At 45.9% G+C, this 72,089-nt stretch overlaps 1 protein-coding gene and 1 long non-coding RNA gene across 3 annotated transcripts; one reads left to right on the forward strand and one right to left on the reverse strand.

Annotated features, from left to right (window-relative positions):
• The first annotated feature begins 19,030 nt into the window (after positions 1–19,030).
• On the forward strand, positions 19,031–39,015 carry LOC141251920 (uncharacterized). Its single transcript, XR_012313435.1, has 4 exons — positions 19,031–19,109; positions 20,026–20,173; positions 35,055–35,131; positions 38,750–39,015. It is a non-coding gene; the product is annotated as an uncharacterized lncRNA (long non-coding RNA).
• LOC141251899 (protein kinase C delta type-like) lies at positions 38,051–43,579 on the reverse strand. 2 transcript variants are annotated; one of them, XR_012313434.1, is made up of 4 exons: positions 42,988–43,579; positions 42,275–42,337; positions 41,527–41,665; positions 38,051–39,014 (listed from the first exon to the last, which is right to left on the reverse strand). XR_012313434.1 is itself a non-coding variant. In XM_073670428.1 (3 exons), the coding sequence occupies exons 1-3, from the start codon at positions 42,178–42,180 to the stop codon at positions 38,706–38,708; spliced, it is 600 nt and encodes a 199-aa protein (XP_073526529.1). In that variant the 5' UTR covers positions 42,181–42,190; the 3' UTR covers positions 38,051–38,705. The 2 variants fall into 2 exon arrangements, 1 of the variants encoding a protein (XP_073526529.1); XM_073670428.1 differs by lacking the exons at positions 42,275–42,337; positions 42,988–43,579 and adding an exon at positions 42,029–42,190.
• Positions 43,580–72,089: the final 28,510 nt, after the last annotated feature.

Consider the following 72,089-nt stretch of genomic DNA (forward strand, 5'->3'; position numbering starts at 1 on the left):
GTGGATGGCCCGTCTCTCCAACTATGACTTTGTGATCAAGTACCGGGCCGGCAAAACCAATGCCAATGCTGACGCCCTATCGAGGATGCCTCACTTACCTGAAGGTGACGAAGACCCAGAAGAGCTGGAGGAGGTAGAACTCCCCGCGTTTCACCGGTATGGAGCCGCTCAATACTCCCACCGCGTGAAGGAGGAGGATCTAACAACCGTGATGATAAATCCCCTACCTCACCACAGCTGGGCCGAGACCCAAGATAGTGACCCTGCCATCCGCCTGGTGAAAGATCTGCTGACCCAGGAAGATGCCCGCATAGATCCGGATGCTCCAGAGGAAGCCAAGCAGCTATGGAAAGAGAAGAGCAAGCTGTTCCTCTACGAAGGCAAGTTGTGCAGAAGGATTGTCAACCAACGGACGCACGAGCTGACCTGGCAAGTCGTGGTCCCAAGACGGGATGCAGCCATGGTCCTGGGGGCTTACCATGACAGAGCGGGACACTTCGGTTGGAAGAAACTGGAGTTCCTGCTAAGAGGAAGGTTTTTTTGGGTCGGCATGAGAGGCGCTGTAGAAAAATGGTGCAGAGACTGTGGCCCTTGTCACCTAAGGAGGAAGGACCATGCCAGCCAGAAGACACCCTTGAGGCCCATCGTCACCACGCAGCCTCTTGAGCTGGTAGCTCTGGACCATGTCAAATTGGCTCCCAGCCGGTCAGGATACATCTATGCCCTGACAATCGTGGACCACTATTCCCGTTTTCTAGTGGTGGTCCCGGTAAAGGACTTGACAGCCCAAACAGCGGCCAGAGCCTTCCAGCAATACTTCTGCCGTCCACACGGTCCAGGGTCCAGCGTTTGAAGCTGAAATCTTCCAGGAGTTCTGCAACCTCTATGGCTGTAAGAAGATTCGTACAACGCCTTACCACCCCCAAACCAATGGGATGTGTGAGAAGATGAACAATATAGTCATTGATCTCCTGAAGACGTTGCCCATGGAGGAACGCAGCCTGTGGCCAGAAAAACTGCCGGACCTGATAGACCTATACAACAATATCCCGGTGAATGCTACAAACTGCACCCCGGCTTACCTGATGCGAGCTAGACCAGGTAAGCTGCCCGTAGACCTGGAGATGGGAGTCCTAATACCTGAGGACACCTCCCCGGATGCGGACTGGGATACGGAAAGGCAACTGCAGTACAAGAAGGTACAGGAGAGTGTGGAGAAGAGCCTGGCCCAGGTGAGAGAGAGGCAAGAAAAACTCTTCAATCAACACGCCCCTGCTGGTCCCCTAGAACCCGGTGAGCAAGTCCTAAAGCGAAAAAGAAGGCTACATAAGTTGGACGACCAGTGGGAAAGGGAACCCTACACCGTACTGCAGTCTGACCACGACAACCCAAAGGTGTGCGTAATCACCAAGGACGGAGGAGAAACCACTAGTGTCGTCTCCAGAGACCACCTCAAAAGATGCCCCGAGCAACTCCGTAGTGCAGAAGAGGATCAGAGTGGCCTTGAACCCGCAGAGGACAAGGAAGAAATGATCAGCACCATTCTCGGAGAGTTCCCTCAGTCCTGGACTCGCATAAATGATGCCATAGTGGTACCCGTCCTGCATTTCCTGCAACCGGCACAGCAACAACCAACACCAGAGCCGGAAGGTGAAGAGGAGCAAGCGGTTCCAGAGGCAGAAGAGCCTGTACCAGCAGCCCAGGAGAGTCAACCCTCGGCTGACAGTGAGCCTGCCATGCCTGCGGTAAGCCAAAGGACCCGCAGACAGCTGCCTGCCCTACCTGTACACCCAGCTGGTAGCTGTACCCCTAACGCTAGTGGGGAAAGCCAGGTTGGTCCACCACCAGACAGTGGGCTACGTAGGTCAACCAGGAGCACAAAGGGACAGATACCCGCTTGCTGGAAATTATAGAGCGCGCTAAGATTGTAAATGACCCTGTTGCCAAATGTTGAATTGTTTGCCAAGTTACATGCATGTTTGGTAATTCTGTGTTTCAGTTTCTTGCAGCTACCGTAAGGACTCACAGGTTATGGACTTTTTATAACCGGGACCTTGTATGGACTGCGTTCGGAGCCTGACCAAGGAATGAACTAAGACTGTGAAGGACTTGGGGTAGGACAGACCCCCACCGGGTTAAGGCTCCCCGTTGTATTGGTGATATGGACACCCGGTCACAGACCACACTGTGACCTTAAGAACTCAATTTGTGCGTCACTTTCCTGATAATGTTTTATGGTCATGCATATTGTCTCTGTTTATTGTTTAGTCCCGGAGTACTAAATTTTACTAGGGGGGAATGTGTCACCCTGGCCTGGATGCCACAAAATGTAATAAAGCTGTGTCTGAGAGCAAGGGTGAGGTTCTCTAGTCAGGGGAACATTAGCATGCAGTACCTCCTGTCTCAGGCCAGTAGGGGGAGCAGGCTGCCCCTATAAAAGCTGGTGCTGGGGGCAGGGTTAGAGAGAACTTGAAGGCCTGTCTCAGCACTGAGACGTGTCCCGGAGCAGAGCAGGGACAGACAGTTGTATTGCACCTAAGAGGAAGTGTGGCAGGAGGAGAGCCACAAGCCAGAGACAAGAGGCGAAGAGAGCCTGTCTTGGCAGATCACGGACTTAATTTACCAGACTTTGGTGTCTGAGGCTGGAAGGATTCCACATCCTCCAGCAGAGAACCAGTCCGCAAGGGACTGTATATTCCTTGGCCTAAGAAGCCTGGAGGCCCTGCCACAACAGAAGGGACCAGCAGAGCCGTACAAGGCTGGGAGCAGAAAGGAACCCACGTCGCAGGCCATACAGGCGAGAATACACGGAAAGCTCGGAAACGTGGGCTGCTTCCCTATAACGAGGAGATAGCCAGAAGGAGCACAGAAAGCACGGTAGGCCTACACCCTCACCCTGACCAGGGCCAATTTCCCCGTTGCTCTCAGACATCCAGGTCCCCTCCTAGCCGGGACTGTTTATGGGTCAGTTTACCTGTTTTAGTAAAGACCCTGGACTGCAACTTGTTGTCTGTGTGCTCCTTGCTCCTCCAGCACTATTAACACTGGGACTCTCACTACCATCACTCCCACCATCCATTATACTGCCCTGGGGCCGTACTCTTCCCGTGGGGAGTCACACTACCCTAGCTGCACACCTCATCAGCCCCAGCGGTCTGCATGCAGCGGCGGTTCCTAATAACCGCAATCCACGGGTGGCGTAGTCGGACATTATCAGCAGAACGTAGCAGACTACCATTGGCCTGACCACCCTGAGCCACGGAACCGGGTCGCCACTACTACCCCCATCGTCTCCCTATTGCCCGGATCCGAGTGCCCCACGGCCCAGGGGGCGAGTCACATAACTATTCACACGCCTAAAGTAAGTACTTTGTACAGCCTCTTTTTGCAGAAATTACAGCTGCAAGTCGCTTTGGATAAGTCTCTATGAGCTTACCACATCTTGCCACTTCCTCAAGGCAAAACTGCACTCAAGTTTCCCCTTAAACCACTCGAGTGTTGCTTTAGCAGCATACTTTGGGTCATTGTCTTGGAAGGTGAATCTCCATCCCAGTCTGAAATCACTGACAGTCTAAAACATGTTTTGCTCAAGCATATCCCTGTATTTCGCACCATCTGTCTTCCCCTCGATTTGGACCATTTTCCCTGTCCCTGCTGCCGAAAAAAATACAACATGATGCCACCACCACCATGTTTCACTGTGGGGATGGTGTTCTTGGGGTGATGAGCTGTGTTGATTTGGCACCAGACATAACGTTTACCTTGGTGGCCAAAAATTTAAATTTTGGTCTCATCTGACCACAGCACCTTTATCTATACATTTGGGGAGTCTCCCACGTGTCTTTTGGCAAACTCAAAACAAGCCTTACAATTTTTATGTGTAATTAAAGTCTTTTTACTGCCCACTGTTCCATAAAGGCCACCTCTATGGAATGTATGGCTTATTGTGGTCGTATGGACAGATACTCCAGTCTCTGCTTGGGAACTCTGCAGCTCCTTCAGGGTTTTCTTTGGTCTTTGTGCTGCCTCTCTGATTAAGGCCCTCCTTGCCTGGGCTGAGAGTTTTGGTGGGCGGCCCTCTCTTTGCAGGTTTGTTGTGGTACCATGTTCTTTCCATTTGATGATAATGGATTTGATGGTGCTCTGGAGGATCATCAGAGATTGGGATATTTTTTTATAACCCAACCCTGACTTGTACTTCTCAACAACTTTGTCCTTGACTTGTTTGGAAATCTCCTTGGTCTTCATGCTGTTTTTGGTTAGTGGTACTGTTAAGGTGAATAAATTAAGTTGTTTATGAAATCAATTATTGCCATTATATGAGTCAGTAGAGATGCTAGAAAATGCTGTGAGACAAGATGGCGCCTGCACTCAGGACCAAGCCCTGGAATGCAAGATATCTCGTGCTGGAAGTCTACGCAATGCAAAGACCATATATGAACTATCCAATAGAAAAGGACATGACATTTAGCTAGCTATGCCCTAGTATGCGGTGATATAAAAGCCCCTTGCTTGTGTCGCAATAAAGATTTGACGCGTCTACTCTGTCAAGAGAGGAGCGGCACCTGACTGTGTCCGGTGTTATTTCTTCTGCGCATGCACTTGATTTAACTATTAGGTCAGGAGCAGGCAATTGAGGGTCCTGATCTAGGACCACCCTATCATTCTTGGCGCTCACCGTGGGGCCACCAGCAGGGGGCGCCCCAACTCCCGCAACCGAAGTAGACGCAGCGGGACACATGGGCCAGGCTCGATACGGAGACTGATCACTTCCAAAGGAACACGGTAAGTCTACAGGTATCTGTAGTACTTTCCAGTGTCATCGAGTCGGGCTGAGGGTGACCTTGTCTGTGTTTTTGGTTGCCTGAGTAACCCTGTACGGAGAGTGGGTGCAGCTCTCTTGGTGGCTCAAGAACCCACTGTTACTGACAGTGAGGTGAAGCCATAAGGTCTGATTGCCTGTTGCCTGGGTATATGTCGAGATTTCTACTGATTTTGTTGGTGACACCTGCTCAGTCCTTTGGAAGTGGAGGGAAGGAGTAGGGGGCAATATCTATCTGTGGTAACCAGTGAGCACAGTTCTATGGTACGGTGAGCTCAGGTCCGTGTGACTCACAGTGTCTCGTAGAGGGTTCCGAATGTTGAGGGGAAGCACGGCGTGTTGTCTAGGTCGGACACTCAGAGCACGAGGGCACAAGATATGGGCAGCCTGTGCAAGATATTGCATGTAAGATGGAAAGATTCATGATGCACATGAAAGGGAGAGGGCGGGGGAGTGAAACTGAAAAGTACAAGTCAAACTGTAGTGAGATTGTGTCAGCCAGAGAAGGAAAGAAATATGTGCAGAAAATTAAATAGTTAACTAAAATATGCCAGCTTCCAGATAAGGGCCGGTTACAGCCGCTAGAATGGCAAGAAATTATGAAGGGGATAAAGGGCAAGCTAGAAGATGAAGGATTGTTCTAAACAGCTTTGGCAGAAAATTTGTCAAAAGAAGGGTGGGTGGAGGAAGGAAAGACAGACAATAAGGGAAAGACGCCATGTTATGTGTATTACAAAGATACTGCTTTTCAGCCACCGCCCGATAATGGCGGACAGGGGTGATGGACCTGTACAAATTGCGGTCCGCAGAATCCTGATAATCGATACTTGTTTTGCATGCGGGGCCCCACGTCCCGGACCTACCACTGTTCCTCCCCTCCCCACCTCCTCTGCTGCAAACTCCACCTTTTCCTCCCCTCAGCCACAGGTCCCATCCCCCACCCAGGCTCCGGAAGTTCCGCCCCCTACTTCCGCAGGTGGCCATCTTGGGACATCCAAACCACACCCAGAGAAGGCCCCGATGGAGAAACCAACCACGGTCTACCCTGTCCTTACCCTGAATGGACAGTATTATACACCATCTTGTACCATATCACCCATGGCGCTGATTCCCACTCTCCCAACTGTACTGCTGTATCCGTACACCATGTCCCCCGCACTCGACCCACAGCCACCGGTCTCTGATGATGTAGTGACTTCCTCTCAGCAGCGCCCACCCCCGTATACAATGAATAAAAGGGAGGAGGGACCTGGCCTTGCGGGTTAGGACAATGGGGCTCTAGTCAAATGTTTTTCCCCATGTAACACACCCCTGTTTCCAGTCAAAAAGAAGACACCAAAGGGAGAACCTGAGAAATTCCGTATGGTTCAAGACTTGAGAGCGGTCAATGCTGCAACAGTTCTGGAAACTCCAGTGGTGCCCAATTCGCATACTCTTTTATCGGAAATCCCATCTTCAGCTGTCTGTTTTACAGTCATCAATCTGGCAAACGCATTCTTCAGCATTCCTCTTCATTCCTTGTCAGTACTTTTTTGCCTTCACATACAGAGGCTCTCCGTATACATTAGCAGTCATGCCGCAAGGCGCCCATAATTCTCCGAACCAGTTTTCTCAGACACTCCAAGTTTGCCTAAAATTGTAAAGGACATATTGATATTCATGCTATGGCAACTCCATTTTGTCTGCTTGCTTCAAAATCATGTTATTATACTCTTTGCATAACATACATTCTTTCCTTCTTTCCTCTTGATTCACATGCAACTTTCCCACACTAACCTTTTCTCTCAGGAACATTCTATGAGATTCTTGAATCCCCCCATACAGAGCTTTGCCTCCGTCTGGTTTTCTATTGGATTGCAATCAACCTTGTAACATAATAATTTGACACTCACTTGGTCAACCGTGAAGGGTCATTACTGCCCTCCCTCAAGAAAACCATGGAAGGAAGGAAACCCACAAGTCAATCTCCTTCAATACGTAGATGACCTTTTGCTGTGTGCCTCTTCCAGTCTCAGCCTTTTACTTTTCCTGGCAGAACTGTAAAGTATCATTGGCAAAAGTACAATGGTGTCAAGACAAGGTCATATTCCTTGGCCATTGTTTATCACAAGGCTTCAAAAAACTTACTACTGAGAGGAAACAGGCTATCTATGGCATCCCCACCCCAGGGGGTTTCAAGCAACTCCAATCTTTCTTAGGCCTAGTGACCTACTGCCATCAGTGGATACCAGATGCTTCACGGCTCCTTGCACCCCTGTATGAAGATTTCAAGTCGGGTGCCATTAGTGGATCTTACTTTCATCTTTCCCCTGACTCTGAATGTGCAGTGTACGCACTCAAAGAAGCCATAATCACCGAACCAGCTCTTGGGATTCCCAACTATGATTTGCCATTCGTTCTTTTTATCAGTGAAAATGATGGATATGCTGCTGGAGTTCTCTGCCAAAAACATGGAGGGAAGATGAGACCCCTCGGCTATTACTCTGCAAAGCTGGACCCAGTCGCTTTGGCTTCACTCTCCTGCTTGAGAGCAGTACATGCAGCCCCGATTCTATTGGACAAGACGGCAGACATCACGCTGGGACATGAAATCACCTTGTTCGCGCCTAATGATATTCAAGCCATTCTTTCACAGACACAGCCGAAACATCTGTCCACCCAAAGACACCTTCGACTCCAGTGTTCTCTTCTGCTCCCTAGCAACATCACTCTCAAGAGAGATGTACTGTACTCAATCCGTCTACCCTGCTGCCACTCACGAGGGGGGACCCCGTCGAAGCAGACCATGTGTGGGAACTGTTCAGCCCTCCCTTAGATATACCGGATGATGAGGAAGGACCATTCAATCACGATTGCCTCGAACACATGCTGTCGGAAAATCAACACCTGCCCCAAGTATTGGAGCAGCCTCTGCCCGAAACTGACCTCGAGGTCTACACAGATGGATCCAGGTATGCGGATAAAGGAGGCAAGTTCCACATGGGATGGGCAGTGATAACCTCAGAGCAGCTCATGGCAGCAGGATCCCTACCACCTTCCACGTCAGCACAAGAGGCAGAACTACATGCTCTGACCGAAGCCTGTAAAATGGCAGAAGGGAAGGTGATGGTTCCAGATACGCATTCGGGCCGCTAGAGGATTCCAGACATCTGCAGGGATTCCCATAAAGAACGTTGATGCAATTCATCAACTGATTGAGGCTTTGCTCCTCCCAAAAAGGGTGGCAATCATGAAGATAAAGGCACACAGCAAACAGAAGTCAGTGCAAGCGAAAGGAAATCATTATGCCGACCAGATGGCTAAACAGGCAGCCCTATGGGAGCCAGTATAACAAGGTGCCATGGGGTGGTAGTCGTGGGCGAGTTTACTGAGCAACCTTCAGCGAGCACCCCGGCACCTCGCACATGAATAAATGGATAGAGTCAGTGCTTTTAAATAAAGCCAACTTTACTGACAGATTGCAGTGTACAGGCAGGTGCAGCAGATATTCTCAGGCCCAGGTCTTCTGCAGGGACAATAAGCCGTTTCTCTACCTTCCAACTCAGTTTATCACAGCAGGCAGACTTTCACCTTCATCACACCTTCTGTCCTGGTTGCCGCTTGTCCTAGGGAAGCTGTGCTACTCGGATAAGGCTCCAATCCCTTTTCCACAGTCCCTGTTCTCTCTCGCTGTGCTACTCAGATATAGATATATATATGTACATCCCTTTTCCACAGCCTCTGTTCTGTCCTCAGCTCCTGCTGAGGGCTGTCGGCACCCTCTCTCTCTCCCGCGCACCTTCTAACCCTGGCCTGGGTCTATGGCTGCCGGACTCTGCTTAGTGCCTAGTGTCTGTCCTAGGATCCGCGCACCTTCTAATACTGTCTCAGGTCTCTGGCTGCTGGACTCTCTGGTACTCACATGGACCCTTGATGTCTCGTGTACTGGCCTCTTCTCTGAGTGCACTTACACCATCACTGGGCTTACAGCCCCACTGCCTCAGCCTGTCCTCGGTCCAGACCTGTCACGAGCAGGTCCTCACTCGTGGGCTTACGGCCCCCACTGCCTCGACTCCTTCTGTGCGGGGACACCCACCCCCGTCTTCACACAAGCTCCCTTTCTCTGGAGCTCTTCTCTGACAACTTGTCCTGGGCATGGCCACCTGGACACTGCCCCTTGACTTCCTGTCTCCTGTCTCTAAGCTCACTGCCTCTGCTCCTCCCTGCTACGCTCCTCCCCCTGGCCAGCTCTGCCATGCTGCTGTAACTAGGCAACTACTGCACTGTACAATACAGGGAGAACACATAAAAGCATCAACATTACATTAGACATTACACTCACACAGGGACAACTACTGCTGCACGTGGGAATAATAACAGGGAAAGGTCCTTCTTAAAGGGGTGGTGGCGTCCATCCCCCTTACACCAGGAAAAGGAAAAGTGGGCATATATGCAGTAACCAGGAGCAAGAATGCTGCCATCCCTGGAATTGAAGACCCAACTTCACCTGTAACCACACTAAAAATACATCAGGAACAAGCAACACTGGAAGAAAAAGAACCATGGCTCAACATGAAAGCAAACAAGAGTAGCGACGGGTTGTGGCGGATAGGTACAAGAGTGTGCCTTCCCTGAAGTCTTTACCCCCCTTATAATCGAATGGGCACATGGGATTATGCACAAAGGAAAGAACCAAATGCATGCTTCTATCAACAATACCCATACAGGCCTACACCAAATCCTGCTTAGTTTGCTCCACCTGCAACCCTAGAAGAACTGAAAAAGTTCAGAAGAAGCATCTTGCTAAATCCCTATATACTTTCCAGCGGATCCAGATAGATCACATCCAGATGCCAAAGGCTAGAAAATATGAATATGCCCTAGTGGTGGTGGATATGTTTTCAGGATGACCCGAAGCATACCCAGTGGCCAACATAACAGCACGGACCACAGCAAAGAGACTCATGACAGAAGTAATCTGCAGATATGGCATTCTAGAAGTCATGGAAAGTGATCAAGGTCCAGCATTTACATCAACAATAACAAAAGAACTCTGGGAGATGGTGAGAGCGGGGGCTTGGCCTACACATACCCTATCATCCTCAGAGTAGTGGGGAAGTTGAAAGGCTCAATGGTACCCTGCAAAGTAAAATTCTCAAAATCAGTCAGGAAGTGTCCCTACCATGGCCTGATATTCTCCCCATTGCCCTATACTCTGTTAGGAACACACCTAGAGAACCGCACAAACTCACACCCTACGAGATTCTCTTTGGGGGCCCGCCCAGGTTAGGGTGTTATTTTCCACAACAGCTCAGTGCAGGTCAGGATGGTCTAATCAATTTTGTTATTGCCCTTACAAAGGAATTGTCAGTAACACATGCTAGAGTTTTCTCTTCCATTCCAGACCCAGATCAAGACGAGTCTGCCCATCATTTGCAACCAGGGGACTACGCTCTGGACCATACCAAGTCCTCCTGACGAGTCCCACCACTGTTAATCTCCAAGGGAGAACAACATGGATCCACGCTTCCCACTGCAAGAAGACGGAGCAGCTACCAGACTAACCTATATCCTAAACAGTAATTTACCTGGTGTACATATCTCAGGGTCTGGGAGAGCACCAGATAGTTATAACCAAAGAAGATAATGTTGCAATATTTTGGTATAGCCCAACCGTACACGTTGCTGCCCTCCAATTTGGACTATTGCGACGTAGTAAACTGCAGAGGGCTTAATATCCCTCAAATGGGGCGACCCACTCAGCTCCGTAGCAGGCAACAGTACTTATGTGTGACAGATGATCATTGGGGACACAATTGTGCATATTGGAGAGCTGTGGGATGGAATACAGGGAATGGCTGGGGGTACAGACCACAATCAGCTTTAGATAAAAAAGATGAAAAAGGGAAATCTTTAACCATCCGCATGACTCAAATGCAGGGAAGGGTATACAACCCCAAGTCGTGTGCCCTTATTGGAAGTTGCAACCCTATGATCCTCAATCTTGAAAATCCACAGGTGGGGTTTGCAGGTATTTATTTGTTGGGCATGTATATTCCCAGGGACTGTGCCGGTTGTTCCCATTTAGGTAAAATCAGATTGGCAACTATGAATAAGATGCCAAATGAGATTACACACACTGACTCTAACCCATTAATGCCCAATGTCCAAAAGATGACAGCCATTGCTGATCCTACTCATGAAAATACCCTTGCCATAGAAACAGGATACACAGATGTTAATGCCTGGTTAGAATGGATGAGATATACAGCCCAACAACACAACAAGTTAGACTGTTATATTTGTGCTTCAGCACGACCACACTTGGGGTCTGTTCCCCTCATAGTCCCATCCGAAGAAGAACAGTGTGTACTCGGATTATTTACCAATACTACCATTAACAATACTCTTTGTCAGAGTTGGGTTAAGGTTTACCCCAGGTTATTAAAGATACCATCCCCTGACTGGGGTATTACTATCTATCCCAGTAACTATACCAGTATGGAGCGCTGAAGAAAGGGGAGATTCCTTGGTAATTTTGCTAGAGGGTTTTGTCCTGTGTACTCTAATGCCACTGCAGATATGTTAAGTCCACAGATCTTCTTTGTGGCAGATATAGTTTGGATATGGGAGGATACGAAAATAAGAGCTAGAATAGAAGGTGATTGGATGGGTCAGTGTACTCTAGCAAAGGCCATTATGCCCATCCATCTGGTGTCTGAAAACCCATATGCTGCTGATGGAAACCCACCCCTTAAAAGGAGAAGTAAACGTAGTACCCCATTGGGAAGTTTTGACCCTCATGTTTATATAGATGCTAAAGGAGTACCTAGGGGGTACCGGATGAATTTAAAGCAAGAGATCAAGTGAAGGCTGGAATAGAATCCATCATCCTAGCCATCACAGCAAATAAAAATGTAGAATGGATAAACTATATTTATTACAATCAACAGAGTTTTCAATTATACTAGGGATGCTCTGTAAGGAATAGCTGAACAGCTGGGTGCAACATCAACAATGACTTTCCAAAATCGCTTGGCCCTGGACATGTTATTGGCGGAGAAAGGTGGAGTATGTAAAATGATTGGGGAAACTTGTTGTACCTTCATCCCTAACAACACAGGCCTAAATGGTAAAGTTACTCTAGCTATACAAAAACTAGAGGCATTATCAAATGAATTAAAGAAAAACTCGGGAATTCAAGACCCCTGGGATACTTGGTTTGGATGGATGACGGGGTGGCAGAAATTGTTGGCCCAGATTGGTACAATTATCTTGGTAATTCTGATTTTTGTAGCTATAGCTTTTTGCTGTGTGTTTCCTTGCATAAAAAGAATGATCACAAAGAGTATAGACGGGATTACACCTACACTAACGTTTACCCAGAGCACTGAAAACCAAGACCCCCTAATCAAACCCTTAATAACGGTTACAACCCAACATCACACCTTTAAGTAGGGATATATGTATCTGAAAATCAATGTGTAAAGTCTGCACCAAGGGGGACAAAGGACTAGCATTGTTCGTCTAACGGGCAGCACCCCAAAAGAGTTCGAGAAACACATTGGACAAATACGATAGGACCCCAATAGGGACAGTTTAAGGTCAATAATTAGAGTTAGGGGGGACTGTTAAGGTGAATAAATTAAGTTGTTTATGAAATCAATTATTGCCCTTATATGAGTCAGTAGAGATGCTAGAAAATGCTGTGAGAAAAGATGGCGCCTGCACTCGGGACCAAGCCCTGGAATGCAAGATATCTTGTGCTGGAAGTCTACGCAATGCAAAGACCATATATGGACTATCCAATAGAAAAGGACATGACATTCAGCTAGCTACGCCCTAGTATGCGGTGATATAAAAGCCCCTTGCTTGTGTCGCAATAAAGATTTGACGCGCCTACTCTGTCAAGAGAAGAGCTGCACCTGACTGTGTCCGGTGTTATTTCTTCTGCGCATGCACTTGATTTAAACTATTAGGTCAGGAGTAGGCAATCGAGGGTCCTGATATAGGACCACCCTATCAGTACCTCTTGCTTAATGGTGTTGCAGACCCTGTGGTCTTTCATAAAAGGTGTTTATATATGGATGTGGCGCCCTGCTATGCACTGGTGCCACAGAACCCAGAAAGGTGCATGGATGGACTTCTCCACAAGAGGCCCTCACACATTCACACACCTCCACCCTACCACCTCAGACCACCAGAGGGAGCCCGTTAGGGATATATATAGGGAGGGTGGAGCCAGGCAGCTCAGTTTTTTCAGTTAGAGTCGAGTGTTTAGTTAGTCTCTCAGACGCAGAGAGGGACAGAGCTCTGGGTTGAGCAGAGAGCGTGCTGACGCTCAGAGAGCAGCGAAGAGGCAGCTGTGCTTAGGCGAGCCAAGGCCTACAGCATGTGTGAAGGCCTAGTGAGAGGCCTGAGTGTGGCCAAAGGCGAGATGAGAAGGAAGAAGTAGCGAGGGGGCAGAGGAGGATACCAGGCTCACCCCGATATATATACCGGACACCGGGTCCGCACCTACAGGGACCCTTTACACCCAGTAGGGACCACCAGAACCCCTGGAGGACTACAGGTCCTAGGTTCACCAAATGCTGATTGCAGTACCAGGGCTAGGAGTAACGGAGGCCCCAGCGACCAGGGAGAGTGATCTCCTAGAAAAAGCCCTACCACCAGGGCAGCAGGTGCAAGAGAGAGACAGTAACCAAGCTAGGCCTAGCTCCAGGCAGGTCAGAAGCTTAGAGAATAAAGCCACGAATCAGGAGGCCCTATACCCGCTCACTGGGGAGAGTCCAAAAGTGCGCCCTTCGTCCAGAGTACCCTGGACCGTGCCTGCAGCATCACCAGTAAAGGTACTGAAGCTTACCCCCGTGTGAGTGTCCGTCTTTCCCTTGGGACCGTCCTGCCGTCTCTCCCCTGCACCACCATCCATTACATCCTATACTGCCCTGGAGCTAGCTCTACCTGTGAAGAGCCACACTATCCCTGCTGCCGTGACACCAGCTCCAGAGGACTGCTCCGCAGCGGAGGCACCCTTTAGCCGCAATCCACAGGTGGCGTCACGAACTTTCCAAATCCCATATAATAATCCCCCTTTTTACTGACCGCCCTGGGTCACGGACCGGGCCAGCCACCGTGATATTCCCCACCGGCAGACACATAGGCCCGGCTGCCGAGTACCCCATGGCCCAGGGGGCGCGTCACTGACAGTCCATGTGATACTTAGACTGCACACAGGTGGACTTCCTTTCACTAAGCATGTGACTTATGAAGGTAATTACTTGCACCAGAAATTTTTAGGGGCTTCATAGCAAAAGGGGTGAATACATATGCACATTTTTTGTTATTTTATCCCATAAATTTAATTTATGCCTATATTTTTCTCACTTCAACAACTTAGACTATTTAGTGCGGATGTGTCACACACAAATCGGATTACAAAACTACTTAAACACAAGTTGTAATGTAACAAAATAGGTATAAAGCCAAGGGGGTGAATACGTTCACAAGCCACTGTACGTGAAAAAATGGTATCGGTGTTATTCTTTATTTGGATCAGTGAATGGTCTGTATGCCCGTTTTTACCATCAGTGTGTTTGTTTTTACCATCAATGTGTGGTTTGTATGTCTGTATATACCATCAGCATGTCATCAGTGTTTGGTCAGTGTTTCCATTTTTTACCATCAGTGTGTCATCAGTGTTTTTCACAGATGGATAAATAAATAAATTACAAAGCGTCTCCTATACTTTGCAGTGTTAAATACGGAGAGCACACAGATGTGCTGTTTGTGTTTTTCACGGACCCATAGACTTGTATTAGCGCTTTTCAACCTTGCTGCTGGAAAAAACAGACATGTTTCTGTGTGTCCGTTTCGGTCCGTGAAAAAACATGGACATGTGAATAGCAACTAAAGTGCAGCAATAAATAGTGAGCACAATTTCTGAAATGGTCAGCTAACATATTGGAAATTGTGCCTGGATTGTTAAGACAGCTTGTTATCCATGTCAGAGTCTGATTTTAAATGGAACAATCAGTTAACCTACCAACCATAGGCGGATTATAATGAGGGCAATCCGGGCTACCGCCCGGGGCCTCGGGTCTCCAGGGGGCCCGAGGCTCCAGGGGGGGCTATGGCCGGATTGCCCTCATTATATGTGTGGCCCCGCAGCACATACCGGCCAGCAGCGGTGCACGGCCGCTGCTTCTTCTTCGGCCTGTGCGCGGCCGTGTCTCCTAGCTGTGACGTCACGCAGTGCGCGCCCGGCCTGCACTGCTACTTGCCACCGGAGAGGAGCAGGAGCTAGGAGGACTGGAGCCGAGCCGGGGGATGGTGAGTGTGTGTGTGTGTGTGTGAGAGAGTATGTATGTGTGAGAGTGAGTGTGTGTATGTATGTATGTATGTGCGTGCAGGCAGATATCATTGTGTGATGTCTGTTTATATGTATTTTTGTGTTTCAAATGTGTTTATACGTGTATGTATATGTCTGTATATGTTTGTGTGCGTGACTGCGCGCAGCCTCCTGCTGAGTATAGATGGCGCCGTGCAGCCTCCTGCTGTCTCTGGAGGGGGGGCCGTGCGGCCTCCCGTTGTGTATAGATGGCACCGTGCGGCTCCCTGCTGTGTATAGATGGCACAGTGCGGCCTCCCGCTGTGTATAGATGGCTCCGTGCGGCCTCCCGCTGTGTATAGATGGCTCCGTGCGGCCTCCTGATGTGTATAGATTGCTCTGTGCGGCCTCCCGCTGTGTACAGATGGCTCCGTGCGGCCTCCCGCTGTGTACAGATGGCACCGTGCGGCTCCCTGCTGTGTATAGATGGCACAGTGCGGCTTCCCGCTGTGTATAGATGGCTCCGTGCGGCCTCTCGCTGTGTATAGATGGCTCCGTGCGGCCTCCCAATGTGTATAGATTGCCCCGTGCGGCCTCCCGCTGTGTACAGATGGCTACGTGCGGCCTCCCGCTGTGTATAGATGGCTGCGTGCGGCCTCCTGCTGTGTATAGATGGGTACGTGTGCTCAATATTGAGTCATTCAATTAATGTAAGGCTATGTGCCCACGATGCAGAAATGCTCCGGATTTTTTTTGAGCGTTTCTACATCTCCCTGGCAGAAAAAACGCATGCGGATTGTACATGCGGATTGTACATGCTATTTTCCTGCCAGGGACATGCGGATGTGAAGCGTTCTTCACATGCATTTCCGCATGCGGGTTGACAAGCGCTTTCCAAGCGATTTTAGCATCACTTGGAAAGTGCTTGACAACTTGGTCACACTATATAAATCCATGCAACCGGCATGGATTTATATAGTGTGACCGTAAAAGAATAGTAAAAAATAAATATATACTTACCTTCTGATGGCCTGCCGACGTCAGTGGTCGCGTGACCCGTCACATGACTAAATGACGTCACGGCAGGTCCTTTTCAGACCATCGCGAGCTGCCGGCAAGCCAGGACGCATCGGAAAAAGACACCGTGGGCCATCAGAAGGTAAGTATAATATTTATTTTTTATTTTATTCTTTTTTTTACAGGTTCTATGGTACCCGGGACGGTACTCCTGCCCTCCACACCCGGGTACCATCCGCACATTGAAACGCATGGATTCTGCATGTACAGATGCAGTGATGCGGATTACATGCGTTCCAGTGCAAGTCAATGGCGGCGAAAACGCCACGCTTCCGCAAAATAATTGTTAGTGCTGCGGATTTTTCCGCAATGATAATCCGCAGCGGAAATTTCCACAGCATGTGCACAGCACATGCGGATTATCATTGTGGAACATTGCAGACCTTCTACCAAGCGTTTTTTAAGCATTTCCGCAGCGGAATTGCCGCTGCGGAAACGCTTAAAAACGCGTAGTGGGCACACAGCCTAAAAAAAATTATTATAATTAATATTGTGCCAAATTAATCTCACGTGAACTATCACATGATTTATCACAGGGGATCATGTGACATGTCACGTGATACATCAGGTGTGTGTGTGTGGGGTGGGGGGCCCGCGCCTTCTAAACTGCCCGGGGCCCTTGCTACTCTTAATCCACCCCTTCTACCAACAATTATATTCCAACATAAAAAAAGGAAAGTGAACCCATTAGGGTAAGTCCAAGCATATTGTCTGTAGGTAGCCAAAAACTCCATCAACATGCATTTTGTTCTGCAAAATAGCAAAGGTTTGATGAGTAAAGTAGAAGTCCTTTAAATTCCTGAATGCAACATAAAATGGTTTTGCATTTGGTATCTTTAAGTCTGTGCCACATTTCATAGTATTCATCAGTTCAGAAGCTTAAAATATTATCTTGCACGGTGGTCTGATGGATTTACATCAAGGGAATACAGAAAAACCCACCATACAGACAGCCCACATTACATACACAGAAGCCATTTTTGCATACAAGGCTGCTTCAGCTCTCAGTGTTGCATGTAATGTGTTCTTTTATTGTGTAGCCAAGCAGAGAACTGCGCAGAAAGTGCTCCTTCACCCTGAATTCTATGCACCACTCCTGAGGTTTCCCAGAGACTCGGGTTTCTAGCTAGAAATCTTGTGTATCACCACTCTGGCTGATAATGGCTGCAGAAACGTATGTTACATAATTAGACTGTTTAATGTATAAAGGGGTTTTCTATGAGTTGAAAAACTCTTAACCTTAGTCATTTCATGCATTTTCTCTTGCTTTGATGCTTTTTTTTCTGGTACCATCAGGGCTGTATTAGCCATTAGGCACTTGAGGGTGGGTGCCCAGGGTGTCAGGTTAAAGGGACAGCGCCATCTTGAAAGAAAAAAAAATAATTTTTTTAAACCCCTTTCCCCTTGGCCTGTCCAACTGATGTTTTTTTTAAATGGGAAGGGGGAATTCGATGTGCGAGTGTGCAGCAGGGGCAGAGGAGCTTTAACCCCTTTACAGCCTGTGCCATAATTGTACGCACAAGGCTGTAACCCCCGGTTCAGTGAAGGCTCCGGCGCTGAGCCCGCACTGAACCGGGCACATGTCAGCTGATTATTACAGCTGACATGTGCCCACAACAGCTGCGGGTGGAATTGCGATCCACCCGCGGCTGTTAACATGTTAAATGCCGCTGTCAATCTCTGACAGCGGCATTTAACTTGCGCAAACCGGATGCGCGTCACTTACCCCGCCCATCGGCGACCCCGTCACATGATCGCGGGTCACCGATGAGTGGGCATGACAACCCTGGGTCTGCAGCAGACTCCAGTGGTTGTCATGAGCTGATCGCTATGAGCGCCACCTAGAGGTCGGCGCTCATAGCACAGGACCATTTCTGCTACATAGAGGTGATCTGCTGATCACCTCTATGTAGCAGAGGCGTTCAGACAAGTGCTGCTTCTAGTCTCCTATGGAGACTATAGAAGCAAGCAAAAAGTGAAAAGAAAATGTTTTTAAAAATATAAAAAAAATAAAAGTTTAAATCACCCCCCCTTTCGCCCCATTCAAAATAAAATAATAAAAAACAACAACACATACACATATTTGGTATTGCTGCGTTCAAAATCACCCGATCTATCAGTATAAAAAAGAATTAATCCGATTGGTAAACGGCGTAACGAGAAAAAAATTCTAAACGCCAGAATTACGTTTTTTGATCGCCGCAACATTGCAATAAAATGCAATAAAGGGCAATCAAAACATTGGATCTACCCCAAAATGATATAAATAAAAACTTCAGCTCGGCGCGCAAAAAATAAGCCCTCACCTGGCCCCAGATCCCGAAAAATGAAGACGCTACGGGTCTTGGAAAATGGCGCCATTTTTTTTTTTTAGCAAACTTTGGAATTTTTTTTCACCACTTAAATTAAAAAGAACCTGTACATGTTTGGTGTCTACGAACTCGTAATGACCTGGAGAATAATAATGGCAGGTCAGTTTTAGCATTCAGTGAACGTGGTAAAAAAAATAAAAAAAAAACATCTGTGGTATTGCACTTTTTTTTGCAATTTCACCGCACTTGGAATGTTTTTCCCATTTTCCCGTACACGATATGGTAAAACTAGTAATGGCGTTGAAAAGTACAACTCGTCCCGCAAAAAATAAGCCCTCACATGACCATATTGACCAAAAAATATAAACGCTATGGCTCTGGGAACAAGGGGAGCAAAAAACGAAAATGCAAAAATGGAAAATCCTAGGGTTGCGAAAGGGTTAATTAGCTCCCTGCCTAAATGGAAGAAAATACTTACCAATGGTGCAGGACCTTCAATGATGTCATGATCATGTGAGTTGAGGGGGAGGAGCCACAGAGTTTTGTTGAGGGAAGCTGCAGAAGAAACTGGATGAAAATGGGAAACTGAGAGGTAATGAAGGAACAATGGTACATGGGGAGTGCAGCGTGTATGTGATAGAGGGATGCAGGCTCTGTGGGCTATGGGGGTGCAGATTGACAGAGGAATGTGTGGGGGTACAGGCTCTGGGTAATAGAGGGGTCTAAACTGTGACAGAGGGGTGCAGGGGTGTGAGATTGAGGGGGTGTGAGATGGAGGGGGTGTGAGATGGAGGGGGTGCAGGGGGGTGAGATGGAGGGGGTGCAGGGGGGTGAGATGGAGGGGGTGTGAGATGGAGGGGGTGCAGGGGGTGAGATAGGGCACCACAAAGAAGGTGAAGACGAGGGAGAAGGTAAGTGCTCCATAGTGGAGCTGAAGATGTAAGAAACTTTTACTGTGAACTGTGGGAGGGGGAATAGGGGTGTTCACTCGGTATACAAAGTACAGTATAGGAGGGCACAGTATAGGAGGCAGTATGCAAAAGTAAGGACACCGTATGGAAGGGAGCAGTATACGAGGGACAGCGTGAGGGCACATTATGGAGGCTGTATGGTGTGAAAAGGTGGCTCTGTATGGAGAGGGGGCAGCATGGGGAGGGGCACTGAAGATATGGATGGTGTGGAGGCCATAGTTCATATCGCAGGTGCATTGTGTAGTTTGGACAGTGTATAGGCCATAATTGTTAAGGGAAGATGGTTTATCGGATGTTCATATGAAAAGCCAATGTGGCGGCCATAGTTAATGCGGGAGGGATGGTGGTTATAGTATATATGGGGGACAGTGTGAAGGCCAAGTATCATAAGGATGACCGTGTGAGGGTCACTTTTTGGGCAGGGAGCACAGTGGGGCAAATATTTATTGAGGTGCACAGCATAAGGCTTATTTAGTGCACAGCATGTACAGATATTTTTTATTTCGGCATAATTATAATGACACTGTTATTTTTAAGGGCAATGTGTCGGGATGTGCTGCAGAAGACCAGAGAAGAGGGAAGTCTGCACAGACGAGTTGTGGATGTCCAATGTCACCATGGCGTCTGGATCAGATGAAGAATAGGATGAGAACATTTCCAATCAAAGAAGATGTCAACCAATAAGGTACTTGGATCTAAGGAGGCATTTTCACTAAATAATCGCTGTATTTAAACGACCGCCGACCGGTTATATGAAGCCGATCGTCAGTCATCTAATAGCCTGTGACTGCAGATTTCTGAATCTCCACAGTATGTGCACTGCGCGCTGTCAGGATTCTCCAATACCGGTGGTGAGAGCTGTCAGTCATGTGACTGCAAGTATGAGATAAGCAACTTCTGGCCACATTCCGACTAGACATGCGCGGCCTCACTCAGCTCACTTGTATGACATGACAAACCTAAACAACTCCTTTAATATGCTCCTTCTGTGCGCATAGTGTATAATAGGATTGTTCTCGGCAGCATGTTTATACCGGACAATTTGCTGCCAAGAACAATGATATTTAAAGAGGTTGTCCACTACTTTAACATTGATGACCTATCGTTAGGATAGGTCATCAGCGTCTGATCAGTGCGATCAGCTGTACTCAATATCGGCGGCCAGAACTGCTTAGTTACGGAGCTGTACAGCGCAGGGGGCAGACGTGCAGTAATCGGCCACGACCACTTTACAATAGATGAAGCTGTGCAGCTCCATAACTGAGCAGTTCCAGTTGCCGCCGACATCAAGAACAGCTGATCGGTGCTGCTGGGTTTTGCACTCCCACTGATCAGACATTGATGACCTATCCTAAGGATAAGTTATCATTGTTAAAGTAGTGGACAACCTGTTTAAGCAAACTCAATGGATGAACATTTTGCTCGTGCATTGGGTGACTGACAGCCTGTTCTGTATAAATGTGTTCAGTGGCTGTGGGGCTTAGATATGAACCCCCCACAAAACAGCATTCAGTGATACGCGCTGACGAGGTCATTGACTATAATGATGCAGACGGAGTCACCATGTGATCTGTCGTACATCATTTCCGTCCGGAGACATCTGATTGGCTCCACATTTATTTGCAGCATGACAACAAGCCCAAACATACAGCCAATACAATAAAAGGGGTTGTCCAGACTTGGAACAAGAGTCTGCATTCACTGTATGTATCTGCTGCATAGTGACAGCTTGTGGTGAGCATGCTATTATACTCCCCTAATGCAAGAAAGCGGTCATGTGACCTCATGCGTGCCATTTGCATACCTGGTATGCAAATTATAAAACCGCTTCCTAACCAGTCCTGTGTAACATAATATGGTTAAATAAATGCTGTAAAAAAGCATTTATAACCTCCTCTTTCCCTATGCTAATGAGGGCTTTGACTAGTGGATGGAGTGTTACTTCCCCAGACTAGTCAGCCCTCCTTCCATGTTATCTCACCCCTGTGGGCGTGAGTGGCACACCTGTGCAGATTTGCATGAGCGGCGATGACTCTGCTTGTGCAAATTATGTTATCACGCCCACGGGGTGAGATAACATGGAACAAAGGCTGACTAGACTGGGGAACTAACACCCCATCGACTAGTCGAAGCCCTCATTAGTATAGGGAAAGAGGAGGTTATAAATGCTTTTTTACAGCATTTATTTAATTATGTTACACAGGGCTGGTTAGGGAGGGGGTTTTATCACACTTGGGTGAATACTGCTGGCTTCGAGGGCACGGGGGACCTGACAGGTTCCCTTTAACTACTATCTAAAGTGAATCGGTACTTTTAGGCTTGACTCACACATCCATGTTTAAATACGTACATGTAAAATGATTCCGGTGTCATCAGTGTACGATCCTTGTGTCATCAGTGTACGGTCCAAAATTAAAATAAGTGCTCACTCCCACTTGCGATGCAATCGGGCGAGTACAATCCAATAAAAAATCGGATTGCACTCAGCCCAATGTTACCCTATAGTGCAGCTCACATCTGCGCTTATTTTCTCATGCCGATTCGGATCGCACTCGCCCATATAAGTCTATGGGTGCGAGTAAAATATTGTACTGCACTTGGATATCACCCGAGTGCAGTGCGATTCCCACCGACGTCGTCTCCATCTACCCCACAGCTGTCCTGCAGTCCTCTCGTGAGAGGACAGAGCATGGACACTTGGCTCCCGATCACAGCAGAGCGTATCGCATCCAATGTTCTTGCATCTGATGTGATTCGCTAATGTGACTGCTGCCTTATAGTCACAGCGGAATGAACAGAATATAAAGAAGACACAGACACAGTGAATAGAGTTTAATAATTTTTATTCTTATCTATTAAATTTCGTTTTATTTAATAATCCAGTGCAATTTATAGGATTTACTGCATAAAAAGGACGTGAACCAGAGGAAGGCAAAACAGCCCCATGTGTGGGGAAAAATTCCTTCCTGATCCCAAGTCCTGGCGATCGGCTATAATCCCTGGTTCACTGCAGTGTCAGCTCTGGATGGGGCCTGTCACACCTTTACTTGGAATATTTTATACCTATATTTCTATCTTATCTTTATATCTAGACTATTTAAAGCTTATGTCTAACTAAGGGGGCACTTACACTGGTCGATTATCGGGAATGGGCGTTCTTAGGAACCGTCATTTTCTGATACTTGTGCAGTGTAAACAGGCAGGTGATCACCCGACCAACAAACAAAAGGTTGGTTGCTTAATTATTATGGGCTCATTCTACCCCGCGTGTGTATGTGGTCTTCTGCCGCACCGTGGGCCGTACCCCGAGAATGATATCAATCTGATTCAGTAGAAATTGTAAAAATATCTTAACGTGTAAGGGCACCGTTTTTGTTATCCCATCTATATGCTCTAATTATGTGTCTGTATTTGGATTTGGAAAGGTGCAGGGAGACGGCGTATACAGTCGCTAAGAACCTGTGACTACACATTGACATGTACATGCATATATACACAACAAGCATAAACTCATTTTCACACATCTATACATACACTCACAACCATACACTGTAAGTTACTACGATCAAACATGCTGAATGTACATATATTTACACTCACATAAATGCATACATTTATAAACTGTGACACACCGTTACATATATATTCACGCACATTATGCACGCTGTGAGACATACACGTACTTGCATACATTTGCAGATGCACATGGCGACACTCGCAAACATACAGTACAGACCAAAAGTTTGGACACACCTTCTCATTTAAAGATTTTTCTGTATTTTCATGACTATGAAAATTGTACATTCACACTGAAGGCATCAAAACTATGAATTAACACACGTGGAATTATATACTTAACAAAAAAGTGTGAAACAACTGAAAATATGTCTTATATTCTAGGTTCTTCAAAGTAGCTTTTTGCTTTGATGACTGCTTTGCACACTCTTGGCATTCTCTTGATTGAGCTTCAAGAGGTAGTCACTGGAAATGGTCTTCCAACAATCTTGAAGGAGTTCCCAGAGATGCTTAGCACTTGTTGACCCTTTTGTCTTCACTCTGCGGTCCAGTTCACCCCATACCATCTCGATTGGGTTCAGGTCTGGTGACTGTGGAGGCCAGGTCATCTGGCGTAGCACCCCATCACTCTCTTTCTTGGTCAAGTAGCCCTTACACAGCCTGGAGGTGTGTTTGGGGTCATTGTCCTGTTGAAAAATAAATGATGGTCCAACTAAACGCAAACCGGATGGAATAGCATGCCGCTGCAAGATGCTGTGGTAGCCATACTGGTTCAGTATGCCTTCAATTTTGAATAAATCCCCAACAGTGTCACCAGCAAAGCACCCCCACACCTCCTCCTCCATGCTTCACGGTGGGAACCAGGCATGTAGAGTCCATCCGTTCACCTTTTCTGCGTCACACAAAGACACGGTGGTTGGAACCAAAGATCTCAAATTTGGACTCATCAGACCAAAGCACAGATTTCCACTGGTCTAATGTCCATTCCTTGTGTTCTTTAGCCCAAGCAAGTCTCTTCTGCTTGTTGCCTGTCCTTAGCAGTGGTTTCCTCGCAGCTATTTTACCATGAAGGCTGCACAAAGTCTCCTCTTAACAGTTGTTGTAGAGATGTGTCTGCTGCTAGAACTCTGTGTGGCATTGACCTGGTCTCTAATCTGAGCTGCTGTTAACCTGCGATTTCTGAGGCTGGTGACTCGGATAAACTTATCCTCAGAAGCAGAGGTGACTCTTGGTCTTCCTTTCCTGGGTCGGTCCTCATGTGAGCCAGTTTCTTTGTAGCGCTTAATGGTTTTTGCAACTGCACTTGGGGACACTTTCAAAGTTTGCCCAATTTTTCGGACTGACTGACCTTCATTTCTTAAAGTAAGGATGGCCACTCGTTTTTCTTTACTTAGCTGCTTTTTTTCTCGCCATAATGCAAATTCTAACAGTCTATTCAGTAGGACTATCAGCTGTGTATCCACCAGACTTCTGCACAACACAATTGATGGTCCCAACCCCATTTATAAGGCAAGAAATCCCACTTATTAAACCTGACAGGGCACACCTGTGAAGTGAAAACCATTTCCGGTGACTACCTCTTGAAGCTCATCAAGAGAATGCCAAGAGTGTGCAAAGCAGTCATCAAAGCAAAAGGTGGCTACTTTGAAGAACCTAGAATATAAGACATATTTTCAGTTGTTTCACACTTTTTTGTTAAGTATATAATTCCACATGTGTTAATTCACAGTTTTGATGCCTTCAGTGTGAATGTCCAATTTTCATAGTCATGAAAATACAGAAAAATCTTTAAATGAGAAGGTGTGTCCAAACTTTTGGTCTGTACTGTACATTCACTTACATATACACACTGAAGCCAATACATACTTAAATTCATACAAACATATACATATAATTACACCCACAAAATACATACATGTGGAGTATGTAACACACACACACACACACACACACACACACACTGATTGATACAAATGGACATGTATATGCTTCATATTCATGTAAATACATGCACATATCTATAATATAACCGGCCAAGCATCCCTCTGTCTGAAGCCACTATAGACTGCGCATGCTTGACACGCAGTCTGGCTCCAGACAGAAGAACGCATGGAGCCATTACAGGTAAGAGGAGTGTATGACGCCGCTAAACGCATACCGCGATCTCCGGTGCCATACTTACATATTTACGTGACCGGGAGGAGCGTTGCCGCGGCGCCTCTCTTCTGGCCGGAGACCGGGGGCGGAGTGAAGGTGTCTGAATCGGCGCATGCGCATAGCGCTATCCGGCGCCATTTTGCTGAAGACTCATTTGCAGTGTGTCTTGAGCAAAATGGCGCCGGACAGCGCGCTATGGGCACGAGCGTACTCTGGCGCCACACTACTCCCCCAGCCTCCGGCAGAACAGGACACAGCAGTGCTGGAAGAAGAAAGGTGAGTATAAGTGTTTATTTTTTTTGTATGCTTGCAGAGGAGTACCATGCATACCAGGATTGGGGTGTGAGGGGGCCACACATACCAGGATTGGGGGATGAGGGGTACCATGCATAGCAGGATTGGGGTGTGAGGGGACCACACATACCAGGATTGGAGGATGAGGGATACCATGCATACCAGGATTGGGGGGTGAGGGGGCCACACATACCAGGATTGGGGGGTGAGGGGACCATGCATACCAGGATTGGGGGGTGAGGGGACCATGCATACCAGGATTGGGGGATGAGGGGACCATGCACACCAGGATTGGGGGACGAGGAGACCATGCACACCAGGATTGGGGGGGATGAGGCGTACCATGCATACCAGGATGGGGATCTGGGGGGGCCATGCATACCAGGATAGGGATGAGGGGTACCATGTATACCAGGATAGGAATGAGAGGAATGAGGGGTACCATGCATACCAGGATGAGGGAGCTATGCATGCCAGGATTGGGAATGAGGGGTACCATGCATACCAGGATAGGGATGAGGTGTGCCATGCATACCAGGATAGTGATGAGGGGTGCCATGCATACCAGGATTAGTGGTGAGGGGTGCCATGCATACCAGGATTGGGGGTGAGGGGTGCAATGCATACCAGGATAGGGGTGAGGGCACACATAACAGGATGGGGGCAGCACAAATACTAGGATGGGGGCAGCACATACCAGCATGGGAGACCATATACCAATAAAAATGCCCGCCACCTGGGTGTAGAACGGGCTCAATAGCTAGTATAAATATATATATGTGGGCAAATGTATACACACATTGCTCAGCATAAATGAGTACACCCCCTTTGAATAACGAGATTTTAATCCATATCTCACTGAATACAAGAACAATCTCGAATCTTGACAAGACTGAGTTTCATAGAACATTTTATTAACCCATAACATGAAAGGAAAGTTAATATAACTTTCATTACAAAAGCTTTAGTTTTATTCAAATTAGTTGATGCAAAAATGAGTACACTCCACATCACAAAATCTAGTATTTTGTATGACCTCCATGATTTTTAAGTACAACGCCAAGTCCTCTAGGCATGAAATGAACAAGTTAGTGACATATTGCAACATATTTCTTTTTCAATTCTTCAAAAATTACCTATTTTAGTGCCTGGATGCTGAATAAGATAAGATATACTTTATTTTTATCCCGGAGGAAATTGCGGTATCACAGCAGCAGAACACAGATCTCAAACATGACACATATGATAACATAACATTTGGAATGCTTTAGACATTGCTTTTCAGACATTTGTTAAACACCCCCATAGCTGTTGGAACAAACGATCTCCTGTATTTTTCCTTTTTACACCTTAGTTGTATTAGGCGATTGCTGAATGTGCTCTTCTGTTTCGCAAACAGTTCATAAAGCGGGTGTGTGTTGTTGCCCATTATAGCTCTGCACTTCTTCTTAATCCTATCCTCTACCACCTCTTCAAAAGTCCCAAGCTGTAGGCCCACCGTCGCGCTAGCCTTCTTGATAAGTTTGTTGAGCTTGTTGGCGTCAGCAACACGCACACTGTTACCCCAGCAAATTATTGAATGGACAGTGATGCTCAATTTGTCTCTTCAGAATTCCCCATAAGTGTTTGATTTGGTTCAGATCAGGAGACATACTTGGCCACTGAATCACTTTCACCCTGTTCTTTTTCAGAAATCCAATAGATGTTTGTTTTGGATCATTGTCATTGTTGGAAAAGAGCATGTCTACAAGGGCACGGAGTGATGGCAGCATCTTCTCTATCAATATAGAACAGTACATATATAGTGTGTAGTGGCAGTACATCTGTGAATTTATAATACCCTCCACAAACTGTAATTCCACTCCACCAGCAGCACTTATGTAGCCCCACATAAGGACACTGGCATCACCATGTTTCAATGTAGGCTCCATGCATTTTTCTAAATTTATTATTCTAAATGCATGGTACCTACAGTGAACCATAGTGGTGGCAGTGCCCTTATGTAAGGTTACATGAGTGTTGCTGGTGTCAGAGAGATGCCCTCAATAAAATGTATCATAAATTTACAGATGCAGTGCTTTATATTGATAGAGAAGATGCTACCATCACCCCGTGCCCTTGGTAGATGTGCACTTTTCCAACATGACAATTATTCAAAACACACATCTAAGGTCATTGTTGCATTTCTGAAGAGAACCGGGTGAACGTGATTTAGTGGCCAAGTATGTCTCCTGTTCTGTACCCAACTAAAGACCTATGTGGAATTCTGAAGAGACAAGTTAAGCATCATTCTCTAACCAGAAAGTCAGGCCCAAAAAGAGGTCATTGTTGAAGAATGAAAAAATATAGATTTTGGAATATGAACCCATCTTGTTCATTCCATGCCTAGAAGAGTTGGTGCAATTCTTAAAAATCATGGCGGTCATGCATAATTCTAGATGTAGTAGCTTTTGATGGGGGGGGAGTATATTCATTTTTGCATCAACTAATTTGAGTAAAACTGAAGATTTTGTAATGAAAGTTATATTATTAACCTCCTTTTCATGCTATGGATAAAAAAAACATTCTATGAAACTCAGCCTTGTCAAAATTTTTGAAATCGTTCTTGCATTCGATGAGACACTGATTAAAATCTAACTTTTCAGAGGGAGTGTACTCATTAAGGCTGATCACTGTGTATGTATATATGTATGTATGTTAATATGAAACATACATATGTCTGTTTGAATTAATGTGTATAAATGAGTCATAAAGTGTGCGGGTATATGTGCTACATAGTTCACATACATCATTGGAGGTGACATGGAGGGATGGACATCAGTGTCTTGACTCAATTGAAAGCTAGCAATGATCTAGATTACTTGGAGGCAAATAAGCGAGAACTGAAAAAAGTGTAGTAATGATGTATAATGGATTATTTCTACTACGCTTAGGGTGCTTTCACATAGCGTTCTGTGTCCCCTTCGATGCATACGTCCTAAAATTCTCCGCAAAACAGGGAATACATCCAGACCCCTTTTTGCGGGGAATTTTAGCACGTATGCCCCGACAGGGACACAGAATGCTATGTGAAAGCACCCTTTCTGATTTAGAAACCCCTGAACAATTCTAAATATTTTTTTTGTTTATTTACTAGAAATATCACAAAACTATAATTACCTGTACTTATCCTTTCTTATCTATTCTTGACTATAATTATCATTTCTTACCTACATGTTTTCTTTTTACCCATACTTATCTTTACCTATACTTATCCTTTTTTTCTTATTTTTATTGAATTTTTAATATACTTATCCTCTTACCTATATTTACCTACACTTATCCTTTTTTACCTATGCTTATCTTTCCTACCTATACTTACTCTTTTTTACTTATACTTATACTTTCTTAACTATGTTTATCATTTCTTAGCTATACTTAGGCTAAGTGCCCACGATGCAGAAATGCTCCAGATTATTTCTGCATCTCCCTGGCAGGAAAAATGCATGCGGATTTTACATGCTTCTACCTGGCAGGAGAAACGCGTTTGTGAAGTGTTTTTGCATGTGTAGCACCCTGAGGATTCGGCTGCTACAGGGGTATTGCACCTCAACCCAGAGGTGTGATATGCCACTCCCGGGTAAGGATGGAGTGTGGAACTGAGCTCGGTAGGCTGCATGCACTACACACATCCCATTTCCGAGGAACAGACCGACGGTACTCCCACTTAGAAATGTGCAGGTACGACCGAGTCTGTTCCTGGCTGGAGTGGGAGGGGGGTGGAACATCCCAAGTAGTGTAGGGGCAGATAGGGGGAGCAGCCTGGGTAAAGATAGGAGCTCATTGGGTGCTGGTCGCCTGAGCTCACACATAGAGGGTGTATATAAGGTGGGCACCATCAGAGAACAGGGTCAGTCTGTCAGAGTAAGAAGCAGAGGTCCAGATGAGCCTGCAGAGAGAGAGAGGAGCAGAGAAGAAAGACCCAGAGGAGACAAAGAGAGGACTCTGAGAACCCAAATTCAATCCCCGGGTGAAGAGTCGGCAATAGGGTACCGGATCCCAAGCTGGTGGGGGCAAAAGCACACCCTAGCCAGAGACCGGAGGCCGTGGGCAGCGTCTGCCACGGCCACCCACCACATCCACCCTGAAGGCAGACCACGTGGAGGGTCAGGGAACCCAAGGCCAAGGGTCTCCCAACAGAAGGCCCGAGGGAGCTGGACCTGGGTGGATCACTAGTGGGGACGGCCAGAGGAAAGGACAGAAGGAGAGCTCAGGGTCACGCTCCGGACTTGTTTGGGGGTTTGCTGAATCCAGGACCTGGTGGACGCAGCACGGCTCGGGTGGTCACTTGAAGCTGGAGTGACCGGAACATCAGCAGTGAGTAAATACCCTAAACTGCACAACCCGACTCTGTCTTCATTTAACATCTATGCTGCACCACCATAACCCCCATCCTCTGCACCTGACCCCCTGAGGCTATACCCCACCCGTTGGGGGTTATACTATCAATAGCTGCACCAACACCATCAGCCTCAGCGGACCCTGCTGCAGCGGCGGCCACAGTGACCGCAATACAACGGGTGGCGTAGTCGACATTAAGAACTTTATAACATCTGTAGGACTGCCACATACAACTGAGTTTGACACCCTGGGCACGGACCGGGTCACAGCCACTCGGAAGACTACAACCCCCATCTGATCCGGCTCCGGGTATTCCCCTAAAGAATATGGCCCAGGGGGCGCGTCAACTTTGGCGTAGTCGGCAGGATTACGTGCCCACAACAACCGGGTACTGCGTGCCTGAAGAAAAGAACAAGTTTACCTCAAAAAGAAGTCTCCCGCCGGTTCCGGAGGGTCCCCGCCATCGGACTCCATCACAGATCGATTCCTGCCGATTGTCCGCCATTAACAGCTTTTTCCCGCCATCTGCAGAGTTTCCCGCCACTGGGAAGCGATTCCCACCATTTCCGAAGATTTCCCGCCTTGCCAGAGCGGACGCCATTATGGGCGTGCCAGAGGGTGGTGAGAGGCCGCCTCCCATCGTGGGCCAGGACCGAAAATGGCGCCAAAAGTGGAAACCGCCCCCACCAACAGAGACTGTGATGCTAGAGGTGTCTGTCAGCGTGAAAGAACAGCCCCTGGAGCTGACAATCACCAAGTGGCCCCGGGACCGCCCTCGAGGTGGGAGGAGACGAAAGGAGAGAGCAAAGATGGGTGTCGCTTGGAGCAGTCTGGAGCGAGCGCACCCGGAGGCAAGAAGCCTGGAGAAGAGTATCGGAGGAGCTTACCCGGAGATGGCGAGGAAGCAGAGCAGCACCGGCCCGTTGGCCAGGAGCCTGCTAGAAACAGAGGAGGGAAAGCAGAGCAGCACCGGCCCGCTGGCCAGGAGCCTGCTAGAGACAACAGAAGGAGAGCAGAGCAGCACCGACCCGTTGGTCAGGAGCCTGCTAGAAACAACGACCCCACTAGGCCTAGTGGAGGTCCTAGCACAGCTCCCCCGAGACCGGGAGTGTGCACAGACCGCTCTGGAGGGCCTCGCAAGGAGGATGGCCCGGGTGCAGCGAGAGACGTTGGCGGAGTGGAGCCGTGAGATGGCCCAGCAGACCGAGACCTGTCAGCGGAGCACGCCACCCGAGACGAGGAGACAGACCGCCTCTGAGGATGGCGCGGGAGGACTGAAGGCCAGAGACGGCGCCGAGAAGGGAGCCGAACGAGTGGAGACAGGTAAAGGGGACGTCTATACCCCAAACCGGGAAACCGCGTACCTGCCCCAGCTCCCCGTCGCAGAGCCCGAAGTCTATCCTGCCGTGCCCGTCGCTGCAACGTCACCGCCGCAGACTAGGCCTTAAACGGGAGCCGCGACCCCTGTGACGTCACACGCCTCGACCCCGAGCGTGACCAAGCAGGAAGTACCACCAGCCTGGTCGCAAGGCCTAGTACCCCCGGGCGCCGCAATACCAACAGCGAGAGCGGCCACCTTCCCCTTGTATATAGTTGCGCTTCCTAAAAGCGCCCCCTACCGGTTTTATAGGAAAACCATTTTTCAAGAAAAGACTGTCGCACTGTACCCGGTCACACGTTGCACAGTGACCGGAGGAGGAGCCAGAGGCGACGAGAATGTTTTATATGAAGAGTTTTATGATGATGCTGATATTTTACATGTTTTTACTATGTTGTTGATATGTTTATGAAAAAAATTTGTATGTTTTGGTGTTGTTTATGTCTTACAGCCCGAGGACGTGCTGTGATTTACCAGGGGGGAATGTAGCACCCTGAGGATTCGGCTGCTACAGGGGTATTGCACCTCAACCCAGAGGTGTGATATTCCACTCCCGGGTAAGGATGGAGTGTGGAACTGAGCTCGGTAGGCTGCATGCACTACACACATCCCATTTCCGAGGAACAGACCGACGGTACTCCCACTTAGAAATGTGCAGGTACGACCGAGTCTGTTCCTGGCTGGAGTGGGAGGGGGGTGGAACATCCCAAGTAGTGTAGGGGCAGATAGGGGGAGCAGCCTGGGTAAAGATAGGAGCTCATTGGGTGCTGGTCGCCTGAGCTCACACATAGAGGGTGTATATAAGGTGGGCACCATCAGAGAACAGGGTCAGTCTGTCAGAGTAAGAAGCAGAGGTCCAGATGAGCCTGCAGAGAGAGAGAGGAGCAGAGAAGAAAGACCCAGAGGAGACAAAGAGAGGACTCTGAGAACCCAAATTCAATCCCCGGGTGAAGAGTCGGCAATAGGGTACCGGATCCCAAGCTGGTGGGGGCAAAAGCACACCCTAGCCAGAGACCGGAGGCCGCGGGCAGCGTCTGCCACGGCCACCCACCACATCCACCCCGAAGGCAGACCACGTGGAGGGTCAGGGAACCCAAGGCCAAGGGTCTCCCAACAGAAGGCCCGAGGGAGCTGGACCTGGGTGGATCACTAGTGGGGACGGCCAGAGGAAAGGACAGAAGGAGAGCTCAGGGTCACGCTCCGGACTTGTTTGGGGGTTTGCTGAATCCAGGACCTGGTGGACGCAGCACGGCTCGGGTGGTCACTTGAAGCTGGAGTGACCGGAACATCAGCAGTGAGTAAATACCCTAAACTGCACAACCCGACTCTGTCTTCATTTAACATCTATGCTGCACCACCATAACCCCCATCCTCTGCACCTGACCCCCTGAGGCTATACCCCACCCGTTGGGGGTTATACTATCAATAGCTGCACCAACACCATCAGCCACAGCGGACCCTGCTGCAGCGGCGGCCACAGTGACCGCAATACAACGGGTGGCGTAGTCGACATTAAGAACTTTATAACATCTGTAGGACTGCCACATACAACTGAGTTTGACACCCTGGGCACGGACCGGGTCACAGCCACTCGGAAGACTACAACCCCCATCTGATCCGGCTCCGGGTATTCCCCTAAAGAATATGGCCCAGGGGGCGCGTCACATGCATTTCTGCATGCGGGTTGAAAAGCGCTTTTCCAAGCGATTTTTAGCATCACTTGGATTTATATAGTGTGACCAAGATACGATGCTGCAAACAATAGTAAAAAAGAATAAAATCGTGAAAAAAAAAAACAAAAAACATTATACTCACCTTCCGATGGCCCCCGGTCTCCTTCTCCGGTGTCTACAACACCACAAGCCGCCAAATACACCGGATGCACCGTACAGGAGACCGGGGGCCATCAGAAGGTGAGTATAATGTTTTTTTTATTTGAATTTTTTAACTACAGGTACTATGGTACCTGGGTCTGGAGGAGAGTCTCCTCTTCTCCAGACCCTGGTACCATCCATGCATTGAGTCGCTTAATATCCACATGTGTACATGTAGTCATGCGGATATTATGCGATTCAATGCTAGCCAATGGCGGCAATTATGCCACCTTTCCGCAAAATTAATGGGTGTGCTGCAGATTTTTCAGCAATGATAATCTGCACAGCACATGCGAATTATCATTGGGGACCACTGCAGACCTTCTACCAAGCGTTTTTTAAGCGTTTCCGTGGCGGAATTGCCGGTGCTGAAACGCTTAAAAACCGCATAGTGGGCACGCAGCCTTATCCTTACTCACCTATACTTATCGTTTTTCTTTTGTTATTGAATGTTAAATATATTTATCCTATTTTACCTATACTCATGCTTTCTTACCTATACGTGCTTTTACTTATTCTTTTCTACCTATACTTATCTTTTCTTACTTATCCTTTTTAAACTATACTTATCCTATCTTAACTATATTTACCTGTACTTTATACTTTCATACCAATATTTACCTAGTTATTCTTTGTTACCTATACTTATCCTTTTTTCCTATTCTTATCCTATCGTACTTACACTTATCCTTACGTACCTATACTTATACTCTCTTACTTTTATTTACCTATACTTATACTTCAGATCACACGGTCTTAATTGAAAATAAAGGGAAAATAATCTACCATCTAACACAGAAAGAACCCTTTTATATAAGATAATCTTTAATAATCACAACATGACACATTCAACACAAATAAAGTGCCCATAAAAAAGTGACTCAGTGCTCGCGGTGGTGTAAAAGTGACTTAGTGCAGGTAGTGTTATAGATATTAACCCTTTATGGTCACTCCCCCCCCCCCCCCTAATACATACACCAGAGGTGATAAAAATAATTTTGGCCACTGGATATACAGTACGTTAGTATGGGGTTAAACAAAAGAAAAACACCTTCTAAGCACCAAGTAACTTATTTTTTAAAAACAGCAGGAAAACATAGCTAGAGAGTACAAACTCATGTCTGATGTTGGTGGATCATACAGATCCAGTCCCCCAAACTACATTTGATGGATAAACGACACAAACAACATATCAAGGGTACAACCCGCAAGATAGGCCAAGACAATATCAACATACCCCATTGTAAATGCAGTACTGCTGTGGTTCTTAACACTGATAGACGCCACAGCATTGCTTTAGAGTGGCGGACAGATATTTCTTCCACATCTGCCGTTGCACAATAGTAACACAATATACAGGTAAAAAAAAGGAAGAACTTTTCTTGCAAAAAATATTAGGGGGCCCCAAGTGCTCCTCGACGCGTTCCCCCGTTAATATCTAGTTCATCAGGAGAAGATCCAGTCATCCTGCAGAGAGCTATACTCCTTCATCACATCCCCTTCCATATAAAGGCTCACCGTGCCTATCAAGATAGTATCACTTCCCTAAGTCAGAGTAAAACCTTTACTTTTAGGTCAGTAAGGTCTCCTGTCTCTCAATCAGACTGCGCCTGCGTTAACTAGGACTAAACCACTAGAGGTCTTCTCGTATGTATTGCGCATGTTTGTTCCTCCTACCGGAGCCCTGAAATTTTTTCTTCCCATAGATTGCAGGGCTAGCGCGGTCTCCCGTCCTCCAGCCGAACTGTGCCTGCGCTACCTTATATTATCTTATATAAAAGGGTTCTTTCTGTGTTAGATACTATACTTATACTTTCCTACCTATACTTATCCTTTCTCAGCTATACTTACCGATTACGTATCTTTTTTACCTATACTTATCCTTATACTTTTTTCCTTATTTTTAGTGAATTTTAAATATACTTATCCTTTCTAACCTATATTTACCTATACCTTATCACTTATAGTTATCCATGTGGAGGTCCCTCATGATGTTGGACATCGACTCTTCTGATCTTCTCTGCATGGTCGTCTGGAAGCTCAGGTACACAACTGGCTCTGATATTATTGAGCTGATGTCTTGTTGAGGGTTTTCTAGTTGACAAATGAAAACCCTCTGAACATGGCCTGGTCCTCAGGTGTTATCGATAACGCAGCCTCTGCCGCTTGGATCTTGTCAAGCTTAAAAGCACGGAACCTGGGTTTAGGCTTAGTTAGCTATAGAAAAAGATGCAGAAAAAGTCATGGTGAACTTGGTGACTAATCAAGAGTCTTGACTCTTGAAAAAAATATTCTCAATTTTGAAGAACCATTTTCAAATGTAAATATAATATCTTATAATATCAAAACCAGCATCATGAGCATTGCAGCTCAAGGACAGTCACTTCCATGAGCTGCAGTGTGACTAATCATCTCTATGGCCAATCATACTTCTGTCTCATCCTGCATAGGATGCAGAATTATGTGCAGGTGATATGCAATAGCACAAGTAAGGTTAGAATGAAAAGTTTTTATAGAAGTACAATCTGTACTTATCACTTCAACTCTGAACACTTTGACCTGTTAATAGACTCTTTCCGAATTTGGCTAGCACCATCAGTTCTGTTTTTGACAAAATTGGTTCAAGCTTTTTGTTTTATTTTTCTTCTGGTCAAAATCAGCAGTGGAGACTATAAAAAGGAGAATTATTATTGAAAAATGTAAACTAATCTTCTTTAGATTCACTTCCAGGTCTGCCTGAAAAATTATCAAAATGTTGTGAACTGGTCCTTATGAAGAGCTCATTTCAATTTTTTTTTAGTCAAGGGTCATCTTCTCTAGCTCCAGCTACAGATGCCTATGCAATGCTTTGCCAGATTAAATGGCTTGCACCTGACAGAATTTAGAACTAGTTAATTAGTTAATTGTGACTCGCCCCCTGGGCCGTGAGGCACTTGGATCCGGGCAATAGGCAAACGGTGGGAGTAGTAGTGGCAACCCGGTTCCGTGGCTCAGGGTGGTCAGGCCAGTGGTAGTCCGTTATGTGCTGTTGATTATGTCCGACTACGCCACCCATGGATTTGCGGTCATTAGGAACCGCCGCTGCAAGGCAGACCGCTGGGGCTGATGATGTATGCAGCTGAGATGGTGTGACTCCCCACGGGAAGAGTGCGGCCCCAGGGCAGTATAATGGATGGTGGGAGTGATGGTGGTGAGAGTCCCAGTGTCGTTAGTGCTGGAGGAGCAAGGAGCACACAGACAACAGGTTGCAGTCCAGGGTCTTTACTAGAACAGGTAAACTGACCCACAAACAGTCCCGGCTAGGAAGGGACCTGGATGTCTGAGAGCAATAGGGAAATTGGTCCTGGTCAGGGTGAGGGTGTAGGCCTACCGTGCTTTCTGCGCTCCTTCTGGCTATCTCCTCCTGATAGGGTAACAGCCCACGTTTCCGAGCTTTCCGTGTACTCTCGCCTGTATGGCCTGCGATGTGGGTTCCTTTCTGCTCCCGGCCTGGTACGGCTGTGCTGGTCCCTTCTGTTGTGGCAGAGCCCCCAGGCTTCTTAGGCCAAGGAATATACAGTCCCCTGCGGACTGGTTATCTGCTGTAGGATGTGGAATCCTCCCAGCCTCAGACACCAAAGTCTGGTAAATTAAGTCCTTTATCTGCCAAGACAGGCTCACTTCGCCTCTTGTCTCTGGCTTGTGGCTCTCCTCCTGCCACACTTCCTCTTAGGTGCAATACAACTTTCTGTCCCTGCTCTGCTCCGGGACGCCTCTCAGTACTGAGACAGGTCATCCAGTTCTCTCTAACCCTGCCCCCAGTACCAGCTTTTATAGGGGCAGCCTGCTCCCCCTACTGGCCTGAGACAGGAGGCATTGCATGCAGGGCTGGCTCCAGGTTTTTCTGGGCCCTGGGCGAAAGAGTCTCAGTGGGCCCCTTTAACCCATACCACGATTCATGATGCAGAGATACGGCGGAGAAATATATATAGTACAATGCAAAGATTTCACTTCTTACATTACATGAGTGATATCTATTGTAAATTCCACAATAGCTCAGAAACCGGTGAATCGCTCCACACAGAATACTGGCCTCCATATAAGGCTCCATACGGAATACTGGCCCCCATATAAGGCTCCATACGGAATACTGGCCCCCATATAAGGCTCCATACGGAATACTGGCCCCCATATAAGGCTCCATACGGAATACTGGCCCCCATAGAAGGCCCCATACGGAATACTGGCCCCCATATAAGGCCCCATACGGAATACTGGCCCCCATATAAGGCCCCATACGGAATACTGGCCCCCATATAATGCTCCATACGGAATACTGGCCTCCATATAAGGCTCCATACGGAATACTGGCCTCCATATAAGGCTCCATACGGAATACTGGCCCCCATATAACGCTCCATACAGGATACTGGTCCCCTTATAAAGCTCCATACAGGATACTGGCCCCCATATAACGCTCCATACAGGATACTGGTCCCCTTATAAAACTCCATACAGGATACTGGCCCCCATATAACGCTCCATACAGGATACTGGTCCCCTTATAATGCTCCATACAGGATACCGGTCCCCTTATAACGCTCCATACAGGATACTGGTCCCCTTATAACGCTCCATACAGGATACTGGCCCCCATATAATGCTGCATGCAGGCTGTTACCCCCCACATAATGCCCCATACAGGCTGTCCCCCCCCCCTTATAATGCTCCATGCAGGCTGTTACCCCCACATAATGCCCCATACAGCCCCCCCCCTTTTAATGCTCCATGCAGGCTGTTACCCCCCACATAATGCCCCATACAGGCTGCCCCTCCCTTATAATGCTCCATGCAGGCTGTTCCCCCCACATAATGCACTATGCAGGCTGTTCCCCACCTTATAATGCCCCATGCAGGATGTCACCCCCCCTCTTTATAATGCCCCATGCAGGATGCCCCCCCCCCTTCTCTTTATACTGCCCCATGCCTCCATACATTAAAAAAAAAAAATCAAATACTCACCTCCCTTCTCCTCACCTGCTACCTGCTGCCCGCTGCTCGGGTCCGAACTCCAGCGTTGTCGGCGTCTTCCCACTCAGCGCTCCCTGTGACGGCTTAGGGGAGGGCGCGGTGTAAAGACGTCACCGCGCCCTCTGACCTGAGACGTCACAGGGAGCGCAGAGCAGGAAGACAGCGGATCTGCGGAGGCACGGGGAGAGGTAAGTATCCGGCTGCCGGGGCCCTGAGCAAGCGGGGGGAAGGGCGGGCGCTGACACCGCTCTCCTCCGCCCATAGCCCAGCGGGCCCCTCTGCCTGCTCAGGGCCCCGGCATTTGCCCGGGTGCTGACGCCGGCCCTGATTGCATGCTAATGTTCCCCTGACCAGAGAACCTCCCCCTTGCTCTCAGACACAGCTTTATTAGATTTTGTGGCATCCAGGCCAGGGTGACACAATTGCATATAGGCAGCAAAGCAGTTTGAAAGAAGTACAATATTATAGACTAGGCATGCATCGTTAATTAAATTAAATTGTCCAACCAGCCTGATCGTCTATAATAGTAATGTAAAGATTAATTTCATCCAAATTATTTTCCAACCGTGACAATAAACATAATGTATCACAGATTGTGGGAGAGTATCTTATTCAGATCCATGGGACAATTCTGTACATTTCCTTACTACAGGGATGTATGGTGGAGCCATTCTAAGGGATTCCACTGAGACCCAATCAATTCGCTGGAAGAAGGGGTATTCTCGAATGTTACCACTGACTCCTAATCGCTGGACAGGATCTTCCTGGAGGAGCTGTTCAATGATATCCTTGGCGCCGGAGGAAGAATCCTCAAAGAGTGTGGGATGGTAGTTACACTCACTGGTCAGCATTTCCTTTAAGATGGCTCCAAACGAATACCAGTCTACTCCGGCGTTATACTCCTTCATGTCCTGGATCTGCCATAGAGAAGCATTATTAGTAGTGCTACCTCTTGTATGTCTCCGTACTTATATGTCACTCATATTGTTGTGTGATTATATAGTAAATTACACTGGGTCTTACTACTTAATCAAGAGACAAAAATGATCTTTCATAATTACCCTCCATAAATGAAATTAATAAAGTGTTTAAAATTTGAATGAATGTATTATATATAAGTGGGACAGCGCACACAACACTCAGCTCACCCTTTGCTTGTGTCGCCATTTTCTGAGACCCGTAACACTTTAAATTTTTAGGATATTGTTCTGTGATGGATTATTTTTTTTTATTTTACCATTTTGGGGTAGATACAATGTTTTGATCACCTCATTTTATTGCAATGTTGCAGGGACCAAAATAACGTAATTCTGGCGTTTTGATTTTTTTCTCATTATGGCGTTTACTGATCAGATTAATTTATTTTAGATTTTGATTGATCAGACTTTTACAAACACAGCGATACCAAACATTTGTATTTTTTTTTTCTATTGTTTTATTTTTAGTGGGGCAAAAGCGGGGTGATTTGAACTTTTCTCTTTCTTTATTTTCCTCATATTTTTTTTATTTTTTTTAAACTTTTTACTGTATTTATTAGTTCCCTAGGGACTAATTAGGGGAATTGAAGCTGTGACGGTCTGATCTCTGATGTACTCCTATGTATAGCTAAAACCACAATCTCCTATGAATGCCAGCTAAATGCTGGCTTTCACAGGAGTACTGTTGTGACAAGCACAGAGGTCTTCAGCAGACCTCCGACTGTCATGGTAACCTTTCGGCGCCACATGATCATATCACGGACGCGCCGATGGGCGTGTGGAAAAATGTGCCCCCCTACCGGCACATGTTAAATGACACTATCAGAGATTGACAGCGAGATTTAACAATCCCAAGACCTTTATTGTAGGCAAAACTGAAAGGTCCATACACAATCCACCACACAGAGGATAAAATAGTCCAGAAATACAAATGCAGTCCGGTAATGAGACAAACGCCCTGGGAGATGAGAGTCCAACAATCCAGCAGACAGAGGATAAAATAGTCCATATGTTTCTCCATATATATTCCTTCCAGCAGTATTTCCAAAGTCATTCAGGTTTCTCCCATTCTCTCTGACATGCTGTCCTCACGGCATTGTCCCACACAGCATCTGACCAGTGTCTCTCCTGGCTGTGATATTTAAAAGTCCCTCTCCTCATTCACTGGTCAGGGCGGAGGTGGCATTGTTGGTCTTCCATTGTTTTACAAAATCAACAAGCTGGCCTGGTTCAATATGTCATTAGCATATTAACAAACAGCATTATTCACTGACCCTGTGCACAGATAACAGTATAATAAGCTGTGGGAGCTGATATCAGATGATAAATAACAGCTATTCATTGATTTACAAATATCAACTCAACCTACAAGAGAAGTCAACATTAGAGGGACACAGAGCAACAAGAGAACACTATGAAAATCAGTAAAATATAAATATACACAAAATGATACCCACATGCCATATCACACCATCACAACCAGGTTAACAGCCGCAGGCGGAGGAGCAGTGTTACACCCTCAGCTGTTAAATGCCCATGATGGCTGATTAAATCAGCCATAATCTGCCAGAAAAGATGCAGGCTCGGCCTGCGAGCCCACATCCAAGGCAGGGACACGACATATGACAGACATGTACGTCATTTGTCATGAAGGGGTTAAGCAGCTATCTGTGACATTATGGCTGATAGTATTGAGGTGACTGCTGGCCTTGTCTAATATACACAGAGCAGCTTAGTCAGGTGTACTTGATACTTCAGATACTTGTTATCTAATGTAATAAATGCACATAAAATACATCTTCCTGTATTATTACACATGTTATTGCCACTTTATGGCATCTATAGTCCTGATAACTCAGCATTACACCTGGTTGGTCATAGTTCACTATTCATGTAGACATGTGGGCTAGGAGGAATAGGAGATGCTAGTCCTCCCATTTGGTGACTGTGAGGTACATTGCAGTGAAGCACTTAGAGGTCACACATTTTTCACCTGTTCTGGGGATTGGTGATATATTGAAAATCCCTTTAAAGGGGGTTTCCAGCACTTTTATATTGATAACCAGAATAGGTAATCAATATAAGATTGGTGGGGGCAATCACCCGGCAGACCCACTGATTAGCTGTTATCTCCTCCGCCGGTGGTTGGATGTAACCAATAAACAGACGTCACAGCTCCACTCACTGGTTAGTGGCGGCTGCTGGTACTACAGATTAGCCCCTATTTAAATGAACATGGGCTGATCTGCAGATCTCGACACTGACCACTAAACAGTACAGAGGTGCGATGTTCTGCTCTGATTACATCTAGTTGCTGCCAGAGGTAGCAGCAGCTGTGATCGGACCTTCAATGATTTTATATTGATGAGCTAGTATAAATAAAGCTCATCAATGTGAAAATGACCCCGAAAAAAACTTTTATATAAAAAAAATGAAAAAATTCTATTCTCACCTCAGGAGCCATGTAACCCATGGTCCCAGCGAAACTGGTGGCTGTCCGGTCTCCGTGCATGTTCTCAAGTGCAAGACCATAATCCGTGATCTTAATGTGGCCTGAATCAGTCATCAGGATGTTCTCGGGCTTCAGGTCTCTGTAAGAAAAATAAAAGTAACTTGAGTATAAAGTAAGTATTCTTCTTATATCTGTCGTCAAAGGATGGCATACGTAAATAAACATATTTTCTCTTACTGCTGTACTTTCCTCATATGAGATAACTCCTTTACTATATCCCCAAACTGACCCACTGTAGGGATCACTGTATTACATGTGACAGCTACTCAGCTGCAGCTTCCTGACAGTGATACCAGATAGGACTACTAGACACCAGCTACAGGTGTCATAATTGGTGGCATCAGTCTGCAGGTCACCGGGGTGGAGAGAAGAGTGCAGCTAAGCTTTAAGTCCTTGTGGACATGACCGTATTTTCCGGGCCGCGTACATGTCTGATTTTTACCTAAAAACGATCGCAGCATGCCCAAGTTGGATCCAATCATTGGATCTAATTATCGGATCACACTCAACCATGCAAGTCAATGAGTCCATGGAAAACATCAGAGTGCAGTCCGATTTCCAAGGACTGACAGAATGGAGAAAAAATCTGTTCATAGTTTAATCAAAGTGTGATTTGAATAATCATCCGGATTTTCTTAGATGAGAGAATATACACTGGTGTGACTCAGCGTCACACTGACTACATTACCTGTGGATGACGCCCTTAGAATGGAGGAACTGGATTCCACACACTAGTTCGGCGGCATAGAATCTGACAAAGAGAAAACGAATAAGTATCAGAACCCATAGATAGTAAACTTGGGAATTAATTTTAGTCAATAGGAGCATTATTCTATATTATTCCGCTCACAGGACAATTTTCTATCATTACTCTAAGCATTTTCATTTCAGTTACTTTAAGCAACAATCAGAATGAATCTGAGCTCCTGAAGAGACTGTTATAAAGTATTTCCACCTTCAGAAATAGAGAGAATCTCAGGACCTGACATGTCAGGAGTGGAAGTAACACAGTGACCTACAAAATCTAACTGCCCTTTTATAAACAACATAGCTTAGAGGCTTTTTAAAGGGGTTGTCCAGTCTCAGAATAAAGGTCTGCAGTTACTCTATGTGACTTCCGAATCGCGACACTGTAAGACGCGCACACTGGCAATACTGCAGTCTCGAGAATGGATGTATGCAAATTACATACTCGCGATTATTTGCTGACTATTCTCCTGCACGTCTCTCAGTTCTCTCCTATTGAGAGAAGCCGGGTGAGACTAGTCGGCACCTGAACACAAGTATACAAATTGTACACGTGATCACAGGATTGCCCACCTGAAAGTGGAATACAGGGAAATCGAGACTGTGTACACATTGTCATGTAGAGTGACTGCTGACAACTCCTTGAACACTTACCTGGCACTGGTGATGTCAAGCGGCCCCCTTCCAGTGTAGAAGTTGGTAAAAGTCCCCGCAACTCATGTATTCCATACCAAGAAAAACATTCATCTGTAACATGGAACGTTTTTCATTTATTATATAGTAAAGACAAATACAGGTTTCATCAACATGTTATGCCTCAGGATTTGATCCGGCAGTCTTGTGTTTGTCTACCAGCGTCTCTATCCGCTGAGCCTCAGGAGATCCTGTCCCAATCTGGGTGCTGATTACCCTTTGCCTTTTGTCCACTCCTTTGTTACAGCAGGTGTTTTTCCTTTGCTATTTGGCCTATCTTATCACTCTGCAGGGGCTTTTATTTAAACCTCACTGCTGCCTCTGTTCCCTGCTGGTGATAGCTTACAACTACCCAGTTTGTTGTTGAATGAGTAGCCCATATTTGTAGCTTTCTGTTGGTGTTATCTCTAAGAGTTATCTGCGTGGTTTTGATATTGTGTGTATTTGCTTATGCTCTCCCATTTGGTTGGTCCCTCCTCCTGTTCCCTTGATTTCCACTTTGTTGTTTCAGGAGAGCATTTGCATGATTGCAGTTTCCTTTCATCCCAGTCTGTGTCCCCTGTCTGTCTGGTTTGTGCTATCCAATTCACGTCGGTCCCATACCTCCCTGGGTGGGGGAGGGAAAAGTTCAATGTGCATTAATGAGGTCAGTAAGGCACATAGCCCCGACATCCTATCAGAGGTAATCCGGGGAGCAGGGATAGCTAGGGCGTCTTCTAGCTTTAGGGATAGAGAAGGAGCCCATTGCCCTGGGAAATACAGTTACAGCATCTTTACACAACATAAAAAAGTAGCAAAACCTTTTAGCACTAAGTTGTCACAATTATACCTTGGTCTGGAATGCGAAGTCTGCGTGGACGAGGAAGGGGCTTCCAGATGCCAACTGAAGAACTCGCCTCTCCATCATGACATCCAGCCTATCACCTCCGGCTAGCAGGGCTCTTTTGCTGATAATCTTAACAGCAAATTCTTGGCGGGTTAAAGTATCTTCCGCCATCAGGACCTTTCCAAAGCTTCCAACGCGGAGCACATGGTAGAATAATATTCTCTCCTTGATCGAATCAGAGATTGTGCTGGAGCTGGATGGCTGAACACCACTGTATCCTATCAGGGGAGATAAATGGGAAATATCACAATAAATCTAACATTTTCAGGACATTTTTCAGATTGAGAAAATCTTCTGTTCTAAGTAAAGCTTGTACGTCATTTTATAAATTGTGTTAATGGATTTTATTAATAAGCAACTTAGGATGCATGTAATCAATCTTACATCTTACACAGAGGGTAAAACTTATAAAGAAGTGCAGACAATAATAGGCTTTTAGCTAAAATGATCTCCAGTGCTTTAAAATGGAAAGCAAAACCAGAGAGACGTGGAAAAAAACGGAAGACTTTCATTCGAATGGATCGAAGAATAGCCAGAATGGCAAAGGCCAATGGCCAATGATCAGCTCCAGGATGATCAAAGACAGTTTCAAGTTACCTGTGAGTACTGTGACAGAAGATGCCTGTGTGAAGCTAATCTCTTAGCAAGAAGTTCCTGCAAAGTCCCACTGTTAAAAAAAGCAATGTACTGAAGCGGATACAATTTGCCAAAGATCACATCAACTGGCCTAAAGAGAAATGGAGAAACATTTTGTGGACTGATGAAAGTAAAAATCTTTTTGGGTCCAAGGGCCGCAGACAGTTCGTCAGATGACCCCCAAACTCTGCATTCAAGCCACAGTACACTCTGAAGACAGTGAAGCATGGTGGTGCAAGCATCATGATATGGGAATGTTGCTAATACTATGGTGCCGGACATATTTACCGCATACCAGGGATCATGGACCAGTTTGCATATATTAAAATACTTGAAGAGGTCATGTTGCCTTATGTTGAAGAGGATATGCCCTTGAAATGGGTGTTTCAACAAGACAATGACCCTAAACACACCAGTAAACAAGCAAAATCTTGGTTCCAGTCCAACAAAATTGAGGTTATGGAGTGGCCAGCCCAATCCCTGGACCTTAATCCGATAGAACACTTCTGAAAATGCCTTTTCTGAGGCAAAGACAACAAATGGCGAAAAATTGTGGGATGTAGTCAAAGTATCCTAGGCTGGAATAACAGTTGACAGGTGCCAGAAGTTGGTTGACTCTATGCAACATAGATGTGAAGCAGTTCTAAAAAACTGTGGGTATACAACTAAATATTAGGTTAGTGATTCACAGGAATGTTAAATCCTCAAAAAAAAGTACATATTGTGAGTTTGTAAAGACAAATGCAGACACTGCTATTTTTTAGAACAGACCAATGTTCATTTTTTGTTATTTTCTGTAGAGTAGTTAAAATTATATACATTTCTCTACATGTTTTGAATTAGATAAAAGTGTGCAATGTTCCCTATGCATGGAAATAAAAACTAGTATAAAGATTTTGTGCTTAACTCATGTTTTTGAACACACTGCTATTATTTTCAACACTACTGTATTTCCATTATACACTTGGCTGTGATGAGGTTGAACAATATGAACATTTAAAGGGTTTTTCCATAATGACACATCACTAGAGACAAATTGCATGGATTTTACCGGGACATTCAATTTACAGTGAATTTATTCTCAGCTAATTCAATTTCCTTTATTAAGCTCTGGCATACTGGGGTATGGAAAGACGCCCAAAGCATGGTAAGGGTAAGATGTAGAAAAAAAATACCCAAAAAACTACTCATCTCACTTCTCACTTTTTCTGCTCTCTGTCCTCCACAATTACTGCCAGTGTGCACTGATGGAACCCGGTCATCTTCACACTAAGCGAGGCCTTCCGGCCGTGACTAGGCCTGGGATGTCCCTGCACATGCAAAGGAATATCCCTGGACTACTAGCAGTTGGAAGTCCTGGTCTAGAGCCTTGAAGCAAGTCATGATGTTACGACATGCGCCACGACCTTACGACAAGCACTCTAGACCAAGACTTCCAGACAAAGGAACATCCAGGGTCAACTCCCAGTCTAGCGTGAAGATGCCTGAGGTTTCAGTGCACAGTGATGGTAAGTAAAGGTGTTGAGGCCCATATGTGGTACACTGAGCAGCAGAAATATTAGTTTTTGCTACCTTTTCCTGGCCCTGCACAGTGGCCACCATTTTGCTGAATTCCTGCAGAGGAAACTACAAAAAATATGGAAAAGAATACAGATTTTTGTAAAATTCAATTTCACTTGAATAAATTCTCCCAACTCTACTTATCACCTATCTTATTCTGGGACCCTCAAGATCACTAGAACAGGACACCTGCACTTGACCAGTGCAGGGGGCGATTTGATAGGAGGGTGGTAAAACACTGATATTGGTATTTTCAACACAATATTTATGGAACTGATGGAAACAGCAAAGTACTATAGATGGGAGACCTGAAAAGATGTTTAAACATGTTGTACCTCTCTGTAGGGTTTTAGCAGCAGTTAAAGGGAATCTGCCACCCCCTGGGAGATATCAGACCTCTACATTGGCCATACAGGGTATAGAAAAGTAAATCTACACATACCTGTATGGCCCATATTAGAGGTTTGATTGCAGAGAAATGTGTTTTTATCAACTCCGTTTTTCACAGGCTTGGCGTCCGGGGGTCGCCAAGCAATCCCCGCCTATGTTCTTATTATTCCCCCAAAGCCCCACCTATATGCTTATTTATCATATCCCCCCCCCTCCCCTGCACATCACAGGGCCCTGTGACAGACCCTGTGACGTGCACTGTGCTCCCTCTTGTGCAGGGCATGCGCAAAGCGACATCACATAGAGCACGCTTTGCTTCATCCCGGCTCCGTCTGCCTGTGCACTGCGCTGCAGGGTTCTATTGCGCAAGCGCCGGGAAGTGACAGTGACTCCCCGGCATCCGTGCAATAGAACCCTGCGGCGTAAAGAGCACGGAGAGATGGGCCGGGGCACTATGTGAGCGGCGCTTTGCGCATGCCCAGGAAGTCAGGGAGCACAGTGCACTACACAGGGCCTGTCACAGGGCTTGGTACCCTTCATCCCTCATCCTGGTATGTATGGCCCCCCTCGATCCAGACTACTCACTACGCAGATATCGGCAAGCGACCAGTGAGCGTATGGCGTAACACCCCTGGGTTCCAAAGTTCGCAGGGACAAATCAGCATAGGTGGAGGAGGGGCTCCCCAGTTGATTTGAGCGTTATCGAACACGACCCGTTGCTTATAAGTCTTATTCCCCCCTGGCAATGAGTGCTTCTGTACGGTCCATGAGTTCTCTTATACCTAAGGGGAGATCTGGCCACACGCCCCTTGTGGCGACATCATGTGTCCAGCCTGTACATTTTTATTAAAAATGCTAACTTCTGAAATAACTCATCACTCATTGATCGCAGAAGCTTGCAGACGACACCATTTTTTCCCTTATGATTTTATCTTCAGTTAGAGACCACACACCGAATAGCTGCAGTCTGCTATTCTGGTGTTTTTGCGCTTCAGCTCCCTGAATTTGCTTACAGCCCTGGAAAACTACATATACATTCCTGGGCCAATTTGGTCACTAAACATATGGGTTCCGTTACTGTCAGAATATGGAACTTACAATATTTCATATTTCATTTCGGAGTCGGCGCAGCTAGAAATTTCTGTTAAACTCTCTTTGAAGCTTGGGAAAGCAACTTTCCCAGTTACACGCAAATTAGTACAACGCTGCCAGTAATTACCCCCCGCGTGTGCCAGGGACAAGATGCGTGCTTCTAAATAAAGTTATAACACTCCTTGGCTGGCCTTTGTTTGTGTTTGTTCTCAGGCGTGTGTTAATTGAGGCTTTTGTGCTGAGCAGAAGGGGAATAAGGGAGGGGGGTGAACATCTATGTCAGGCAGATATGGAAGAACATTTTCCAGACATTAATATTTACCTGACAATGGAGTGACAAGCATACCAGGAAGAGGTATGCTTGGCACCCCCCAGGAATATTCACTGCTCCCCACGCCTATGGGCGTGGGGAGCAGTGAATATTCATTTTCATTTTCTTTAGTAGCGGGCACAGTGTAGGCTGCAGCAGGCGGCTCCTGCCTCCTGTGCCCCGCTACTCCGCCGCTGCCGCTCCCTCCTCAACCCCCACCACCCACAGCCACCCACATGTCAGACTATAAGACGCAGCCCCCACTTTCCTCCAAAATTTTGGAGGAAAAAAGTGCGTCTTATAGTCCGAAAAATACGGTAATTGCCTCACGGCCAACCTTTCTGAATACGTGGATCGTATTTTACAAAATGAAGTACCTAAACTTTCTATGTATATTAGGGATACAAAAAATATTTTACAAATTTTAGATAATGTCCAGTGGTAACCCCACTATATTATGGGGACACTCAACATAACATCCCTCTACACAGTGATTGATAATAAGAGGGGTGAAGAAGCGGTTCAATTCTTACAAAAGGAAAAGGTGCTCTTAAGATCCCACAAGAGCAAACAGATTTTTTAAAAAAAGGCCATTAATTTTATTACCGCCCATAACTATTTTAAATATGAGGAACAGTTTTACATACAGACACGGGAGACAGGTATGGGGACCAGATTCGCACCAGGCTTCGCTAATTTGTATGTAGGGAGGTGGGAGGAACTCACCCTCCCTCCTACAGTGAGCCTGGCGCGGGTCTGGTTCTATGGAAACGCTTCATAGACGATGGCGTTTTTCATCTGGTACGGAGGAACCAATACATTAGAACTTTTTTTTTAAAGAAATAAATAAAAATAATTTTTATTTGGAATTCACATGGGTCATAAGTAAATTTTTGATTATTTTTTTAGATATTACTGTATATATAAATGAAGGCAGGTTGACTACAAAAAGTTACTGTAAGTCAACCGACAGCAACAGTTACATTAAAATGGACAACTGTCATTTACCCATCTGGCTAAAAAATATCCCAAGAGGCCCGTTTATGAGAACAAAAAGAAACTGTACCAGACATGAAGACTACCAAGAGGAAGCAGAAAATAGATAAATTCACCCAAAAGGGTTACAACCGGACCCATCTAGAAACAGGAACAAGGAGGGAACAAGAAGGAACAAGTGGGAAAGATCACAAGGAAACAATTATTGGCTGCACAGAATATAAGTGGAGCAGCCAAAAAAGAAGAAAATAACAGTAGTTTATGCACATTCAAAATACCAATAATAACACAGTATAATCAGGAATGTGGTAAATTAAGAAAAATTATAAAAAAAAAAAAAACAAACATTGGCCATTATTAAAGGGAGACAAAATCATAGGGGAATATATCCCCCCCCAAACCCAGCTTTGTATACAGGAAAGCAAAAAATCTAGCAAGCCAACTAGCCCCAAACCCCCAAACCCAGCTTTGTATACAGGAAAGCAAAAAATCTAGCAAGCCAACTAGCCCCAACAGTAGTACACAGCAATGACAAAAAAAAACAAAAATAAAAGTACCACTACTTTATAAAGTTTTTTTCCCATGTAAGGCATGTGCTATGTGCAAAATAACAAAAGCTAAACAGCCGGTATTTTCATTTACCGCATTTTTCGGACTATAAGACGCACCGGACCATAAGACGCACCTAGGTTTTAGAGGAGGAAAACAAAAAAATAAAAATTTAAGCAAAAAATGTGGTCATGATGCACTTTTAAGAGGGAGGGGGTCTTCTGCTGACACTGGTATAGGGTTAATGTCCCCCAATTCTGACAATATCCCCCATCCTGGTATATATGCCGCCCCCCTTCCTTTTATATGTGGTCCCCATCCCCATCCTGGTATGCCTGGCATCCCTCCATCCTGGTATGCATGGCTGGCACCCCTCATCCTTATCCTGGTATGCATGGCACCCCTCATACCTATCCTGATATGCATGGCTCCCTCATCCTTATCCTGGTATGCATGGCACCCCTCATCCCCAATCCTGGTATGCATGGCACCCATCATCCCTGTCCTGGTATGCATGGCACCCCTCATCCCTGTCCTGGTATGCATGCCACCCCTCATCCCTGTCCTGGTATGCATGCCACCCCTCATCTCTGTCCTGGTATGCATGCCACCCCTCATCCCTGTCCTGGTATGCATGGCACCCCTAATCCCTGTGCTGGTATGCATGGCACCCCTCATCCCTATCCTGATATGCATGGCACCCCTCATCCCTGTCCTGGTATGCATGGCACTCCTAATCCCTATCCTGGTATTCATAACACCCCTAATCCCTGTCCTGGTATGCATGGCACCCCTCATCCTTGTCCTGGTATGCAGGCACCCCTAATCCCTATCCTGGTATGCATGCAGGGGTGGATTAAGAGTAGCAAGGGCCCCGGGCAGTTTAGAAGGCGCGGGCCCCCCCCACACCTGATTTATCACGTGACATGTCACATGATCCCCTGTGATAGATCATGTGATAGTTCACGGGAAATTAATTTGGCACAATATTAATTGTGCTGCCCCATCTGAGAGCAGCACAATATTGGGGCAGATACCCTGATTCCAGCGATGTGTCACTTTTTCAGCTGCTTGTTGTCATTTTGAGAAAATCACCGTTTTATCTGCTGCAGATCTAGCAGCTCTCTGAATGCTGAGCTCTGTATAGCCCCGCCCACACCACTGATTGGCAGCTTTCTGCCCATGCTCAGTGTACACAGAAATCTACTGATCAGTGATGGGGGTGGGGTCCTACAGAACTTACTAGTCATCTAGTGATAATTACCTTCTGACAAATCAATGATTTTATCAAAACAACACTAAGCAGCCCAGTAAGTGACACATTACTGGAATCAGTGCCTCTAACCCTACATTATGCTGCTCTCAGATTAGGTGGCAAAAACCTGATGACAGATTCCCTTTAAAGGAGCTGTAAACACAAAAAAAGTTTGTATTAAAAAAATACAAGCCATTTGTGAAATTAACTTTTTTTCATTGTTAATTCACATTAGACTGTATCTTCAACACTTTTGTCAGCAGGTCTTATTACAGACTCTGAATAGGGCAGCTCTCTCCCTCTCCCTCAGCAGAAAGTCACAGCATGGTTAAAAAACGGGATCTTTTATGATTTTCTCATAATAAATAAAAAAGGACATGCAAGTCCTCCAAACTATTTTCCATTTCTCTATAGGGGAGGTCCTAAATCTTTCTTGTTCTTTAGTTGATCACATGTCAAAAAGGCAAAGCATTTACTATGAACTCGCTTAAAAAAATATACACTTGGAGAGTAATATCATCATCTGCATGTAAATATTCCTTGACTCTAAGGGCTCGCTCACACTGTCGTATAACACGGTCGAATGCTATGTGATGTTTTATCGGATAGGACTCAGCCCTATGTTATACTATGGAACAGTGCAGATCTGCTATTATTGGCATGAGAAAATAATCTCATTCGATATTCGGACCATGTGCACCCATACAAGTCTATGGGTGCACGTAAAACATTGGACTGCACTCGGATGTCATCCAAGTGCAGTCCGATGAACACTCACAGAGACTATGGAGAAGATGGAGAAATTAAGTTCTCCATCTTCTCCATATCTGTGCTGCGAGAGAATCGGATCACACTCAGTTGAAGCTCTGACAGAGTTTGAGCCGAGTGTCATTAGCATAATTGGCCCTATTCTCTTGCATGAGAGAATATATGGCTTAGTGAGTGGACCCTAAAACTGAATAGTAGTGACGGACAGGCACCTCACAAGCGGGATCCATGTAGCTCTCAGATGTCATGTAGGTAGGGCTTCATTCCATGGGGTAGGGCTTAATTTCAAGGTATATAAAAAAATGGACTTCAAATAAAAATTAAATGAACACAAAAAGCACTAATTGAATTATTTTTTTCGGATTTATGTTTGCAGCCCCTTTAAAAACCCTTTGAGGACCAAGGCACATATATGTCCCATAGTTTTAAACTGGAAAAAAATTTGATTGAATAAAATTTAAGGTCCTCGAAGGTTTAAGTAGGTCATACATTCATATGAATACTTGCTCATACAATTGCACATGCCATAAGATGAAGAAGAACAGAATCAAAAATATGACATTAAGTGGAGCACTTACAGGTATTCAAGGTGAAAGAGACCAGCAAAGGCATCGTCTCGAATGACAGTAAATGAGTTAGAATTCAGCAAGCTGAAAATGAAGACAGCAGGTTAGAAGCGAACCAGATTTTATGGTGCTCAGAATTAGCCAAGCAGAATTTATTGACTGCTGTTGCAAAGCACTGAGACTCCCGCTGTGTATAGATGGCGCCGTGCGGCCTCCCGCTGTGTATAGATGGCACCGTATAGATGGCTACGTGCGGCCTCCTGCTGAGTATAGATGCCGCACGGCGCTCCCCCCAGAGACAGCAGGAGGCCGCACAGCGCCATCTATACTCAGCGGGAGGCCGCACGTAGCCATCTATACACAGCAGGAGGCCGCACGGCGACATCTATACTCAGCGGGGGCCGCACGTAGCCATCTATACACAGCGGGGGGCGCACGTAGCCTTGTGTAAAGACCTGAAAGCAGCGCTGAATGTAGTATGAATAGGTCCTTACATCCTACACCACCTCAGGGTATTGTTGTTATGGAGTATTGCCCCTGGGTGGCCGCAGTTATGACCACCACCAGGGCTCGCGGTCACCCACCCTAGCTTTGGTATTCTGGGGAGCTGGTATAAAGAATATTTGAGAAGAGCCCTAGAGAAGCAAGAACATTGGACAACCAAGAGGTGGTGGCCTCAAGTCAGGTGTAGTGTTCAACAGGGCAAGACTTTCTAACCTGCCCACATACACAGACACACACACACACACACACATCTGCCCACACACACACACACACACACACACATCTGCCCACACAGACACACACACACAAACATCCCTGCCCACACACACACACACACCTGCCCACACAGACACACACACCTGCCCACACAGACACACACACACACACCTGCCCACACACCTGCCCACACACACACACACACACACACACACCTGCCCACACACACACACACACCTGCCCACACAGACACACACACACACACCTGCCCACACAGACACACACACACACCTGCCCACACAGACACACACACACACCTGCCCACACAGACACACACACACACCTGCCCACACAGACACACACACACCTGCCCACACAGACACACACACACACCTGCCCACACAGACACACCTGCCCACACAGACACACCTGCCCACACACACACACCTGCCCACACACACACACCTGCCCACACACACACACACACACACAGACCTGCCCACACACACACATCTGCCCACACACACACACATCTGCCCACACACACACCTGCCCACACACACACCTGCCCACACACACACCTGCCCACACACACACACACCTGCCCCCACACACACACACACACACACACATCTGCCCACACACACACACTCACCATCCCCCGGCTCCATTCCTCCTGCCTGCTCTCTCTCCTCTCCGGTGGTAAGTAGCAGTACAGGCCGGGCGTGCTCTGCGTGACGTCACAGTTAGGAGACACGGCCGCGCACAGGGCCGTGTCTCCTAGCAGTGACGCGGCTGGGCCAGCACAGGGAAGTTAACTGCTGCAGTGCTGGCCCGACCGATGAAGAAGTAGCGGCGGCCGCTGCTGGGGGAGCGGTCCGGGGCCCCCCCTCCCGCCACTGCTACCGGTATGTGCCGCGGCGGCCCGCACATATAATGAGGGCAATCCGGCATTAGACACCCCGCCCAGAGCCGCGGGCCCCCTGCAGGCTCGGGGCCCCGGGCGGTCGCCCGGATTGCCCTCATTATAATCCGCCTATGTATGCATGGCACCCCTCATCCCTGTCCTGGTATGCATGGCACCTCTCATCCCTGTCCTGGTATGCTTGGCACCCCTCATCCCTGCCCTGGTATGCATGGCACCCCTCATCCCTGTCCTGGTATGCATGGCACCCCTAATCCCTATCCTGGTATGCATGGCACCCCTCATCCCTGTCCTGGTATGCATGGCACCCCTAATCCCTGTCCTAGTATGCATGGTCCCCTTAATCCCCATCAGGCTGCACATTAAAAAAAAATAAACACTGCTACTCACCTCTCTTCTCTCCTCCAGCACTGCGTCCGGTCTGCCTGCATATTATCTCTCCATGTGAGCTGCGCATGACGTCACTGCCATGCGCGGTTCACATGGAGAGGTCAGCTGCCGGAAGTCACTGCTCCCCACGCCGTGTCTGTGTGCGCGGGGAGCAGTGACTTCGCTCTCCTTCATAGCCGGCACACAGCGGAGCCGTGCTGCGGCTGCTGCCGGCTATCTCCTGTGCCCGCTCATTAAAGGGCATGAATATTCACCCCCCTCCCCACGCCCATGTGCGTGGAGAGAGGTTGAATATTCATGCCCTTTAACAGCGGGCACAGGAGATAGCCGGCAGCAGCAGCAGCCGCAGCACGGCTACACTGTGTACCGCTATTAAGGAGCATGAATATTCAGTGCCCATGAGGTGTGGGGAGCAGTGAATATTCATTTTCTTTAGCAGCGGGGACAGTGTAGGCTGCAGTAGGCGGCTGCTGCCTCCTGTGCCCCGCTCCTCCACCGATACCGCTCCCCCCACACCCCACATAAATATACATCCCCCCCCCCCAACATTCGGACTATAAGACGCACCCCCCATTTTCCTCCAAAATTTTGGAGGAAAAAAGTGCATCTTATGGTCCGAAAAATACGGTAATAATGAGGAGGAAACATTTAGTATACAAACCCGCATGTCCTGTTGCTCAAAAGGAATAATTTATTGTATACAATGTCCTTTCCACAAGCAGTACATAGGAAGAACAAGAAGACAATTAAAAGTAAGAATGAAGGAACATGTATATAATATTGGGTGTCAATTCATGGGACACCCATTATCCCTGCACTATAAAACAGCACATAATGGGAAACTAGCAGGTACTACATTTTGGGGAATAGAGAATGTTAAAAAAAACATTGGAGAGGAGGAAACTACATCAATCAGATCTCAAAAGTGGAAAGTAAATGGATTTTCATAATGAATTCATTAAAACCTTATGGCTTAAATAGCGAAATCTAACTTTTTGCTTTCAATTAATTATACTGCTGCATAGACCAATAGGAACAGATATCCACCTATAAGAATAGTGACGCTCTATGTGTTTGTAATCCCTGACGAAGGAGGTCGTATCCTCAGAAATGCGTTGGACAATGCTAGGGGCATCCTTTCGCACAGAGGGAGGCCTGTAGTCTCAGTGACATCAGTCAGACTCAGCGCCAAAAACTTTTCTATCCTAAAGCAGCGCAGGTGTGACCGGCACCCTGCTTCTGCACCACGTGGACTGTTCCGCAACACGATGTTGCAGCCCGCACACTTACTATGTGAATCCCTGAATGAGACATTACTTTGGTCATGCACTGCACATGACCAAAGTAACGTCCTGCCTCCTGGTGACCTGGATGTTGTCATGATGACATCGGGTCGTCATGACATCATCCGTAAGCCACCGCAGACATCGCTGGACGCCGGCAGGAGAGGTGAGTATAGCGATCACCTCCTCCCTTGCCACTGCAATGCTGCGATGGACTTCGATCGCAGCATTGTGGGGGTTAATGTGTCGGGAGCGGTGCGGGACTGCTCCCTGCACATAGCACATAGCACTTTCTCATAGCACCCTTAAGAAAGCGGCTGTGGATGCCGTGAAACGCGCATCGGTGTATGCCACTGCGCCCCTTGTGCTGCCAGCCTGCCCTCAGCCCTCAAAATTGGTAAGATCATCACCCTTTCAAGCTTGTGGAGCCATAGATTTATTATAGATGTACTAACATGATACTAGTGAATAACTGATTACCTGGCACTCAGCTGTCATGGGTGTGTGGAACCTGACCTTACCTACATTGCACTTTATGTACTGCTCTTGCAACTTTGCATAACTTTAGTATGTACTAGGCACTTTTTTCTTGGGCTGCGGATGGACTGGTTTATTGTAGCCTTTTAGCACTTTATTGTCTTGATCTGCTGATTGTTATATGAATTTATCCTTAATAAAATATGTATATTTTTTAAGCCATTATGACTCCCTTTTTCTCCTTATAAACAATGATTGTTGTGAGTCGGTATAAATTGGTGTTTAGGGGAAGTGTGGTCCCCCATTTACACCTTAATGTTGACATTTGTTTTTTTTTGCTATACATAGCATCGGGTGTCAGCTGTGACAATCAGCTGACACCCGGCGGTGATCGCCCCGCACCGCTTGTGCCCGGGCGCGATCGCCGCACGCGTAATAGTACGTAGCTGGTCCATAAGTCCCAGGGCGCAGCTACGTACTATTACAGACATCGTCGGAAAGGGGTTAAAATAAAAACACCTATATTCATCTCCCGTGCCAGCTCCGTTCCAGTAGTGCCGCGACTCGCAGAGATCAGCTTTCATTTTTTAAATTGCTCTGATAAAGTGAGGGCTGCATGTGAATGGCTGTTATTAGCAATTGTGGGATTAATTGGATTTTGCAGGCCGGGTCTGTGAAATTCATCCTTAATGTATTTTTTAAAGGGAACCTGTCATTAGGTTTGACCAATATGAGATACGGCCACCACCTTTCAGCCCTGATATACAGTAGTCTATAATGCTGTGTATATGCCCCCAACCCAGCCTGCAAGACAAGAAAAAGACATTTTATTATACTCACCTGGGAGGCAGTCCTGTCAGAGGGGTGTCGCTTGTCTTGGTCCGGTGCTTCCCTTCTTCTTGCGACGCCGTCCTCCTTCTTGCTTCGTGTGAATAATGCGTCCCTACGTCATCCACACAGTGTTCCCTGGCATCGCGTTCCTGCACAGGCGTACACCTCTGCCCTGTCAAGGGGAGAGTAAAGTACTGCAGTGCGCATGTGCCGGGGCTCTTTGACCTTTCCTCCATTCCTTAATAGCTGGCCATCACACTCCTCTTTCCTCATCTCCCTTGATAGATCTGTCATGGGTATAAGGAAATTCAATTACGAGTAAATATAAAATTATTATAGGCATGTGCTTAGATGTTGGTGCTCAAGTAGGGGCACAACCCGTAATATGGTATATAAAGAACTTGCGACTCAAGTGATAAATAAAAAAAGTGATTTAATTGCAATCCACAGCAAACATATGACATTTCGGTCTCACATAGATCTTCTTCAGATATACGGATTGCCCAAGGAATAAAAGCCACAGAAAGATGCTGGAAAATAGCATTCAGCTCGGGGAACTTGTGGAAATACCACTATCAGTATGGCGCCTGTGTGTACCAGCTGGAAGAGAAAGAAAAGGAAGAAAGAGAAAGTTAAAAAAATATCTCTCTCGAAATCCCCTTCTCCTCTGGCATATCTATCTTCAGATTCATCTTTTGCCAAGAAAATTGTTTCAGGTGATTCTGATTCAAATGATCCAGATGAATATTTTCTCCTGCGCAAAGATAAGCTGCTAGATTTTATTAAGGCAGTTAAAGGGAATGAGTCATCATAAAATTACCTATTGTTTAATGAGGACTTGTCAGTAGGTCAAAAGTGACCAGTGTTTACTTTTATTTTATTCGTGCTGTTCCCCTTAGTATTCTAGATTTACTTTTTAAATCCACCATACAGAGGCAACGCTGCTTCATGACGTTGCTCACATGGTTTTTAGGCCAATCTCTGGCTATCACTGCATCCAAGAAAAAGGCAGGACTCATCACATCATAGCCTATGAGAGTGGTGGCGTGAGGTCAATGAAGAGGCCTTCACAAACGAAAATCACACAGGTTATACTCCTCGGGTTATGGTGTGGGGCGGCATAATGTATGGTAGCCAGACCCCACCAGTCTTAATTCAATACACTAATTGATCAGCATAATATTGATTTGGTCGTGGATCCAGTGGTAAGATCATTTCTCCATAGTGTCTCAGGACTCATTTTTCAACAAGACAACACCAGGCCGCATATTTCCCTTGCTATTGTGAGCAGCCGGCATGGTCTAAATGTCCTAACATGGCCTGCAGCGTCTCCAGACTAGTCTCCCATCAAGAACATCTGGAACGTCATTGGTCGGCAATTGCACAGGGATCTGCCAGCAGCGGATATTGATGATTTGCCCAAATGCATTCAGTGTGGCAGAAACTTCCTCAGATAACCATTAATAAGCTCATTGAAAGCAGCCAAGGTGTGTAAGTGCGGGGATTTCTGTGCTTGATGCTCATACTTGATATTGAATAAATCAAGATGTTGTCATGGAAATACCGCTACAGAGAAGGGCCAGAAGATCGCGGCATCTGGTCACCCGAACTCCTGCACTGGTTAGAAACTGCTTCACTATCATACTAAACAGTGCAGGTTTTCTTTGCTCTGGCATTGCTAGGGTTAATCTGTTCATTTGATCTCCTGGAGCTTTCCATCATGGATTGCCTCAGCTGTTCTGTGTTGGACACTCCCCTCTGGTATACACGCTTGCCTCTGGCGTTTTGGAATTGCCAGTGATAGTTCATTCTGCCTGGTTTGGAGTTGGAGGAGTTGGTCTCTGTTTGGAGTTGGCGTTTAAATAGTTGTTCTGGAGATTTCTGAGTGGAGTTTGTATGCCTGTTCATCCTCATCCTTTCCTATTTGGTTTCACCTACCTTACCTTACCCCGTGTTCCACTCTGTTGTTTTGTGAGTGTATTTTGCATGATTACAGCTTTCATTTATCCCTGTCTGTCTTCCCTTGTCTGTCTGGTTAGTGTTATCCTGTACACTTCAGCCTCACACCTTCCTGAGTGGGGGAGGGAACAGATAAAGGTAAGTCAAGAGCATACCTTCACCTTCCAGGATAATCTGGGTGACAAGGATAGACTAGGGCACCCCCTAGCGTGAGGGATAAGGAAGGAGCCCCTTTCCCCGAGAAATTCTGCAAGAGTACCGTGACAGATGATTTGAAATTTTGCTTCTATCCATCTAATTCCATAACTCCATGATTATTCCTTATTGGTGGAAAAAGGAGAACAAAATGGAGTTTTAGGGCTCAAAGATTCCTTTATTAATACAAGCAAATATCTAAAAACAGCCACATAATTCATAAAAAGACAGACAGACAAGTAACAAAACAGAATAAAGGAAGGGGAGGTACCAATAGAAGGGCCCAAAAGGTTTATAAGTGAATGAGGAAAAAGGTAGGAATATTTTTTTCTTTGTCTGATTTACACCTGGGTCACCATAATATTTCTAATTATTCCACACACCAAAACCTCCAAGTACTTAAAAAAGCCCAATTAGTTGTGCCAAACCTTACCCATTCTACTGGACAGTCCCTCAACAGATAAACAACATCCCCAACACGCGTTTCACTTCTTTTTTTCCATGGCTTTCTCTAGGGGAAGTAGCTTAGAGAAAAATGCCTTGCAGGACCTTACAGCCCCATGAACCCTGGTCACATGTCTGTTAATCAGTCAATCAGATCGGATTATCGGCGCATGGTCCAAACGAACATCATTATTCCAGACTTTCTCTCCCACATTCTGTAAAGTGAATATAAACAGTTGCTTGCCATAGGGCACGGATATACTGTATCAGGTCTGATGCAAAGCTAGAGGTAAGATAAAAATAAAAATATTACAAAGACATACAAGAGAATTCAATAAACTGACAATAAATAATAATAATAACAATGGAAAGTGGTAATGTGGTGGCAGGTGCTTATTACAAAAAAGATGAAAAACTCAAAGTTTCATTTAAACCAGAGGGAGACAAGGTGCCCAGGGAGACAATCCACCTTGCCTCACATTGCACCAGAAGCCTCTTTGCATCTCTTCCCCTTATACAAGTATGTATGATGTCAATCCCCCATACTTTAAAGGTTTTTATGGTTACAGTCATGGTGCATCGTAAAATGATGCGTTATTGTTTTTAAATCCATCATGTCAGCCACTGTCTTGGTCGCAAAAATGTCCCTCACTCTGATCCGCAGTTCCCTTGTCATGAGCTTAACCCCATAACAACATTAGACGTACTAATACGCGTCTGTGCCCTGGGACTTAAGAGCCAGACCCGTATTAGTACGTCATGGCGATCGCGCGCGCACACAGGCTGTGCGGGCGCGATCGCCGCCGGGTGTCAGCTGATTGTCACAACTGACACCCGGTACTATGTGCAGGGAGCAGTCACGCACCGCTCCCAGCACATTAACCCCCGCGATGCTGCGATCGAAGTCGATCGCAGCATTGCGGTGGCAAGGGGAGGTGATCGCAGATACTCACCTCCTCTTCCGGCTTCCAGCGCTGTCTGCCGTGGCTTCCAGGATGTTGCCATGACGACTCAATGTTGTCATGACAACATCCGGGTCACCAGACAGCAGGAAGATTTTTTGGACATGCGCAGTGCATCTCCAAACAATCTTCTCCCTGTCCAGCGCTGACAGCCTGCATGGCACAGGGATGGTGCTGCATTCCTGTGCCATGCAGGCGATCAGAGAAAAAAAAGTTAAAGTCCCATAGTGGGACAAAGTAATAAAGTATAAAAACTATCAGAAAGTGGAAAAAAAAAAAAAAAAATTGTAAAAAAATAAAAAAATAAATAAAAATAATAATCCACCAAAAATAAAAATATAATGTACCCATCAATAAATATTATTATTATAAAAAAAAAACAATAAAAGTACACATATTTGGTATTGCCGCGTCCGGAACAACCTGACCTATAAAAGTGTCCCACTAGTTAACCCCTTCAGTGAACACGGTAAAAAAAAAAAAAAAAAAACAAAGCAAAAAACAATGCTTTATCACCATACCGCCAAACAAAAAATGGAATAACACGCGATCAAAAAGACAAATATAAATAAAAATGGTACTGCTGAAAACGTCATCTCGTCCCGCAAAAAACAAGCCGCCATACAGCTCCATCAGCCGAAAAATTAAAAAGTTATAGCTCTCAGAATAAAGCTATGCTAAAAAATAATTTTTTCTATAAAATTGCTTTTATTATGTAAAAGTGCAAAACATAGAAATACGATATAAATGTGGTACCGCTGTAAACGTACTGACCCAAAGAATAAAGCTGCCTTATCAATTTTACCACACGCGGAACAGAATAAAAAAAAAAACAATTCCTGAATTGTTGGTTTTTGTTTATTCTGCCTCTCAAAAATCGGAATAGAAAGCGATCAAAAAATGTCACCAATAACAACGTCAACTCATCCCGCAAAAAACAAGCCGTCAAATGACTGTCTGCCACAATCTGCAAAAATTATAGCTCTCAAAATATGGCGATGCAAAAACTAGATTTTACAAAAAATGCGTCTTTTAGTGTGTGACAGCTGTCAGTCATAAAAACCCCATATGATTCTGGTATCGCTGTAGTCTCACCGACCCGAAGAATAAGGTCGTCTAATCACTCATACCGCATGAGGAATGGCGTAAAAAATAAACTCTCAGGTTAGGGTTGTGCTAGGGTTAGGGTTGTGCTACGGTTAGGGTTGTGTTAGTGTTAGGGCTGGGGCTGGGGTTGGGGTTAGGGTTGGGGTTAGGGTTGTGATGGGGTTGGGATTTTTTTCAAAAGTAAGAAAAAAAGATGACGATATGGCGACTAGTGTTGAGCGCAAGTGCTCGCTACTTGAGTTTGCATCGGGAGTTCTCGTATGCATTGAGTATCGTGGGTATTTGAGTGACATGCTCGAGTCTCCGCCCCATATGCTTCACGGCCAAAAAAACTTTGCGGGGATTGCCTGCCATGCACGAGCGATCCCCGCATGTTTATTTTTGGGTGTCTAATTACCGTGAAACATCCGGGCGGGGACTCGAGCATGTCACTCGAGCACACGCAGTACATGGTGCATACCTGAGTACCCGATGCAAACTCAAGTAGCGAACACTTGCGCTCAAGACTAAAGACAACTTATTCAATATGATGACCTAATGTTATCAAATTCTGTGTCATACCTCTGGGTTCAAAATGTTCACTATACACCTTAATAAAATTCTTGAGGGGTATAGTTTCCAAAATGGGGTCACTTGTGGGGGAGCTCCACTGTTTAGGCACATCAGGGGCTCTCCAAACGCGACATGGTGTCCGCTAACAAATTGAATGGAAAATCGGCTCAAATTGTTAGCGGACGCCATGTTGCGTTTGGAGAGCCCCTGCGTGCCTAAACTTTGGAGCTCCCCCACAAGTGACCCCATTTTGGAAACTAGACCACCCAAGGCACCTATCTAGATGCATAATGAGCACTTGGAACCCCCAGGTGCTTCACAAATTGATTCATAAAAATGAAAAAGTGGAAAAAAAAATACTTTTTCATTTTTACGAATCAATTTGTAAAGCACCTGGGGGTTCCAAGTGCTCACTATGCATCTAGATAGGTGCCTTGGGTGGTCTAGTTTCCAAAATGGGGTCACTTGTGGGGGAGCTCCAATGTTTAGGCACACAGGAGCTCTCCAAACGCGACATGGTGTCCGCTAACAAATTGGAACCATGTCGCGTTTGGAGAGGCCCTGTGTGACTAAACATTGGAGCTCCCCCACAAGTGACCCCATTTTGGAAACTAGACCCCCCAAGGCACCTATCTAGATGCATAGTGAGCACTTGGAACCCCCAGGTGCTTCACAAATTGATTCGTAAAAATGAAAAAGTGAAAAACACATTTTGGGTCTAGTTTCCAAAATGGGGTCACTTGTGGGGGAGCTCCAATGTTTGGGCACACAGGGACTCTCCAAATGCAATATGGTGTCTGCTAACAAATTGAATGGAAAATCGGCTCAAATTGTTAGCGGACACCATGTTGCGTTTGGAGAGCTCTCCAAGCGCAACATGGCGTCAGCTAATTATTCAAGCAAATTTTACAATCAAAAAGTCAAATGGCGTTCCTTCCCTTCCGAGCCCTTCTGTGCGCCCAAACAGTGTTTTTTCCCCACATATGGGGTATCTCCGTGCCCAGGGAAAATTGCACAACAAATTTTGAGGTCCATTTTTTCTTGTTACCCCTGTGAAAATAAAAAAAATTGGGTCTAAAGTAAAATTTTTGTGAAAAAAGTTAAATGTTCATTTTTTTCTTCCACATTCCAAAAATTCCTGTGAAGCACCTGAAGGGTTAATAAAGTTCTTGGATGTGGTTTTGAGCACCTTGAGGGGTGCAGTTTTTAGAATGGTGTCACTTTTGGGTATTTTCTGTCATAAAGACCTCTCAAAGTGACTTCAAATGTGATGTGGTCCCTAAAAAAATGGTTTTGTAAATTTTGTTGGAAAAATGAGAAATTGCTGGTCAACTTTTAACCCTTATAGCTCCCTAACAAAAAAAATGTTGGTTTCAAAATTGTGCTGATGTAAAGTAGACATGCGGGAAATGTTATTTATTAACTCTTTTGTGTGACACATCTCTGTGATTTAAGGGCATAAAAAATTCAAATTTTGAAAATTGCAAAATTTTCTACATTTTTGCCAAATTTCCGTTTTTTTTTCACAAATAAACGCAAGTGATATCGAAGAAATTTTACCACAATCATGAAGTACAATATGTCACGAAAAAACAGTCTCAGAATCAAGGGGATCCGTTGAAGCGTTCCAGAGTAATTACCTCATAAAGTGACAGTGGTCAGAATTGTAAAAATTGGCCTGGTCATTAACGTGCAAACCACCCTCGGGGGTTAAGGGGTTAATATAAATTTTCGGGCAGCCACATGTGGTATAATACACCACATTGGTACTGCTGCACGTTATATGTTGGTTGATGAAAAAGTGTCATAATCCATCGGCCGAGTTAAAAGAAGTACTGTGAAGGACATTGCTGCAAGCAAAACAGTGGCCGCAAAGAGAAAAATCAGGGGTAGGACCCCTACTTCCGAAGGGACTAACCATCAACAGTGTATAATGGCTCTTTACTAAGAGGTCTTTTAGAATTTTTGAACCTACTAGAGGTCATGTGGGGAGTTGTACATAAACAAGGTCGTAATGATGGTTCAGTTTTAAGAGTCGACCAATGTTTATTTATTTATTCTCCATCTATCAAGCTCATGGAATATAATCTGCACCTGTTTATATGGGATATGTGTTCATTTCCCTATAATCTACATGTATGTCATGTTCATTCCCTATTATATTCCCTGTGCCTGGTGGGTGGGGAATGAACATGAAATACTGTATATGTAAATAATAGGTACATAAGCACATATCCCATATAAAAGTTGTATATTATATTCACTGTGCTTAAATGAACATGAAATATATGTAGATAATAGCGACATGAACAAATATCCCATATAAACAGGTGTATATTATATTCCCATATAAACAGGTATATGTGACTATTTCCCTATTATCTACATATATTCTATGTTTATTCCCCAGCTAACAAGCACAGGGAATATAATATACATCTGTTTATATGGAATATGTGTTCATTTCTCTATTATCTACATACATTTCATGTTCATTCCATGTCCAGGATTCACAAGAAATCTATAATACCTCTCCATATTTTGGACCTATAAGTTATGTTCATTCTCTTTACCTAATTCCTTTCCTTTATTCTTTTTAGTATGTTCCATTACAAAGCACCTGCTACAAAAGAGTAGTTGTTCTAATATATAAAAATTTCCAAAGCAGAGTTGAAAGCAGTGATCTTATAGAGGTCTAGTAGCCAACAGTGGTATGGAAGGCCATGTTAGTTTTGTTGTACTGTCTTTGGCCTAATGTGAGCAGCCAGCATATTCACTCCTCTGCACGCCGGGACTATGGGGGTGGAGAAGATTGAATATGCATTCTCTTTAGTAGCGGGCACTATCAGCAGGAGCCGAGGCTAAGAGCTCCTCTGTGTCTGCTACTAAAGAGAATGAATATTCATTCTTCTCCACGCCCACGGGAGTGGAGAAGAGGGAATATTAATTTCCCTTTAGCAGCGCGCAAATGTCGTAGCTGCAGCAGCCGTCTATAGCTTGTGCACCGCTCCTCCACCGCCGCAACCCCCCCTTCACTATCCACCAATGGAATTTCTATATACTCGTGTATATACCCGAGTATAAGCTGACGGGGCTTTTTCAGCACAAAAAATGTGCTGAAAAACTCGACTTATGCTCGAGTATATACGGTAAATACAATACTCACCTATCCTCCTCGTTCCCACGCTGCTTCGGGGCACCCCCGGCTCATGGGCCCCATAGTAGTCGTGTGGCCTGCCGTCATTGGCGGTACGCCACTGTTTGGAGCATATGACACGCCCCCGGGGCCGTGGGGTACTCGGCAGCCGGGCCTCCGTTTGCTTGGGGATATCATGGTGGCTGGCCCGGTCCGTGGCCCAGGGTGGTCACTCAAAAAGGGGAATATGAATATATGGAGGATTTGGGAAAGTTCGTGATGCCACCTGTGGTGTCTGGTGAGGATCACCAGCGCTGCAACAGTCCTCTGAGGCAGATGTTAGGGCAGCTTGTGATGGGACGGTTCCCCACAGGTGAAGCAGGCCTCAGGGCAGTGTGGTAGTCGAGGGTGGGTCGCGCTGGGCGTTGTAGTGCAGGGGGAACGATAGTGCAGATGAAGAATGGACAGAGGCAGTGCAGTGCAGTCATCCAAGATTTTACTCACAGTTCTTTAGACACTTCACAAGTGCACTTTACAGGTAAAGGCCTCCCTCGTCGCGCTGCATTCACCGGGCAGAGGTTCAATCCTTCCTCAGGCAATTTGGGAATACTTGGCAGAACCCCACTTTCTCGTGTTCCTATTTTGACCGTCTTTACTCTGGTTCTTCTCCCTACTGCTCTGCGCTGCCCACTCTCAATCCTGCTCGGGTGCTCTGAAGTCCTTCCTATACGTCTTATCCGGGACCTACTTGACCCTCCTTGGGGATTAGAATGCCGCAGCGATCCCTCTGTCTTCTAAAAGATGCGGGGCGTACTGGTGCCGTCCTGCACGCGCCATACCCCCTGGGATCCTTTCTGTAGAATGGAGCCTACTCCCTGCTCCCCTCCTGGGCCTTCTGACCTGGCCCTAACTGCGGAGCAGATCTCCTAATGAGACTCTGCTCCCGGACTGTTCCTCCGAACAGTCCCGAGCTGTTCTTCTGAACAGCTCCCTAGAACTGACCACTTCACTAATCTCTGAACTCCCCTCTATGATGGCTTCCCTATTTATACTCTTACTAAAGTGCTCCCTCTAACTACTTCCTCCACCCACACCCACTACTGGTTCCCCCCTACCTTTGGGTTCCCCCCACTCCAGCCAGGGTCAGGGCTCAGCAGAAACATACATTGCGTCTTGCCCCTCCAGCCGGCCTGGAGTAGTGTAGTGTTGGATGCAGGTGTGTTGGGGTTCTGTGCAGCACTCCCATCTTACCTGAGAGAAGGGAGACACCACACCTCTGGGTGAGGTGCAGTACATCTGTGGCGACTGAACCCTCAGGGGCGCCACACATACTATAAAAAAAGGGTTTCAACCTAAACCACAGAATAATCAATGAAAAGCAAACAGAAAATTTGTCAAGATCTATTCACATTTGCATTTTCCACTTTAGAAACAGATAAACCAAATTTATTTGGAAAACAGATCTATTGCAAACTGGATAAAAACTAAAGCAGAAGGACCCTATTAAATATAAAGGGTACATCTGGTTTCCATTTTGCATGCAGGACTTTTTGTTCCAACAAAATAATACCCAAAACGGACAGCAGACTGACCCCATTATAGTCAATAGGTCCCTTCTGCTTCAGTTTAAATCAATTTCCAAATGAATTAGGTTTCTTTGTTCTTAAAACATTACTGAAAACACAGGTGTGAACAAAGCCTTGGTAGTGTAGTTTTCTCATACACTGACCAGCACTTCTGTACATACAATGGCTGCGGGTAGGGGAACATGTGACCAGACCGGTCCTCAGCCTCTTCCAATTGTACAACAGCTCAGATGAGAAAGCTGCTTTTCTCTTGGAGGAGACTGATGGACAGGTTAAGTCATATGACCATGGCCAGACTGGGATTTAAATACAGCCCTGACACACAAACCTCAGCAGCCCATATGACTGACAAAGGCTTTGTAGGCTATGTGCACACAAAGCGATTTTAATGCATTTTTGCGGCGTATTCTCAATGCGAAAACACAGCGAAAAACACATTAAAATCTCTTGTAATAGGTCTGCCATTTACTGCAATGCAAATCGGCATGTGCCGTGCACATCATGCGTAAATTTCAGCTGCGAAATTCGCATTGCGGTAAAAACCACAGCAAGACCAATTCTAGTGCGATTTCGCTGCGAAATCGCCGCCATTGACTTGCATTGGATCGCATAAGATCCGCATGACTACATGTAGTCATGCGGATCTTATGCGATTAATACGCGGATGGTACCCGGGTCTGGAGAAGAGGAGACTATCCTCCAGACCCGTGTACCATAGTACCTGTAAGTAAAAAAAGAATTAAAATAAAAAATAACCTTATACTCACCTTCTGATGGCCCCTGCTCTGCTCCCGTGGCGAGTATCGGTAATGTAAAAGGACCTTCCATAATGTCAGCGGTCATGTGACAGGTCAAGCGACTGTTGACATTGGCGGTCGCGTGACCTGTCACATGACCGCTGACGTCATGGAAGGTCCTTTTACATTACCGATACCTGCTACGGAGCCAGCAGCGACGCCGGGAGTAGAGCGGGGGCCATCGGAAGGTGAGTATGAGGTTATTTTTTATGTTCTAATTCTTTTTTTTTAACATTATGTTGGTCACACAATATAAATCCATGCCGGTTGCATGTATTTATATTGTGTGACCAACTTTCAAGCGCTTTTCCAAGTGATGCTAAAATCACTTGGAAAAGCGCTTGACAAAAGCATGCGAAATCGAATGCTAAAAACTCTTGACAAACGCTTGTCCCGGGGAGAAAAAACGCATGTAAAATGCGCATGCGTTTTTTCTGCTAGGGAGATGCAGAAACGCTCAGGAAAAATCCGGAGCATTTCTGCATCGTGGGCACATAGCCTTACTCCAACCCATTTTAAATAAACAGGATGCCTCCCACCCACTATTAAGATGCTCTAATAAAGCACTGGACACATGACTCTTTGATGGGCAGGGTCGGCCATAGCTTTTATTCCTTTTATTCTTTCACATAACTATTCTCTTTAAACTGTAAAACATGTGTTACATCCGGGATCCGAAACAGTATGCACCACCGCCTCTCGGAGGGCAAGTTCGTCTTCAGCTCAATACTCTCCAAATCAATAATTTTACTGCCAGCTGTGATTTATTCAATTCACTAAACATAGAAAACCCTATTATTGGACAGACAACAACTCAACCATATAAAGGGAGGGAAGTTCAATCAGCAGGTACCGTGAAGAGGCAGAACAAACAAACAATGGGGAAATTATTATGAGACAGTGCCAAAATCAAAGAACAGGGGTGGATAGCAAACAGTGAAGATAAATTCCCTACCCATGTCAGATAGAAACACATGGTGGGAGGATCAATTGGGAAGCTCCCCAAACCTTGTTAGGGCCAACAATGTGCTGAACCAAAACTTACCCCTGCTCTAACCAGCCACAATGGGAAGGTGGGAGAGCAAGAAATGAGGGAGGAACGTTTAACCTCTCGCCTTCTGAACACCTAGACTCTGCAGTCAGAAACCCCTTCCCAATTTGGCTTGTGGTCCTACAATAATATTAACCCTTTCTTCTATCAAGGAAAATTAGCTAGAGCAAATTTTGCTCTTTTTGGTTATGCCTCTCATCACTCACACCCACTTAAATATGCAAGACCAGCTTGGACCGTCTGAGTCAAAATAAATGTTTCCTGGCAGACCAGAGCTATTCAAACATTTCCAGGAGGGTAAACAGAGTAAAGGGGTTGTCAACACCTGGACATCCCCTGTTTAATTATTTTAGGACCCCAATTAAGATAAAACCACTGGAAGCTCACCTCCTGCAATGGCATCATGCCAATGATATTGGCTCAGCTGTTCTTAGGAGACTGACGTGACTTGTTGTGTCATGTGCCAGCTGCAGCCAATGGGTGTCTGCTCGTCAACTGCAGCCTTTACTATATCATCAGAGCGCAGGTGAGTATCCACTGTTTTTATTTTAATTGGGATCCTGAATTGATTAAGCTGCATTTTTCCAGCAGTGGATAATAACTTTACTGCCACAAAACGTAATTCTGAGTAGAGATGCTTCAGTATAGTTATGGAGAATATAACAATTCACCAGACATTTCAGGAGAGATAACAGATCCTCTAGGAACCAAGTGACCCATGGGTGACATCCATTCTAATTTTACACATGTTATTTTCTTTTCTTCTCCATCTGGCCCAGACCACACAGACCAGACCAGACAAAACACAAATAAAATCAGAGCCCAGACCTGATCCTTAAGATCACTAAAGAAATTCAGTCTGTAAAACTTCCTAAATTAACAAGTCTGTTTTTGTAATATACGTCATATTCACTTTTTAAAGAGAATCTGTGAGCAGGATTTAGCACTATAAAGAATAACCATGGCCATAATGGCACTCTGATGCTGATTAATCTGATACCTGATGTGAAGGGATCCGATCTGTAGTTGTTCATTCTCTAAAGTTTTCATCTAATGACGTCTTCTGTGCATAGGAGCGGGCCTAAGGGGTAGGGTCTTCTTCTGCTTCTCAGCCCCTCCACCAACCTCCTCTGTTTCTTTTACAGGGCACTGGTTATTCAGTGACCTACCTCCTTTAAAAAAAATCTTTTCATCTGCCATGATTCAGGTGAGCAGCACGTGCGCAGTGTGATTCTACAGCCAGACTTCAATAACATGACGCCGGAGACAGTGCTTGCGCAGATCAAGATTTCGGCTTAATGAAGAGTCATTGAGCTGAAATCTTGATCTGTGCATGTGCCGCCACTTCCTTGAAGACTGGCCGTAGACCTGTAAAAAAGAACAGGAGGCTGGTGGAGGGGTGGAGAAGCAGAAGACGACCCTATCTGCTAGGCATGCCCCGATGCACCGAAGACGTCATTAGATGAAAAGTTTAGAAGATGAACAACCACAGATCATATTCCTTCACAGCAGGTAAATGTCACTCAAGGTGTGGGAAACACTTAGTGCAACACAAAGGGAAGAGGGAAAGGGAGCCCAGACTCTAGGGAAAGGGGGGAGTCGAGACCTCCTAGGCTGATCTAGTATCACCCTGTCTCCACTAACGTCCCTATATTGGCTCTTCACCAATTGCCGCACACGAACCTCACCCTGTCTTTCTCTGGCGTTTGGCCATGGCTAGGGAAGGGAGGGGGTCTAGTCGATCCCCTCTGACCACTAAAGACAACAAGGGGGAACAAACAAAGGAAGATAGCTTAGCTTTTAGTCGACTTCAGAGAGATGAACACCCGTCCTCATAGAGGATGAAGTAATGCACTTTCTCAGAGCCTTCACAAAGGGTAATGAGTATCGTCAGCACCTCCCTCAAGCAGACAGCAGGTATTTATACACCCAGGCCAGGGTGTTAATTATCAGAGGAAGGTAGCTGCTAGGTCCTAGAGAGACAGCCTCTAAGAAGGTGTCTGTAATGCCAAACGTAGAGATCTCCTGCAACCAACTGCAGGGCAACTGTCTGTCACTTCTGACACAGCCGTGACAGTATCAGATTAATCAGCATTATAGTGTCATTATGGCTTTACTTTATAGTGTTAAATCATGCTGACAGGTTCTCCTTAAGTATAGTACATGGCTCTTCACGTTTTTTTTTTTACAGACCGACAGTATGCAAAAAGTCACAGAATCAAGATTTGTCCAATTTGCACACCAAACTCACATTTCAGTGAATAGGTCTGTAATTTAAATATCCAGACTAAACTAAAATCTTTTATTGGAGGGTCGTATGAATCTGGATGTCCACTGAGGGGCAGTAATAAAGATAGTGGGTATTGTTTGAGCCTATAACCCGCCTTGGCTCCCTTTCACATGGCCAGTATTATTCTATGCATTCTCTTTGTTTTTTAACAAGTAGAATATGTTCCATTATGGACTATGGACATGTGTACAACTCTATTTTTTGTGGACAATCGATCTGCAAATCAATGCTGACACAGGTCCGATTTTCATCCGATTTGTAGGTAAAGATCATCTATTGAAGTCAACGAGTTTGTTAAAAAAAATGGACAGAACCAATCATGTTGCTTGTACTGCATTTTTTTCCAGTGTTTAAAGGTAGGGCAAACTAGGCTAGAAAACCATAAGCTTTTTACTTTTCATATAAAAAAATACGCCACATTCAAGAGAAAAACTGACATACCGACCAAAATCGAATGAAAATTATAAAAAAAAACCTGATCAAAACCTGACATGTGTACACGTTAACGGGGCCTTAGGACTTAATCAGATCTCAGTGACTTCGTATATGCAAAAAAATGTCAGATTTTGGTAAATTTTTACCATCAGAGTTTCATCATTTTTCTTTGTATGCAAAATAAATACATAAATTGAAAAGTTTATTCTATGATAACAGTGTTTCAAACAGACAGCACACTGATGGCAGTGCGTGCTGTCAGTGGTTACAGGGACCCATAGACTTGATTGGAGAATTTTGATCCACGACTAGGATAAAAAATGGACACCACACAGTCTTCAAACAAAATAGGAAATGTGAACTATCCGTGCATTCTATCCATGAAAAATATGGATAGGACACAAACATGAAAACAAAAGTCTGAATGAAGCCTAAAACATATGTTTACACACTGATAAGGGATCTAAAAAAATCTATTTCAGATTTGCCAATAAGTCCATGGTATACATTTCTAGTTAAAGGGAACCTGTAGACTCGGAAATCACCATTTACCTGCAGTATTTAAATGGAGGAAATAGGGTTAATCTGCAGGTTAATAGCGTTACAATGCTGTCCTACCACCTGACTGAAAGTGCAGGTACAGGAAGAAAATTAACTTATTTCCTCCCAGAAGCCGGCTTTCACTCACTTGTCATGCACAGAGCAGCTACAATCACCACTCGCTATAATGTGAGCGACAGCTGTAAGCACACCCCGGCACTTTGAGTGACAGTTCGCTCTACAGATACACTGTGCACTCTGAGCTCTCCCAAAGAATAAAGTCGTCTATCGCTCATACAGCACGAGAAACTGCGTAAAAAAATAAATAAAACCAATTCTTGACCTGCTGTTGATTTTTCATGTAGATTGTGTACC

This window comes from Phyllobates terribilis, unplaced genomic scaffold (genome assembly GCF_046119375.1).
Source record: "Phyllobates terribilis strain yellow unplaced genomic scaffold, ASM4611937v1 Scaffold_2__4_contigs__length_985480577, whole genome shotgun sequence".
In the NCBI taxonomy this organism is placed as follows: domain Eukaryota; kingdom Metazoa; phylum Chordata; class Amphibia; order Anura; family Dendrobatidae; genus Phyllobates; species Phyllobates terribilis.

Bases quoted from the DNA above. Each gene is read 5' to 3' on its own strand.
- LOC141251899 (XM_073670428.1), bottom strand. From the start codon at position 42,180: ATGAACAGATTTTTTCTCCATTCTGTCAGTCCTTGGAAATCGGACTGC. The intron at 41,666-42,028 runs GTAAAAATCAGA...TTTTTCTTACAG, and splicing joins CATGCTGCGATCGTTTTTAG to AGACCTGAAGCCCGAGAACA. The intron at 39,015-41,526 runs GTGAGAATAGAA...TCTCTATGGCAG, and splicing joins TGGGTTACATGGCTCCTGAG to ATCCAGGACATGAAGGAGTA.